Genomic DNA, 56,351 nt, shown 5'->3' on the forward strand with positions numbered 1-56,351 from the left:
CAAGGCCAACTAACTCTTTGAGATGGCTTGCGCGTACCCATCGTAGTTGATTAGTGTCATTGGCGTTCCGCCGCTAAGCCCGAGGTCGAGGGATCATATACCGGCCACGGCGGCCACATTTCGAAACACGGAAACGCCCGAGTACCGTAGAATTGGTGCCCGTTAAAGAATCCCAGGTAGTCGAGATGAAATCGGAGTCCCCCACTACGGCGTGCCTTATAGTCAGATCGTGATTTTGGCTCGTAAGATGTTATAATATAGCTTAATTTTTTAAGGACTATCGCGTGCGCCACTTGACGTAACACGAGTTTGAGAACGGGCGTGCGCGAGTTTGCATTCGATGAAAGACAATTATCAATGTATTTCCCTCGTTTCACGAGCGGAAGAGAACATATTCCGCCAATTCAAGACGGACTGGTAGGAAGGGAGAGGGAGGGAGTTGCTTAATATAAAAATTCGGGAGAACACTTATGTTTAGCCTTTAAGAGTGGAACGTGATAGCATTCCAAGATCCCTGACTGCTTGTCGTGCTTCCCCAGAACTGTAACTTATGTAACCGTAATGTTACAGGCAAACGGTGGCGGCGAACGCTATGTACGAAGGCAAACTTCCCGTTTCCTCTTTTTTAGGAACTAAGCCGGCCGCGCCACTCCTAGTAAGACACTGAGCACGTGTTGATGGGCGGGTTGGTTATACATGATTACATCGAAGGCGCCAAATAAAACAACGGACGAAGGAAGGCGACACGGGACAACCACGCAGGCGCCTACGTGGTTGTCCCGTGTCACCTTCCTTCGTCCGTTTGTGTTATTTGGTGCCTTCGTTGTAACCTAGTAAGACATATTGTTCCATCGGCCTAGGGGAGTTAGGGAACTGGTTGTAACCGCCTCTTTACAAAAGAAAAAAAATCACCCGGAAACTCCTCTGCGTCTTAACGCGCCGGTTTGTTCGCGTCCGTGGGGCTCGGCGTTAGAGGCCAGACACGAAAAAGAAAAGTGCGCGTAACTCAGCAACAAAGCTTTATTTTAAAAGAACTGTCGTCCTGTCTTTGCCGTCATGCTATTGTTGTCGCCACTGTTTTCCTTCTGTCGTCAAGTACCGTGTCAGGTCAATGTTTTCTTCACACAAACACATTCGTCTATATTGCACCACTTTGAAGGTTCGCGAAAGATGGTGGATAGCCCGCTACTTTTCAAATGATGCGCATAATTTTCATTCTCATAGTGCATGGGATCTGCATAACATTTAATAGTCGCCTACATTAGGTGCTGCCAAAATGTTAAGACACTGTTGTCGTTCGGTATTGCGTCAACCAACTCGTATTCATTTGTAATTGGATGCGCTATTAGCCCTATACCTCTGACAATTGTGGCTGAAGAAACAATCTCGCACCTCCTGCGTGTCTGCCCACGTTACAGTATGGAGAGGCAGATGCTGTGCACCACGTTAGGGCCACTGCGCAGTCGGCCACTATTAAAGCAAAATATACTTGAATAGTGGACACAATGGATCTGTGCTCTCAACTCAGACCGAATGCTAGATTGTTTCCTGCGGTCTACTCAACTGCGAGGCGTTAATAGTGACCTATGCTGCTTCAATTCTGTGCGCCGATTCCCGTTTATATATTCGCTTTTCTGCCTTCCTTTATATTTAAATGCGTTTTTCCCCGTGAAAGCTAACAAACCAGACTTTTCGGTTGACTTCACTGGCTTTTGCTTACCTCGCTCTATACATAGAACGAGATAAGCAAAAGCCAATGAATATATAATTATGTCATGAGAAGCCAACAAACAACTCCAAAAGCAACATAGGAGAAGTTACCTGTACTACCTAATTGAATTGCAGAAATGATGAATTAATGGAAACGAAAGTGGATCAAAAAACAACTTGCCCCGGTGCCACTTATTCGCAATACGCGGATGCTCTTAACCAATTGAGCTACCGCGGCGCCGTTCCCCCTTCCACTTTCTTGGGTATTTATGTGCTGCTACAAGAATTAACCCTGGGAGTGTTAGCTAGTTCCACCACTCACAAACGTTGGCGCTGGATGTGGAAGATCCATTAAGCCGCAGGCGTCACGAGTACGTGATCTTTCTTTAGTCAAGCAAACTGGCCAATAAACCCACACGTGCTACCTGAAGGCACCAATGTTGCAGGATTCGGGACCCTCATTATGTAATAAACGAGAATAAAGGGGGTTAACCGAGGGGCCCGATCTTTATTGATCATACAAAAAAAAGCCAACAAACAGACACCAAGGACAACATAGGGCAAACTACATGTACTTGTTAAGTTAACTGAAGAAAGGATAAAACAGTGGAAATGAAAATAGATGCAAAACTTGCCGCCGGGGGGGAACGATCCTAAGTCTACGCACGATCTGCGATATATATATATATATATATATATATATATATATATATATATATGTATGTATATATATGTATATGTATATATATACATATATACACGACAGAGAGACTGTGAATCACATTTTATTCTCGTGCACACAACTCGAACGGCTAAGGAAAAAACATTTTACTGTATTTTACAATGAACACATTCCCTTCCATCCCAGTCTGCTTTTAGGAGATAACCCACTAGTAGAAACTTCATCTGTTTTTAGTTTTTTGAAAGACGCAGCGATCCTCGATAAGGACCTCGATAAGGATACCCAATTTTTGAAATAAGTTAGACCATGTGTTTGGCGCATGATAGCCTAAGTTGCTTATGCGCCATAAAACCCAATACAATACAATACAATATGCAACATAGAGTTTCTCACTATAACACCTAGAGTGAAATCTGGCGCCACCGTCTATGGGAGTTTCTTAAGGGGGAACCGTGCCGTCATGGGAATGACGGTATATGTGTCTGCGAGGCTTGTGTTGGCTGGTGTTGTAAGAGGCTTCGTCTAAAACGTGGATATGGCTACACAAATAACGCGTTCTCCAAGTAAAATCTTCATAAAATGTTTCCATTCATGCATACTACATCTTTACTCACCCACGATGCATGACCAAGCGAAGAAGAGCAAGAACAGACGACAAACTGTTTCAACGCGAGCGCGAACCTTGTCGTCTGTCCCCCAACTTTAGCGGCCCGCTGATACTTTCTACGTAACATATAATCGTACACGCAATAACAAGTTCTCGTAGTTAAACAAAACATGTTTTTGCGTAATAATAAAACCAAAACAGCTTTTCACGTGCTGTTTTAGTAGAAAATGAATCATTGTGACAGACGGAACGGTGCTTGCCAAGCTCGTCTTCAAGGTGTCCTGTCTCTCCGAGAACGATGCCAATCCGAAGTCACAATATACCGGCATTCCCATGCATACCACAGCGCAGCAGCGCCAGATTTCCCTCTAGGTAATATGATGAGAAACTCTATGCACGGCAAGAATATATGTACAGGCTGCTTACAACGCGTGGTCAATGGCATACAGGAGGGAAGCCAGTCCGCACGACATCAGCGAGCGTAATCGCCTTCTCTACTGTCCTCAGCTTCGTCTCTGGCTGTGCTTGGTTAACATGACCACGGCGGCGAAGGCACCGCCCCGGTGCTTGCTAGATCGTCCGAGTGTTTGGCTTGAGGCGGCGGACGTGGACGACATCGGTGGAACATCTAGACGTGGTGTAATCGAGAGGCGTGTTATATATATATATATCACTTGGTTGTAATGGATGGAGCATTTCTTTACGTCATTGTCATTGCCATGTCAGGTTTTCCTGCGAAGGGCGCAGTTGCGCCACAGGACCAGTAGGCGCCACTGATCGAAAGGGCCGTTGTCCTTCTGCATCGAGGGACGTCTCCAACTCTGGCGGATTCGGCGCATATCCAGCAAGGCAACGGCTTCGTCGAAGAACTGATGCCCCTGGTCAACTTCCGCTTTTGAGTGTTGACCTCGAGCACCCCGCACCTCCACCAAAACTGTTACGCTGAAATGACGTTACGTACAGAAGGTATATGGTGATCGCACAGTCCGACAGCTCCCTTTCTCCCTCTTCTGCGTCCCCCCCCCTACCTTTCAATCCACTTGTGGTATGCCCGTTACAAAATGCAACGAACCCTTTGGCGTAAACCATGGTGCTGGAAATGCTTAGCTTCATTTGTTTGTGAAATTATTATGTACCTGCTTTTGACGTCATATCAAGCAGTACTGTGCAGAAAGGGACCTCTAAATTACCTGTGTTGTTCGCGCATGTTCAAAGATATCTTCACATCCACATTAGTCTTCTCTTGAAACTCTGTCACAAGATTGTGATTTCGTAAGTAGAGGTACAGCGAGCGGCTGGAAGCAATAAACGCAATAAAAAAAAACATTGGCTTAACAGACGTTATACAGAGTTGTTATCCTATAACACGAACCTCGCATGCGTCGTCTTGGCTTATATATGCCTGGAGGCAAACAACCGCGTCTACCTCAGATCGAATGGACGCACTTTTGCATCTAAACTTTCCATCTGGACGTTCGCAGATGCCATTCTGTGTTTAAAATCGGATATTTTGTCGGGGCTGGGAGTTAAATAAAGATTTGTAGGCCGATCGGCCTTGGGAGCCCACGGAAAAAAAAGAAACACAAATGAAGCAGTGCAGGGTGACATAAGTTGGGTCTCGTTTCAAGTCATATAATCGCAGAGCAAAATTAATATTGAAGGGACACTCACGAAGATAGATCGAAATAAATGGGTGTCTAAAGTGCACAAGTATCTGTACCTAAAAAGCATCGACACAAAATGTAGGAAGATGTCTAGAAAGTTGGAGACCAAGTACAGTGTAATTGAAACTGTAAATAGACAACCAGGAGTCATCAGAAAGAAAGTGAGAGAAACAGAGACACTGAATTGCATGAGAAGGCAAAGAATACCATGGATATTTGCTCAAATCAGAAGAAAGAAATTGGAAGAGAAAATCTGTACGATAACACGAAGGCGCGTGCATTGCTGTTTGATGGTCGAGCTGGTTTCGTAAGGACAAAAACAGACTGGAGCAAATATTCGCAACTAAATTAAACATGTGTATGCTGCAGCAAAAATCAAGAGCACATCTTAATGGAATGCGAAGCGATTCATCCAGTGAGACCCGTAAATAGCGCACACTTCCCAAGAGCGGTTGGATTTAAAATGGACCAGTCAGCAGCCGAGACAAGCAAGGCACGTTTGTAGTATTGTGTGAAAAAAAAGGAGGGAAGAGATTGATACGACCGGATCCGTTACAGGCATAGGTGGCGGTGCAAGGTACATACAGAAGTTTTGACGAGAAAAAAATATTGAAAAGATGTGAACAATGAAGCATGTAGAATGAAAAGCATGTATACAGCATACCTCAATAACTCAAGCAGGCTAAGTGATTATGGGTTACCACCCTGTTTCTAGTGGCGCCACACGTCTCTACTTGTGGTGTCTTCTTATCTCGCAAGCTGTGAAGAGTGTATGGACTCTGTGACAAATTGGCGTCGTAATAGCTGAAGCTGGGAAGTAATACCGAGCGCATGAACCACCGAAAAGGAAACATCTATTGTCCTTTTTTTTTTCATCATCAACAGCCAATGTTGCTCACACTGCAGGACGAAGGCCTATTCTACCGATTTACAATTATCCGTGCCTTGCGCTAGGTGATTCGACGTTGTGCGTGCAAATGTCTTAATTTGATCACGCCACCTAGTTCTCCACCGTCCTAATGTGTACTTTCCTATAGCACGTGTTCTGTAGCTTTAATAAACTATGCGGAATCTGCCCTACACATTACATGGCATGCCTAGCTGCAATTCTTTTTTTTCTCCTAATGTCAACTAGAATTTCGGCTACCCCCATTTACTCGAAAATCCACACCGCTGTCGTCCTGTCTCTTAAAGATACGCCAAATAATTTTGTGCCATCGCTAGTTCCGCCGTCAAGCTTCTTTGTTAATCTCCACGTTTCTGTATCATATATTGTCACTTGTGTAATGCAGTGATTTTAGCCCTTGTTTTCTATTTTTTTCTTGAATTGTAGCGGTAAGCTGCCAGTCATGGCCGTTTGTAATACCTGCCGTATGCACTGCAGTACATTTTTTATTGGGTAGATTTCTGTCTCACTGCGTGGGTCTATTTTGACTAATTTCTTAAAAGTGTGCTGTGGCATGCCTATAAAGATATCCCTACGCATTTACAGTTACGAAACTGTAGCAGGCACATAGGTATTCTGGCTTTCTCTGTTGCTAGCTTTGAAGCAGGTTGTTTTATAAATGCTCAAGAGAATAACAAGCTTTCGCGGACACTAAGCGAATTTGCGTCATGACTAACGGCACACGGGAACTCGTTTGCTGCAGGATGCGAGCTGAAGGAGTTCACCGAGGAGTGGGAGATGTGCGATGCGGCCGAGGGAAAGAAGGTCACCGACCCCTACTGGAAAGGCCCTGTACTGCATGGCAAGGGCGCCGTGAGCGACCGCCAACGCAGAAGGCTATGCAGGTGCGTCTGCAGTGCCTGCTTGAGGCCACCATGGCATGCACGCACTTCTTCCGTCCTTCCGTCCTTACAAATACGTAATAAGACAAGCTGGATTGCAGTAGATGTCGCCTTTGGAATATCAAATAGGGATACTCATCGTCAGAGGGATAACAGCTACCTTTGGTAGTCGGATGAGATCAGAACAAAGGAGGAACCTGTCAGGACAATCACACTTCTTATAAGTAAATTTTTATTGCGATAGAAATTGCACTGACACTCCAGCCACATTTTTGTCGTGCCGTCGATGTCGCCGTGATGTTATGTGTAAAGTCGAAGGGCGATATCACCGTCGCTGCGCGTCGTATGCTGTATGTGCGAGTGAAAGCACGCGAGGAAAACCGACAATCGCGGTTCAGTCTGGCGCGCGCGAAGAAAGCGAAGAGCAAACGCGCCGTCTTCGTCGCACGAAAGACCGTGGGTGAACGAGATGGAGGGACGGTGTTGTGCTCCGGCGGCAACTGCATATGACCGGGCGCAAGGGGAACTGACGATCGCGGCTCGATTTCGCACGCCATATATGGAGGAAAGCGGGGAGGCAGCTCGGGAAGGAAGGGCAGCGGCTTCGACTCCGCCAACAAGTGTGTACTTTGCACGCCCGCGCGCGGTTGTTGCTCTTGCTTTGAAGACCGCAGGAAGCTCACTTCGTTCGCAACTGCTGCTGCCGCGCTGGCTCACATCATCGTTTAGAAAGCGAGTGTTCGTGCTCATGGAGTTAGCAAGCGAATGCATCCAACTTTATACGTCCAACGAAATTACTATCCCTGCTTTGTATAGCTGTCTACTAATTTGCTATCGCAGTAGATGCTTCGCCTTTCGGGCGAAGCTGTGACTTTCTTAATGAAACCAGAAAGCTTCACTACGTAAGTTAACTTCTTGATGTCGTTGTTCTTCTTTCTTTTTGCCAAATGTTCCTAATTTTACATTTGTCGCTTCGTTGGTATACTATTCTTTTTATCGGTGTCTGCTATAATTAGGCGTCTGTTTCTCAATAAACGAAGTAAGCTTACATTTATATATTTACATTTACATTTATATAAAGTAAGCTTTATATATATATATATATATATATATATATATATATATATATCTATATATATATATATATGTATATATATATATATATATATATATATATATATATATATATATATATATATATATATATATATATATGAAGCTCAAAGCCTCAAGCGGGTGCCATCAAATTAAACGTAATTGAGAGCTTATACGCCAGCATTAACACGGTGTCGCAATATGTCTCTCGCTCGTTCGTTCTTTCTGGCTTGTTGAACCTCCAGTGACAGTGCAACGCGAAAGGTCAGACATGTTGGCGTGTTCGAGTGGATCCATAGTTGATTTGGTTAGCGAGACAAGTCGAAGAAAAAGAAGGCGGCAAAAGAGAGGACAGCTGATATTCTCAAATGTAAGCTTACTTCGTTTATTGAGAAACAGACGCCTAATTATAGCAGACACCGATAAAAAGAATACTATACCAACGAAGCGACAAATGTAAAATTAGGAACATTTGGCAAAAAAAAAACAACGACATCAAGAAGTTAACTTACGTAGTGAAGCTTTCTGGTTTCATATATATATATATATATATATATATATATATATATATATATATATATATATATATATATATATATATATATATATATAAACAACACATGCACTCTGTGTGGAAATAAGCAGAGACCTAAACTAGCAACTTTCGGGGGCATTTCGTGAAACGCGGACGACCGAAGTATATATGGGAAAATGCCGTAACATTTCTGAGTTCACATAGACTTCACTGACATGGTGGCTTGTGCCTCAATATCTAAAACTGAAAATGGCCTATCGTTTATTTTGTACGTGCGCGTGCGCGTGTGCGTGATTAGAAATTGGAATAACGTTTTTAAACGATACAAATCGAGGCTAAGGCCGTCTCAGGTCGTCTCGGAGCTTAGGTAAGGACGTTCGTATTTATTTCTAAAACAAGGGAGGCGTACTGCAAGGCTTCTATGCATCACGGTGCACAATAATTGCATTTTGAGAGGCTAGCTATATGAGGGGGCTCTGATGACCTCCTTCTATGATTAAAACGCATCATTGCGGCGAAATGCGAAAACACCCGCTTATGTAGATTTAAGTGCACGTTAAAGAACCCTAGGTGGTCCAAATTTTCGGAGGCTCCACTGCGGCGAGCCTCATAGTCAGATCGTGCTTTTCGCGCGTAAAACCCCATAACTTACCCTTTTCTTTTTGCCACCTACGACTTTCGTGCACAAATGTCTACTTTAACAAATTGCAAATATAGATTTACCGGATTTACGTGCTGAAATCACCATCTGGTTATGGGGCGCGCTGTAGTAGGGGCTCTGTAATAATTTTGACCATCTTGGGTTACCTCAATTTCTACCCGGGACACGGTAGTTCTGTTTCTTTTTTTTTTTGCCCTCATCGAAATGTGGCTGTCGCGGGCGGGATTCGATCCCGAGAAGTTGTTGTGCTTTTCAGCACAACGCTATAACCACTAAGCCACTACAGCCAGCGAATATCTACCTCGGCCACCTCCACTTGGTATTCATTTATCCCACCCTGCAGGAAGGCGCCTTAGCAAGCGCACAATAAACAACTAGCGATCATGAACATTTCACACTTATTCAAAGCCTTATTATTCATACACCGTTCTCTGTGGCAGGAGAAGAAACATTCTCTTTCACAGACGCTGTCTCAGAACGTAGTGAAGTACATTGGCGATGCCATCGAAATCAGCGGTCATCCTTGTTCTTCGAGAGTCCCTGTTCACGATATCCTAAAGCTTGAGTTCTGCTATACAGTTTAAACAGATGCTTCCCCCAGCAACCCGGCGGTCTTTTAATTCGGTTTTTTATCCCATTTGAGCCATACAGGAGTCTTGCAACACTTACGGGTGACGAAATGAAGGGCGCTTTGCGTGGTCACTGTGTGCGGCATGTGCAGTATTCCGTTTTCGCATCTGCGTCTCGGAGGCAAGCTTGAGTTTTCTGTGGGTGTTCCCTCGTGTGTGCTTCTTTTATCGCACAACTGCAAGGCTTGCTCATAGAATCCAACGACGGCGTGCTTGCTGCCCCTATGGGTGCCGTGGCACGCAGAGCCACTAGAATCCGGAACAGCGCGCATGCTTGGTTTCGGAATGCTTGCGAGCAGAAGAGAAAGCGCAACAGCGTACATCAGTGTCATTCCCGCGCCTGCGCGTGCAAACTTCGTGACGTAAGATCACTTCCGACGCTGAAAAATTACAGACTGATGGAACACCATCGCAATCAAAGGTCACGCAGGGAAAGTGGGGATGTTGCAAGCGTAGAACATGAAGCTATTCTGGCTTGGCGAATTGCGCCTCTGCCATACCGGAAATGTCGCGACAGGAGTATTTGCAGGCCAGAAATGAAGCAAGCCGATTGTAAGCTGGCGAAGCTACTTTGGGTTTTTCCCGACATTAGCACCACGTCAGTTCGTCAATTTTTTTTATATCTGCTCGGGGTCATAGTTAATTGCTCGTCGAGTTGTGTAACGTTAATTGCTCAAATGCCATAACGAGAGATGCGGTAATCTGTGTGACCTCTACACACGCGCACTGCATCAACTCATCCACACTTAGCCTAGGGTCATCGACTCTCTTCATTGTGAACAAGTGACCCGTATGTGGCCCGAAACGTCACGTTTTAGCATTTCACTTCACAGCGAAGCTGTATATGGCTAGCCCATTTGTCCGTCCGTCTGTCGCCTGTACCGAAAGGAAAACACGGATAAGCACAGAGTGGCTAGCGTCGCTGTCAGCACTGCTATGTTTAGCGAGAACACTTTGATATTTAACGAGGTGCGTTTTTTTCGCGTCAAATATAATGATTGGTATATCTCATGGAAGAAGGGTTCATTATAATAGCTGCGAGCGTAATTACAAGTTACATTCGTCTAGTTCTACAAACGCTAGACGGCGCTGAATGCGCCTATGACGGCTTCTTTTGAAAACTCGCAATTGGCCGTGTGACACGACCCTTCCTTGATGTCGAACTCCCTTAGGAAGTTTTCCGCTCCCTTATCCTAAAGGAGTTTGTGGATGCATGTGCGACACGGGTATTATTCGTAGCCGCTCGCCATCGCCCCTTTTAGGACCAGTGACCCCAGTCAAAAACGCTGGTACCGTGAACTGACCTCAGAAGCTGACGCCGAGGACGTAAAGCCGCTTAAATTTCATAAAGTAGCACCACACTTTGAAGAATGCCGCCGCCTCTTCCCGCGCTCTGGACGAGGCCGACGCCGCATCGCTATTGGCCTAATGACATCACGTGGGCCCTCGTGCTGGCTTCGTTAGCGCGAGGGCCTCTAACGGTCCTCTCTTTTCTGGTACAGAAAAGAGAGGACCGCACGATGACTAGCAACTGACAAATCGGCCTAATTTTACATTCTTCTAAATTTTTTGTATGGTTCCCCTATTAGAAGGACGGCATCCTACAGTGTATTCTGCGAAGTCCTGTTATTTGTGTTCGTGCTGATAAGAGCTGCACCTATATACCCTAGTTTTTCTTGTGGTGTCCTAGCAAATATACTTGCTTTTCAAGCGAACCTTGTATTGGGTGACAAGTTCCGGTGGCGTTATCGTGGTCACACACAGGAAAGACCAGTTGCTCCCAGAGCAGAGCAGCTGTGGGAAAGGGCGATTTGATGAGTTTACAGCTACGCCGGCGCCGGAGCGTGAGTCATTAGCAAGGATTCCAGCTGCATAGGCGCACGCTTACGCCAAGCGCGCAACCAATCAGAGCTGTTTCGCTTCCGCCAGAGAGGAAAAGGGCAGGAAAGTGTCCCGCGCGCGCTGTGCCGGCTTCGTTTCCGTTCAGTTGACTCTCCAAAAACGGATAGGACGGCCACGCGTTGTCCGCTCCCTCGAGGAACAGGCAGCCTACGACGAGCAAAGGGTAGAACTCGCCCGTGAACGGTCTCGCTGTCGGGGCGCCGATCCAGCCGTTAAGCCCCGACCGCACGTACGCTTGCGGAAGCGCGCAAAGCTCGCGTCTGCGCCCACACATATGTAGACGGTGCGGCACGGCTTGTACGCGTTGAAACGCGACGCGACCACGGTGAACAGGTCCTCTATGTTATTGCGCCCGTCGGCGCGCCTGACTGCGCAGCTACGGCGCGGTACATTCAACTCTCAGTGCAGCAGATTTATGTCGTGCAAGAAAGTGCTTCTTCTTACCTTCTTGTGCCGATCTAGCAGCTATAAAAATATAACAACTACGTCTGTCGTTGTCGAAGCGTTTTCAGACACTGTCAATAACAAAGTACCAAGCGGCGTGTGCCAAGTGAGCCCAGTAAGCGCGCGCTCTCGCGCGTCTTTGTTTATACAAACCGCCATTGGTCGCCAGGCGCGGCCAGCGCAAAGCGCGTACGCATTGTCTGGGCTGTAGAGCCGCCCGAGCAGGCAATCCGACAGCAACGAGAACATGATCGCGAGCTGAGGGAGCGGGAGGCCGAAGCAATCCGCCAGCGACGAGAAGCAGAACCCATGGTCAGGGAGCGGAATATCGAGGCAATCCAACGGCAACGAGCGCCGGACTCCGAGATCAGGGAACAGGAGGCCCTTGACGAAACGCCAGAGAAGAGCTGCCGATCCCGAGTTCAGGGAACGGGATGTTCAAGCGAAATGGTAGCGGCGAGCTAACGACCCTGATTATAGGGTCTTGTGTGAACGTTTTCCCTCCCTGATGCATACCCTTTGTATAAATGTTGTGTTTGTTACCCTTCACCTGTGGGTTTCTTAACCGTGATGAAGGTCAGGTGCACACGTACAGGACAAGCTTCGCTTGCCCCGATTTTCAGTTAGGGTAACGTCTGGTCATTTTCTTTAAATCAAATCATCCTAATGCACATCGTTTGAACTCGGCGCTTACTGCGCACTGTCCACTAACCCAACGGTAAATGCACTTAAGACTCGTGATGTTTTTTTCCTAATGATCTTAATAAATTATATTAACGTAGCAATTCGCCTTTCTCAACTGCTTGCCCAAGTCTTACGCTCTGTTCAACTGGGGCATAACAGCCTGCAAATTTATCAAAACGATCGCCATATAACGTCCTTCAGTGATTAGTAATTACATACTTACCAGAGAGGAGTCAAAATGATGATTCCCTGGAAGTCGCTCAACCGCCACTAGCAACACTTTTTTCATCAATGTACACAATGCATAACCGGGCCGCTGATTTTGTGTCTGCGTGACGGATCATTAGTAGAATGGTATAGAAACAGAGGAATACGACGGTTAAAATATAGTGTTCGTGTCGTTGTAAACCCCTGATTCGTGGCCTATCCCCCACAGTGGGTTTGCGCCATTATACAAGGAATCATCATCACCATCATGTTGCCTTTCGGCCTTTTTCCATCTCATGTATGTATGTATGTATGTATGTATGTATGTATGTATGTATGTATGTATGTATGTATGTATGTATGTATGTATGTATGTATGTATGTATGTATGTATGTATGTATGTATGTATGTATGTATGTATGCATGTGCGTATGTGCGAGCAGAAAAAATGAGCCGATTCGAAAATTTTGCATCCTGTTCCGTATCGCTAACACTACAGCACATCATTCTAGCATAGCTCATCCTTGTTTGCACACGTTCATTATACTCTCTACAAAGAGGAAATTTTTATGGCAAGAGGTGGCAACGTCCTCCTTTCCGCGTAAACTTATACCACAACAGACGGCCCACGTATTTCTCCCACACCCTTCGCAGACAAGACGCATGCTAACGTGCCAAAAGGAATGAAAAAATAACATGTATCTGCTTCTGCCGCTTGTGCACTAGTATCCGCAAAACCACCCAATGAATGAGCCGGACAAAAAGGATAGACGGATATCTTTCCTCCAAAATAAATAAAAACAAACGGATACACAACAAGCAGGATATTTGTATTTATCGATTATGGCATGTTTCAGCCGTGTATGCGGCTACAGCGGGATTGCTGCTATTCTTTAAACGTAGTAACTCTCACTATCAAAGAAAATCTTCGTCCTGCATGTATTTTTCGGTGTTTAGCTGTCGCTGCGCAAGCACATTTTTAGTTCGTTCTCTTGCTGTTGCGTTACAAGTTACTCCTCTACGGATGACACCAACTCCGACGCCCTGTTCTCCGGACAAAGCATAAACTGTCGAGATGACCGAATGTACTCTACCTCCGTAAAAATCCAACACGCTTGTGACATCTTTAACGCGTTCAGCTCACATTAGCTTCCGGCACATTGGCAACACGAAGCGGCCTCCCTGTTCTTTTGCAGCGACCTGCTCAGCCATCAGCAGTGCATGCAGGAATCGGCGACCAGGCACCACTGCCCGGACCTGGCAACCAGTCTTGTGGACATGGGCGGGGCAGAACTGCTCGGAAGGATTGGCTTTTTGGCGTGTTCCTCTTCCTCGCCCGACAGTCAACGGGCAGCCCTGTTGCTGCTTGCAGCAGGAGTATCCCACTTGCTGGCACGCCGAGCCGCTGCTGTGTGCTAGCCGGATCAGCCACAGGAATAATCAATGGCACTAGACTCATGAGCAACTAAGCAGGATACTCCTTAGGATCTCTACGAAAACGGTTGCGCGCGCAACGCTATTCGCTGTTTTTCGCCTACGCTTTAATTAACTTGACGATGCCTTTTCAGGATTGTGGTGGTTTGAGCCTTTTGGTTCAACATATTGGCAAATTGTAGCGCAGAAAAGCAGGCAGACGTTAGCGCTCGTCTGTTGGTTGTTCCCTCTTTGTTTTTCTGTGCTACAATTTGCCGGCACGTTTTCATTTCGTTCTGACATTACAAAACTTGATCGCAGCACTCACAAGGTGATGATGAGAAAAGAGAGAGAGGCTGTTGACGCATGACGATGACGATGGTCGACGACACCCCCAACCTCATTTTTCTCGAAAACCGCTCGCACCTTCCACGATACGAGAGCAACTACAAAGCGCTGATGATGCAATCCTCGCCTTGTGTATTTTTTTCGGAGGTCGTCCGACACAGGTCGTCGAAAACACTCTTTTTCCATAAAACTGATCGAAACAGCTACGAAGCGACCACAAAATGCGCAGCAGGGGTGTAATCGGCTATTATCTTGAAAGTAAACAGTGCTATGCATCTGTTTCACGCCAAGAAATATTAGGATATATTCAATGCGCCCATCTAGTTTATAACATCGGCACATCATTCTTGGCATACGGTATTGATCGTCACCCGAACTGGTATTATGTACGATTCTAATAGTTATTCGTCCATGGACGTAATAAATGTCTTCCTTGTCTCTGCTTCTTGCAAAATTTTCGACTTCACTGATAGATCCAACTCCCTCCTCCTGTTTTTTTTTTCTCCAGACATTAAAAGGCTTATTCTGAACCCAGGTGGGTGTCAAAAGCACATTCTGCAATAAAAAATTGTTTTCTGTGAAGAGAATTGTGCATACATGATTCATTCGACGACAGATTTGTAAAGGTGTCGCTGAAGCTGGGCATGACTACTTCGCCAACAAGATCATAAGTCTTTCTGTAAATGGCAATAGAGGAAGCTGAAAAAGATCAAATGTCCTTGAGACACAGGATCAATTATGGATTTGCATCAATTATGGAGCTTCGCAGGAACAAGACATATCGAATACAAGCCGACATGGCTATACAATATTAACCCTAACAGTTCAAAGAGGATAATATGGATGCACGGATATGGTCCTGGAACTGCCCACAACAAGCAAACACGGGCTGACGCATGTCCTTCAGGCTGAAGGATGCATGACATTTATACTATACCATCGCAATCTGGTGTCAACTAGAAGCCACCACTCATGAAAGCCAGGTAATCGCCCGGGTCAACTTCCTTCCTCCAATTCTCTCCTCTACTTTTCAACATCCTTCTCGTAACTTATCCGGATCGTGCCATTAACAAATATTGAATTACGGGGTTTTACGTTCCAAAACTACTTTCTGATTATGAGGCGCGCCATAGTGGAGGGCTCCGGGAATTTCGACCACCTGGAGTTCTTTGTCATGCACCTAAATCTAAGCACACGGGTGTTCTCGCATTTCGCCCCCATCGAAATGTGGCCGCCGCGGCCAGGATTCGATCCCGTGAACTTGTGCTTAGCAGCCCAACACTATAGCCACTGAGCAACCACGGCGGGTGCGTGCCATTAACATGCAACATGAAACGTACTGTTCACACGCGACACTGCCCTGCCCATATTGACTGCGGTCAGCAATTAAATGCAGTCCGGCACATATGCTGTTACAACCACGCTAAAAGTGGCAAAGCTGGTTTCTTCCACAGAGGTTTGAACGTAGTGCTGTCTTCCTCCATAGGGAAGTTCACCAGGTCACTAATACCACGCTTGCTGAACTTAGTAGCTGCTTTCTGTTATCTTCCGGCAGTGTCCTACAACCTGCTCATTATTATTACGGATTCAATGACCGCTTGCGCGGAAAACCTCTTACCTCTCAAGCACATTCATTATGCACTGGTCATTTTTCACCTCTCCAGATCATGTGGATGCCCCTAGCTGTACCGGGCTGTCGGGCAGCTAATGGGCATTGTAGCAGCCTCCCGACATCTCCGCGCCAGTCCCATATGATTCTTGGACCTACTCCCACGTCTCCCCTCTTTTCCACTCATTCAACACGATTTCAGCTTCCGCATCCTGTACGCTGTCATACACAGAACGTTTATAAGCTCTGACAGGCTTGTTTTTCTCCTACACATCTACACCTCATTCTAGGAAACATCCCTTCACCGATACCATAGCTGAGTGGTCTTTCCCATGATACCAACAAATCTGTTCTCGAGCCAACTCCTGCCGCAATATACACTAATATGCTTTTGGCAGAGATCTGGGCTCGTTACAGTTTTGACATTTCATGCATTTCCCACGTTTAACAGGAAACAGGAATACGATGCACATGAAGACACGAGTTCAATCTAGGTTTTCATAATATATCTCAAGACCATCGATTGACGACGTCAATTCTAGGTCGCGCTATTCCGCGAAACCTGCGGTAGGATCCTCGACTTCCGCCTGATATCCAGCTAAACGCACCGCCTTGGGATGCACCCGGAAATCAAAGTTCTATGAAACTGCCAACGTTCACCCACGGCTGACGACAAGCTAATGCGAATCGTACAGCCACACCTGCCGATATGACCTACTACTACAATCAATCAATCAATCAACCAATCAATCAATCAATCAATCAATCAATTTTATTTACCAGAAACAAAAGGAACTGGAGGGACACCTGGGGAAAAAGCTGTCGCAGCAGCTTGACGGAGGCCCAGGGTCCCTTACATGGCAGTAGCACTGATGATATATACACTGAAATCTTTATACACAACAAACATTACAATTTCGTACGTATGCATGAAGATGACATTTTACACTTGAATGCAAATGTACTAAAGTGCCACTATAAAGAAAGAAAGTAGTCACGCAAACCATTTTTATTTAGCGTAGCTGTGTGCTTATATTTGTTTAGTACAGTCGGTATATTATGTGTTAAGGACTGTAGGCTGTAATTGTTTCGGAACCATGGTACCTTCCACACCTCGGGGTTTCGTGTAGTATGTTTCGGGTGAGTGCAGAGTTCTAGCTGAGCAAGGGATGCAAAATAATTCTTAACATATTCGGATGAGAAGTAAATCGTTTCTTGTAATCTGTGTTCGTATAATTTATCAACGCGGTTTAGTCGGTATTTGAGAAATATATTATCTGTTGGTGAAAGCCGATTAACGTTATCTATATACCGAACGATTTTCTTTTGAAGTATTACCAGCTTTTGCAAGTTAGATTTAGATGTTGTAGCCCAGACAAGGTAAGAGTAATTTATGTACGATAAGAGGAGACGATAGTATATTTGAAGTTTTGCTCTCGTAGGTAGAAATGTGCGACAACGTGCCATAGCACCGGTAGCCGCAGAGAGTTTTCCGCAGAGATGTTTAATATGGGCATCCCATCGTAAATTAGAAGAAAAGTATACTCCAAGAATTTTATATTCTTCAACCAGTTCAATGCGTTGGCTCTGAAAATAAATAGCATGATTAATGTTAAGTGGTTTATTTTTCGCGCGAAATATTAGAACTTTTGTTTTCTTTGAATTTACTTTAAGCTTATTTGTCTGTGTCCAATCGGACAAATTTGCCATAATTTTATTACATTTTTGCACAGGTTCATTCGCATCAGGACCTGAGAAACACAGTGTGCAATCATCCGCGTACATAATGAATTGAACCTCACTGTTTATGGTTACGATATCATTTATAAAAACGTTAAACAAAAGTGGCCCAAGAATACTTCATTGAGGCACACCACATACAATACTTAAGAGGGACGAGTTATGTTTATTAATGGAAACGTACTGACGTCGATGTTTCAGATATGATTTGAGTAATTCTAGCGGTTTCCCACGAATTCCATACAAACAAAGCTTCCGAATAAGAATCTCGTGATTGAGGCTGTCAAAAGCTTTACTGAAGTCTATAAAAATGCCGACTGCGTAGTAGTTGTTTTCGAAGCTCTGCAAAACGTATTCTTTCAGCGCAAGAAGAGCCATTTCTGTGGATCTGTTTTTCCGAAATCCATATGGTGAATCAGTAAGCACACTCTGTTTACTGAAAAATTCCGTCATTCTAGCAAAAATAAGCTTTTCCATTCCTTTTGAAAAAATTGAGAACACCCATATCGGTCGATAGTTAGACGCAGTATTTCGATCACCACCTTTATAAATAACCGAGACTTTCGCGTGTTTCATTGCATCTGGAAAAATTTCAGTCTCTTAAATTAGGTTGTAAATGTGCACAAGCGGAGGTACAATAAATTGCAAAACATGTTTTATAGGTTTAATCTGCAAATTATTTACATCTAAAGCTTTACTGTTTTTCAGCCCCATGTACACACTGTATACTTCATATTCATCAGTAGGTGCAAAGAATGCGCTTTCGCGAGCAGCATCGCTATGACAAACCACCCCTATGCTATCATTTCCTTCAGCCATATCGCTTTGTGCAGTTACGAAGTGGTGATTCAAGTAATCGGAAAACGCTGTGCCTGTTATCTCACGTGAGCCCAGCTTCATCGATGTCAAGTGCGTATCGTCCTTGCTGCGGCCTAGAACAAGATTAATCGTTTGCCACGCAATCTCTGGGCGTTGTCTAGAAACATTTGCAAATAAGTCCTCATAGTACGCCGCCTTTGCTTTTCTTAGTTCAGCATTCAGCCTGTTTCTAAATTTTTTGAATGTTTGTAATGCTAATTCACACCGCGTGCGCAAGAAGGAATGATAGAGATTATTTTTTGTTTTGATCATTTTTGCAAGCTCATGAGTAACCCAAGGCTTTCTAACTTTTTTGGAATATTTAGCTGTCCTCATTGGAAAATTGCTGGCGTACATATCGGTAAAAGTTATAATAAATTCATTATATGCCTCATTTGCATCTGTTTTGTTCAAAACATGTAACCAATCGTGATTCATAACGTCATTCCTGAACTGCTCTAAACCTGCTTGTGTTATACCTTGATAAGTGATTTGTTGACAGGCGTCAGTTGCTTTCTTAGAGTCATCGGTGTAGATTAAAAATATAGGGCAGTGGTCGCTTATGTCAGACACCAATGTGCCTGTGTTGCATACAGTAGTAGATATATCAACAATGAATAAGTCAAGTAAAGAAGATGTATGACTTGTAATGCGTGTTGGTGTGGTGATTGTGTTTACAAAACCTGCAGACTGGAGGCACGTGTTCAGTTGGAAGGATGAGTTACTCTGTTTAAGTACATCTATATTAAAATCGCCGCCACACACAAGCTTCAAATTGTTCATGCTTACATAATCTAGGAATGGTTCAAAAAAATCTAGAAAAGTGACAACATTGCCGCTCAGTTGGCGATACACCAGACATATTATCCTGTTTTTACTCTTTACAGTGAGCATTTCGTAGTCATCTGTTACTGTCGTATAGTCTGGTACTAATTCATATTTTGCATAGCTTTCAACAAAAAGTGCAACACCCCCGCCTTTTTTGCTAGGCCGATTAATACAAAAGCGGTGATAACCTTGTAAAGTCAGCATAGCAAGTTACTGTAGTGCCATGTTTCCGATATCATGATCACATTAAACTTAAAAGTAAATTGCTCCAAAAGATGGATGATATCGTCACTCTTGTTGCATGCTGAGCGCGCATTAAGATGCAAAACAGCCGTGGCCGATGCATCCTGCTTAGCAATGAGATTCGGGAGAGCCAGCTCTTGATAAGCCATTTTGACGATGCAGCCAAAGTTGCGGGGTGCACAAATTTGCGCTGCTTCCGCATTTTACACCTGCGCCTGCCCCGACGTTATCTTCTCGACGTCACTCTCGTTTCTTATGTGGAGAACGGGCGTGTCTTCAGCTCGTCTTGCAAAAATTTTGCCGTTCAACGACCACACCGATTTCCAGTGATGCGCGTGTTTTCTTTTCACGGCCATCGCGAGAAGCTTCTTCAGGGCAGGGCAAAGGTGTTCATTCACGTACACCGAAGAAGAGCCTTCCAAGCCAAGATCTGTATTTGTGAGACGCATTTTTCTAGCTTTGTGGAAAACGCTATCCCGCTTCGCGCAACTCTTGAACTGGACGATTATATTTGTCCGATCACTACTGCGTGTAGGCACACGATGGCACGTTTCAAGGTCCGATACAGCGATTGGTTCATTGATCGTAGAGCCAAGTTTGGAAAGTAGGTCGCTTAAGCACTCATTCTTGGTCTTCACTACACCCTGAATCTCTAGGTTGGCCTTACGAGAGTATTGCTCAGTTTGCACGAGTCGGTTTTCTAAGCTTTGAACAGTGTTTTCTAAAAAGGAACACTTAGCGTGCAGAGCCGCATTTTCACTCTCGAGTTTAGCATTCTTTGCAGTACATTCCACCAGTTTTGTTTTCAGTTCATCAATTGCGTGAAACGCAAATTCCAGACTTTTTGCCATGTTATTCTGCTCATTTTTGAACTCGCGGTTTTCTGTTCGCAAATCTCTCTCTAAACCTTCACGAAACAATTTCAGTTCATGCCGCATCTCGTCTCTTACTTTAGCAAAATCAGACTTCAGTTCATCCTTCATTTTGGCCAGTTCTTTCGACATAGTTTGGCAGTCGTACTTAGGAATAACAGGCAAGAAAAATAGAAATTCAACAAGTAGCCCCAATAAACGTCACGATACTTGGCAGCAGCGACGAAAAAAGCACGAATATGTACAAATACGGCAGCTTTGAACTAACCTGCAGGATAAGCAGAACGATGCTTAGTGTCGTGCACTGTACTTTCGTCGCCACTGCCAAGTGAAGGCTCCGGTGCTTGAGTGGCTTCTTTTATACGGAGAGACCAGTGACGTAGGCTCGGTCGTTCCAAGCCGCAGGCGCAGACGATGTCCGTTCCCTGCGAGGCCAAACTTTCCCTTTGCAGTACCCTGTGCGCATGCACTGTAGCACAGCGCTCTTCGGGCTCGATGCTCAACCATCCAGAAGCACACCTGCAGGATAAGCAGAACGATGCTTAGTGTCGAGCACTGTACTTTCGTCGCCACTGCCAAGTCTGCCAAGACGCGGCTTAGCTCGGAGAAAACTCTATTAGCGGCGAGAATTAGGAGTGGCGCCCTCTCGCGAGTGACGTCACGACCAGGATGCCGCTCGCTCCGGCTCGCTCAGCTGCAGCGCGCGCTCGTTCTCTTCGTGTATGCTTGGGGTATGGGTGGCTCGAGCCGTACGTATTGAAGAATACGTCGGCTTCTTTCAGCTGCCATACCTTAACCACAGTTTGTTCTTCAAAAGCGTGTGAGTCGAGATAAAACTTTATTGAGAAACTTTGCGGTTTTGGATATCGCAAGCTATGTAGCGTTAAAGGAGCCTACTGGTTTTGAAATGCATATATGCGCCGTGTATATCGGTAAATTTTGCGTAAAAAAATGTTTGCAAATTCAATTCGCAAAGTTGTCTATGACGCCTCGCTAAACACTTAACATTCCCTTAGTACTTAGCTATGAGAGACATTGCATTTCACATGGAAGAAAAATTTTGGTAATTGGCGTCAGCATGTTATCCGATGTTAGAAAGACACTGCCCAGCGAAGCTGTCATCATGATTCCTATTACTCTGGTGTGTTGTTCTATTCAAATATGGCCATTCATTAATGCGTAAAAAATAGCTAGGCGCGCATTTCTTATGAAAAAGTTTGCTGCTACTTCCATCCCCCTCTGAAACAGGCCTCCAAAAAATGAATTGCCCATGGCTGCTAACACAACAGCACGTCATGTAGAGTATTTACATTGTTAATTCACAAACATCATAGTAGAAATCACCTGAGAGAAAAGTTTCGTTGTTAAGATCGAGAGCCAATCAATTGAAAGTGATGAAATGTTTCATAGTGGCCCTCAGTAGCCTTTTTCGACAATATGGCACACCCCTGATCACGTAACTGCAGCAATCGACTGTCCGTATGGCGAGGCATGCTATGTTCGCGAAACCCATCAGTTGAGTACAACTTCGAATTGAAACCATAAAGCATTTTTTTACAGCGCCAACTGGAATGGCTAAAGTATTCCCGAGCTACTACAGCGCAGCTTGGATTGCCTAGAAAAGGAAAATTCAAGCACCTTCTTTCTCACCATGTCTCGATCCAGCGTTCTTTAATTATACAAACGGATAACTACTCGCTTCGTCGGTACATAAAAGAGAATCTTGCCCAACTGCAGGCTAAATAATGTTTGCTCCAATCCAATCGCAAACATTCATAAATAAAGTATCACAAGCCTTGCATATACTTTCACTTGATTTCTGACCCTCCACTGCGGGGGGGGGGGGGGGGGGGGGTGATTTCGATATCTTCCATATGTCCCATACTACTAGCGATTGAGGCTTCGACTTCTTTCTGGCTGCAGCCATGCGGTCCAACAGACATACTTCACTATAAAAATTGGGCCGAGCAGCCTGTGTCAGTTCGCCAAACAGATTCGTCATGTATATTCCTCAAGCAACAAGCACCAGTAAATTTCTCAAGTGAGTTGAACGTGTAGCACGGAAAAGGGAATATATATTGGTATTTGTATTCTGTAAATAGCCGTAAGCCTTCATTAACTTTACTTCATATTTCCGCCGCTTAAAATAAACACGTGGAGAACCGCCAAATGTTGACAAGCAGTTAAAGAAGCAAGTGGTGCTTGTAGATTCTAAGCTCCAGTATTAAGTCCCCGCGTTACTGCCGAGCGTTCCTGTGAAGAAATGCAAAAGTTCGGTATTATACTATGAACTACTCGTCATGAGCAAACCTGTTTCAGCGGATTAAAATCAACGTAACTATTGTAGACGTCATATATAGCCAGCGTTTGTGACATGTTACACCGCGGCAGGTATGGTATCATAACTGGATTCCTATATGCTATGTTCTTGCGATTGTCCATTCACGCATGAAAAACCGCAATGGGCTGGTCGGCGCTCCTTCGGCTGGCACATCAGCGTTGCATTTGAAAGCTGCATTGTTGTCAAAGAAAGTAGCTCTTTGAATAAATGTTCGCAAAAGAAGACATCGTAAAAATGTGTTTGAGACGACCACCGTAAGTATACAAGCAGAGAGAACGAGGGCGAACAAACGAAAACACCGCAGAAAGCGCTCGGCCAACACCTGAACTGTAGCAGACGACAGGCGTGAGTCCTTGCCCTGACGTCACGCGAGCAGCGCTCACAGCGCTCCTGTAGTTCGTTCTTGGAGCTAATAGCGGTCGTGGGATGAAGCCAAGCAACATTCACGGAGCAGTACCATTTCTTATAGACGCATAGATGCAGGACTTTACAGAAACCATATTCCTACAAACACACGAGCCTGACATTATCACAATTATTTCGTTAGTGATGGAAGTTACGTGCGTTTTCGAAAAACATTCTCTCGGAATAAATGCCCACTACACACAAAATATATGCGCGGACACCCTACATTACAGGCGCTCCTTGAGTGGGTCCCAGGTCACCACGGGATAGAGGGCACTGAACGAGCTCATGTCCAAGCTCGCGATCCCATAACACCGACCAACCCCATGAAGTTGCCTAAAACCCCAGAGGTGTCAGAGCTGAACATCAAGATCATTATAGTCAATTCAAGAAATACGAAAATGCCAGACTTGTCCTATTACCTTAGCCACCCCAAATACAAACCAGAGGGAACGCTGTACTTATCTCGCTGGCGCAAGCACTTGCACTGGTCATTGATGCTATGTAACATCATATTGATGGCAGACCTGGGAAACTAGCATTTTAAGTACGTGGCGAAAACCCCAAATCGGTCAAATACAATGGGAATGTTCCCAGACACTCTTTCCTAAGTCGCCTGGACATTGTACCCTGCCTTCTTTACACGTGGAAACGCTGGACGATCCCATGGCAACAGCTACATCCGACAATGGATTTAGCACTAAGATTGGCGACTCGGCGGGACTCTTCAAAGCGACCATTCAAACTAAGAGTCGTTAATAAGGTGTTTTTTCTCTCTCTGCTCGCTTTCCCATGGTGCCCTTTGCCTTGTCAGCGACAGCAGTTGCCGTGACCTCTTAGCACGGTGCGTGGGACGTGTTGAAGCTTGGCTGGGCGTAATGACTAGACATGTCAGGCTCTACCTTGACACCAGCGCTCGCTTCTAGCCTGGCAGAGGGATTCCGCCTCGCGCGGGGTGCATGTTTCCGCTGCTCCCCTGCAGAAGCCTGCAAGGTTACGCTAGGGCTGCTCCCGCATCCTCTTTTGAGTGCGAGGGCTCCAGCTTTGCTGGCCCCAAAAGAAAGACTGCTCATTACTGTTATTTATTTCTTTATTTACAATACTGCCAGTCTCATATCGAGACCATAGCAGGTGGGCATATGATTATACATACATTTCATGGTTTATATACCGAATGGTAAGAACATGAAAACATGTAAATGGAAATACATAAAACAGGTTCAATGCACAATTTTACAAGACTAATAATATGAATAACAAGAGAAACTCACAGAAATAGTACACTTCAGGTTACATACTCGTAAGGATTAATACAGTGCTATAAAAACAAAGAAAGAAACAAAGGGGGTAAATGTTTAGCTACAGTTTAAAAAAAATGGGGGTTCTGACAATTATATATGCATAAGATCTATTATTTCCTAATTAATTATTTCGTTTTCTAATAACTTAACAAAATCAGATTGCGATACTGTGTTAGTTACAGATGGATCTAGGTTATTCCACTCGCGGACAACACGGGGGAAAAAGGAAGACTGAAAAGTATCGTTATTGCAAAGGAACTCGTTTAGTGTATATGCATGATTATGACGAAGTACGCGGGATTTAGAAAAGGTAACGTATGCAGAGGCATTTATTTTTAGTCGGCTGTGTAATATTTGATGCAGAAATTTGAGACGAGCTCGTTTTGCTCGTACAGCCAAAGTTGCGAGCCCTGATTGTCTTAGAAGAAGAGTAGGGGAATCACTGCGCCGGTATTTTCGGTGGATAAACCTAATTGCCTTTCTCTGGATTCTTTCCAGTTTAGATATGTTTGTTTTAGTGTGCGGGAACCATACGACATTAGCATACTCAAGCACAGGTCTCACAAATGTAATGTAAGCTAAATGTTTGACGTTAGTTGGTGCCAACCGCAGGCACCTTTTGAGAAAGAAGAGTTTCCGTAATGCACAAGAAGTAATGTTGTTAATATGTGTTGTCCAGTTAAGGTCGGATGTTATTGTTAAACCAAGATATTTATGCTGTTGAACTCTAGTTACGAGGCTGCCGTTAAGTGTGTAGTGGAAAAACGATGGGTGCTTTTTTCTCGTTACTGTCATGCAAACCGTTTTGTTTGTATTAATAGTCATTTGCCAGTTATCACACCATTCGGTTATTTTTGCTAGTGCGTTATTGAGCTGAACTTGATCTTGGTGATTGTGTATTTCTCTGTATATTATGCAGTCGTCTGCAAACAGTTTGATTTTACAATCAATGTTATTTGTAATGTCATTGATAAAAAGTAAAAATAAGCGCGGACCTATTACTGAGCCCTGTGGTACCCCTGATGTGACAGGCACCGCGGCAGATGGGGTGTTTTCGATGACGACAAATTGGGATCGGTGAGATAAAAAGTTTTTTATCCATGCAGTAATAGGTCCATTGCCAATCGCAGCTGTAATTTTGGCAGTTAGTTTAGTATGGCACACACAATCAAACGCTTTACTGAAATCTAGTAAAAGTAGGTCAGTTTGATTATGATTATTAATACTTAAAGCAAGATCGTGTACGACCTCTGTTAGCTGAGTGACTGTCGATAAGCCTCTTCTAAAACCGTGTTGAACATCTACTAGAATATGTTCTTCGAAATATGCGGTTAAGTGTTTGAGAATAATGTGTTCCAAAATTTTACATTATGTGCTGGTAAGCGAAATTGGTCTGTAGTTAGATGGCAGGTTAGTATCGCCTGACTTATGAATGGGTACAATTTTGGCAATTTTCCAGTCTTCAGGTAGCTCTGACGTCGAAAGTGACTTGCGGTAAATAAGGCCAAGATATTTACTATTATATTCATCATATCTTTTCAAGAACTCGTTGGGGATGTTATCTGGACCGTTTGATTTCTTCACGTCTAACTCAAGTAACTGCTTAAATATTCCGGAGTCATTTATTGTTAATGTGTCAATAGTGTGAAATGATGACGGTGGCAAATATGGAATTGCGTTGTTATCTTTAGTAAAGACTGATTGAAAGTGTTGGTTAAATTTATCAGCGAGTGCCAGTTTTTCCTCGCGTGGACGATCTGGTGTCGTTGCGGGGCGTGCGCGAAAAAAGTTCCAGAAGCGATTAGGGTTGTGATTGATAAGGTTAGGCAATGTTTCATTGAAATATATATGCTTCGCAAGCTTCGTCTTTAACTTGAGCTCGTCGGCAGCGCGGGAGAGTTGCGATTTTGTTTGTGTACTTGCGCCGGTCATTTTCATCTTACGCCGCAAACGTTTTATTCTGCGCTTGACATGAATTATATCGCGTGTTATTAAGGATTCTTTTTGTTCGATTTTTTACTTTTTTTCGGGATGTAGTGATGCATGCAGTGCGATACTATACGCTTGAAATGAAGCCAGAGATCATTAACGTGGACAGAACTTTCGTTGGCAGTTTCGTAAAATTCTTGGTATTCATGCGCTAAATAGGTTAGTATAGCGGAATCATCTGCTTTTTCAAAATTAGGGACAATAATTTCACTAGTTTTGGCTGTTGCAGTGCATCCGAGGGGCAGCAGGCATTTTGGTATGTTGTGGTCTGAGATACCATTTATGATCTCCGAGTTCAGTAGATCAAGGGGGAAGTTGTCACTAATCAGTATTAAGTCTAGGATGTTAGCGCTTGTTCCTTGTGTTCGCGTAGGAGAGGTTACTACTTGATGAAGCCCGAAATTTAGCATCAAATCAATGAGCGAATTTGATGAGAGTGAAGTGTGGTGCATGGTATTCCAGTCAATGTCAGGTAAATTGAGGTCTCCCATAAGAATAACTCGGTTGCTAGCATGCTTCTGCATAAACTCCTGTACAGCAATAACACTTTCGTGACCAGAAAGAGGACTTCTGTAGAAGCAACCAGCAAGTATAGCAAAATCATCGCACATAATCTTGCAGAACACAGCCTCGACATCTGGAACGTCAGGCATCAATACAAAGGGTAAGTGCTTCTTAATAAGCAGAGCTACGCCACCGCCTCTAGTTGGTCGATCTTTACGGATACCTGAGTAATTTGGGGGTGCTATTTCGTGGCTGAATATTTCTGGTGAAAGCCATGTTTCAGTAATAGCAACAATGTCAGGGCTGTGCTCGAGTAACAGGTTTTCTAATGCTTCAGTTTTATTTACGATACTTCTCGCGTTCACATTTAGCAGTGTTATTTCTGTGAATGTTTGTGGCTTCGAGTTACTGGTCGACTTCTTTCGGCGTTTTTTTGAACTGCGACTCTCATATTTCTTTCATCATACCAGACAAACATGCTATCGTTTATGTACAGTTTATCAAAGAATAAGGATACCTTTTCACCTTTCTCGCGGTTTGATTTAGCGCTTTCCCAGAGGTTTCTTCTCTTTTCTCGTACTCTACGACTGAAGTCTTCACCTATAGAGTACTTAGTATTCTTGAATTTATAGCCTTTCTTCAGTATCGCTGGTTTGTTACTTGAGTCAAGTAGCTTTAAGATTACTGGTCTGTTTTTGCCGTTATTCGGCCTGCCTAAGCGATGTATTCGTTCGATGGCAACTGGCTCCAGGCCAAGGATTTCCTTGATGATTGTATGATTAACACTGTGTTCCAATGTAGAGCTGTTTTCGCCCTCATCCTCGGGAAGTCCGTAAACAATAAGATTTGATCTTCTACTATGGTTTTCCAAATCATCAACCCTGCTTTCTAATCTTTTAAATGCTTTTTCTAACTGCAATATGTTCTTTTCGTATGAGATTACTTTTTCTTCAAGTTTCGAGAGGGCGTCTATTTTCTTTTCAATTTCGGTTAGCCGATGTTCTTTGATATCTTTTATATCGGTTGCGATATCCTTTAGTTGTTTAGCAATCTGGCTTAACTCGGGGCCTGGATTCTCTTCTACATCCCCAGCTACTAAAAGAAGTTTCCATAGAAACAATACAACATCGGCAACTGCAACAACAAGCCGCGGGCACGGCAGCACCAACAAGAAGGGGTTACTAGATCTAAAACACTTATCGTGACGCCTCCTCACCTGCATGAAGAAGGACAGCGGGTTAGACGTCTGCATTCTTGTGGTACTGCCGTGCCCAATGGCTCCCGGCAGCGAAGAAAGACCATATATAGATGGTTGCATAGATGGCGCTCGATGCCGGTCATGTGTCCAGCAGGGCGCGTCGGTCGTCGAACCACGTCGGCAGTTGTTCCAGCACGGATGGTAGGAGCAATCTGGCACGTGGAAAACAGTGTTGTTGATATGCGTTCCGCTGATCACCTCCGGCAGCAGCCCGGTGTGCGCATCCCCACCGATAAGGAGTATGCTGACCGCAAACTGCATGAAGAAGGACAGCGGGTTAGACGTCTGCATTCTTGTGGTACTGCCGTGCCCTGTTGTGTCCTCAACTCTTACTGTTGTGTCCTCAACTCTCATAACAATGACGCAAGCAAAGAGGAGCTGATGCCGCAGAATAAATTCAACCACTTTCCGAGGAAATTCTGTGAAAAAGCTAGACGATAGGCATGAATTACCTCAGTTCACCGAATAATGTAAGTTAACAATAATGAATATTTGGGCACTACTGCATGTGTAATTGCTATTGCTTTTATACTGCTCTGTGGATTCAATAAAATATCACTTGTCAAAGCATTCGTCTTCTCTATTTCTAACTCTTTTCAGGCATTTTTGCCTCAAGAATCCTCCAGGCGGCCATAAGCAATCTAGTCAGCTTGTTATCTTGCTACCCTTGGCCCTCTTACATATGAAATCATAGATATGAAATCAGCAAGCATCTAGAGGAGGAGTCTCCAAACTATGGCCCACGGGCCAGATCTAGCCAACGGAAACCTCCTAACTGCCCGCGACCGGCGGCCGAATACTGTCCACGCCGCTAGAGATCCGTTTTCCGCTGCTAATTATCCGCTGCGTCTTTGGCTAAGAGTGTACCATCTCCACAAATGCTAGCGCTATTTCGGTTCTTCCTGGAAGCCGGCTTCACTGCAGTGACTAGATAATTCTACGATGCCTTCCCGTCCATAGCAGCGCTGAATAAGGAGGATGCTCGCATCGACAATCGTTTCCGCGTACAGCTTTTAGTGAGGGCAAACTAAAATCTGTCACAACTGTGGGGTTGTCACCCGTACCCTTGGGACAAAGGAACGACAACACAGTAGTGCAAACAATCACAAGCGCATTTATTGCACCTTTCATAGACTAATGCCTGCTAGCCGAGTTGCTATCCACAAAACAATGCTGATGGGCGCGCGACAATAACGCGGAAGTCCGACTCACCGCGACCGGAAAGCGAGCGAATATGTTCGCCCCATGCTGGGTAAGAACGGCTGGTCATTCGCGCATACGGTTACTCGAACGGTGGCGCGTTCGAACGAGGCCTCACGAGACGGTCTCGCAGCAGCATGGATCGGCGCACGCTCAGAACGTCCGCGCCACCTACCGATCCGGAGCCAAAGAGGAAGAGCCTTCTCCTTTCCGCGCCCAAGTAACTCCGCCGTTAGGTGGCGTTAGCAGCGCAACACTCGCGCCATCTCTCGTACTGCGCATTGGCCACACCGACTGCCGCGGGCACCAGGCCATGCGGCGAAGCCGGATTACAGGAGAAGGGAGCTATGCGAGAAAACAACATATCAGGGGATGCTTGAGAGTCGCGCATCCGCACACAACTGATCGGCTAAAAACAATTCTGTAGTTAAAGAAACTCGCCATCCCGGCTCTGCGAAAGTGGATGTCCAGGGAAGCCGTTGAAGACCATCACTACAACAGCTGAGGGGGCATATATATATATATATATATATATATATATATATATATATATATATATATATATATATATATATATATATATATATATATATATATATATATATATATATATATATATATTAAAAGCCACTTGGGCATATTATTTGTATGCACGGGGTTCTTTCCCGCTCGGAAAAACACTTTTATATAGCGCGTATTGAGCGAGAGATAGCTGTATCGGACGTTTTTCATGTTGCTCTACCATTTTCGTATTAACACTTTTCATCTAATTACAATAAATGAGGACTTCATTAATTAAGACTAATTATATAATTTCTTGGAATGCAAAAAATAATCTGAGTATCTCCAAGCGAGGACCAACAACATTAGCTTGGTTGTATCCAGCTTCGTAGCATTTGCACATTTGTAACGTTTGGCTCAAGATAGTTGAAACACCCTGCATATGGCCGTTATAAGTGCGCTGAGTGTAAGTATTCGTGCACATCGTTACGTAACTTGTGTGTGCTGGATGGATGGAAAAACATGATTCAGGCCCATCGGAATGTGCACTAGCACGTAGCGGGCCGTTCCCACGTCGGGACAGAAAGGCCGAGCCTCTCCGCCAAGTTGCGGGCCCATTGGACTGCCCATAGTTGGGCTTCAACTCGTGTATGTCGACCCACTAATTAATGACAGTGAGGGCACCTCTGCTCCGCGTACTACAAATAATGAATTCTTGTACAAAACCGTTATATACAGGGCGTTTATTAGATCATACAGAATATTTTTTTTTAATCGCCCGTGACAGATCGTGCAGTTGTAGTACTTGAACTGAGGTTACTTGAACAGACGGACATTACTAGCACAAGAAGGAAATTGCATAATCGACTGACACCCAAGAAATCTGCCAACGGGCAGTTAATTACTTTACGGCACACATTGCAATTTACGAATTGTAGCCGGTGAAGGTGGAAGGCACTAACTTCATGCATTGTTTTTTCATTTGCGAACTGCGCCGTTCACAAGTTATGCCAAAATGCAAACACTAAACCAGGCGGATGCAGAAGGTTAAATGTACAGGCGACGATGTCACAAGGACGAACACGACTTACTGTGCTTGTCAAGATGATAGCGGTTACGAGTTCCGTTTAAAACGAATTCTAAGGATCGCGCGGCTTTCGAGATATGCACCACGATACTTGTGTTAAAATTGACTATTGTTCCTATTACTCAAACAAACCGTCTTTTCATGCGTTCAGGCACAAAAGCAACTGGAACGCCCATGTATTTCGTCGCAGACTTTCGGAATGACTGTCTCGAAATTGGTCTCATCTTGAAAATTTGTTCCAAGTGGATACGCCTTCACAAACTCACCAGCTGTAACTCATAAATTGCAATAGGTGGCATCAATTTGTTAATTAGAAAGGTAAGTAGTGAATGTTTGTTGATTAGCTACTTATGTATTTCAATTTCCCGTGCAAATTCTGCCCACCGCATTGAGCAATCCAATTCAATGACTAGAATGATGCCACGGCAGTGGTGATTTTTCTTTTTTAAATTGTGCATGATGTAAATGAACAGTAATAAATTATGGTGCTTTACGTGCCAAAGCCACTTTCCGATTATGAGGCATGCCGCAGTGAAGGACTCCGGAAATTTCGACCAACCGGGGCTCTCTAACGTGCACCTAAGTCTAAGTACATGGGTGTTCTCGCATTTCGCTCCCATCGAAATGCTGCCGCCGCATTTTCCGCTATCCCGCTATCAATCCAGATTCAATCCCGCGATCTCGTGCTCAGCAGCCCAACACCATAGCCACTGAGCAACCACGGTGGTGATGAACAGCTACTATAATGTCGGCTTACAGATGACTCCAAAGCACACCGATTTCATAATAGAATTGCGCATTATAATCAGAAGATTCTTTTATTTCTTATGATTTTTTCTAACTTAGCAATTTTGTACTGCTACAGGTATGTGACTGTTCTTGTGTAATCTTTCAGAATGGTTTATTTATTTATTTATTTATTTATTTATTTATTTATTTATTTATTTATTTATTTAAATATCTTCAGGGCCCGAGGGCATTACAGAAGGGAGTGGAATGCGTGACCAACAAGTGCATAAAACACAGAAATACTACAACACAGAAAACAAAAACAGAAACAACAGTTACCTATGTTACAGAAAAATGCACATTACTGAAAATAAATAAGATCTCCAATAGCATACTTAAACAAATCAGTGTCTGTAATTCTGGAATTTGAGGTGGGCACGCGGTTCCAATTGTCACTTGTTTTAGGAATGAATGAGTAAAAATATGAGCTAGTTTGAGAAAACGGGTCACCTACTTTATGAAGGTGATCTCTACGGGATGAAATGTACTCTAGCTCAGATGAAAGGACTTCCTTAAGATGGCGATGGGGATAAATTTTATGGAAGAGCGATAACCGAGACACTTTCCTTCGTAAGTAAAATCGAGGAAGGCTCAAAGTAGCCTTAAACGTGGAGATACTAGATAGACGAGAGTAGTTGTGAAGTATGAATATTGCGCTACGATTTTGAACCGATTCCAAAGTTTGATTTAGGCACTCAAGACAAGGATCCCACACCGAGCATGCATATTCCAGTTTTGAGCGTAGGAGCGATTTATAGAGTAAAAATTTAATGAGAATGGTGCCACTGTGGCTCAATAGGTACAAAGTACATACTTAAATGTAGCTAGATATGTGTAATACTCATGTCAACACAGCTCTCATAAGCATTGCCAAGTCGAGGAGCGACATGCATCGCCTTAGTTTTTGCGACACGGCTGCCTATAAATCTCGCCCTGCGTATCCATCTGTTTTGGAGTTTGCATTTTGGCGTAGTTTGTAGACAGCGCAATGCATAAATGCGAGAAGTTGCGTGAAATTAAAATTACGATATTTGCGGTGGATAAACAGCCTCGCTGCATGAAGCTGCACGCTGTGTAAATGAAAGTAAGGGCAATTGTACGCTTCACAATTATTTATATATGCTTGATACGCAGCTTGACTAAAGCTTCGCTTCGCATGAATTTGAACATGCTCGTTGAATGTGAACAAATTTTGATTGCTTGCTTGCTTGCTTGCTTGCCTGCTTGAAAGGGCCCAAAATGATGTATGCTTGCTGTCTGCAGCCATAAGACGTTCGAAGTGTATCCACTCTGAATAGAGGATATATATTTACTTGGCAGGCATTCTCAATCATGAAAAGCAGGTTGCCATTGGTGCTCAAGAGAAAAGTGTATAATAGCTGCCTTACCAGTACTCACCTACGGGGCAGAAACCTGGAGGCTTACGAAAAGGGTTCTACTTAAATTGAGGACGACGCAACGGGCTATGGAAAGAATGATGGGTGTAACGTTACCGGATAAGAAAACAGCATATTTGGTGAGGGAACAAACGCGAGTTAATGACATCTTAGTTGAAATCAAGAAAAAGAAATGGGCATGGGCAGGACATGTAATGAGGAGGGAAGATGACCGATGGTCATCAAGGGTTACGGACTGGATTCCAAAGGAAGGGAAGCGTAGCAGGGGGAGGCAGAAAGTTAGGTGGGCGAATGAGATTAAGAAGTTTGCAGGGACGACATGGCCACAATTAGTACATGACTGGGGTTGTTGAAGAAGTATGGGAGAGGCCTTTGCCCTGCAGAGGGCGTAACCAGGCTGATTATTATTATTATTATTATTATTATTATTATTATTATTATTATTATTATTATTATTATTATTATTATTATTATTATTATTATTAATTTATTTATTTATTTATTCTAGGAGGACGAACCCTCTAGGTTTACTGTCAGCTAACCGCATTTCACACGCACTTTAGGCTTCCCACCATTCAGTTATATTGCCGCATTATCGCTGCCTACTTGTCTTTCTCAGGGACTCAGGCGACCGATTGCAATGCATGCTCACTGACCAGAAAGATGGGTTAAGCAGAAAGATGGGTCTAAAAATTAATCTGCAAAAAACTAAAGTATCTTTAAGAGCCTCGGAAGAGAACAGCAATTTACGATAGGTGGCGAGGCACTGGAAGTGGTAAGGGAATACATCTACTTAGAGCAGGTAGTGATCGCGGATCCGGATCATGAGACTGAAATAATCAGAAGAATAAGAATGCACTGGGGCGCGTTTCGCAGTCATTCTCAGACCATGAACTGCAGGCTGAATATCATCCCTCAAGAGAAAAGTGTATAACAGCTGTGTCTTACCAGTACTCACCTACGGGGCCGAAACCTGGAGGCTTACGAAAAGGGTTCCACTTAAATTGAGGACGACGCAACGAGCTATGGAAAGAACAATGATGGGTGTAACGTGAAAAGATAAGAAAAGAGCAGATTGAGTGAGGGAACAGACGCGGGTTAATGACATATTACTTGAAATCAAGAAAAAGAAATGGGCATGGGCAGGATATGTAATGAGGATGGAAGATAACCCATGGTCATTAAGGATTACGGACTGGATTCCAAGAGAAGGGAAGCGTAGAAGGGGGCGGCAGAAAGTTAAGTTGGCAGATGAAATTAAGAAGTTAAGTTTGCAGGGACAGCATGGCCACAATTAGCACATGACCGGGGTAACTGGAGAAGTATGGAAGAGGCCTTTGCCCTGCAGTGGGCGTCGCCAGGCTGATGATGATCATGATGGTTTGTCTTTCATGGTGTTATATATGAGAGAGTATACTATATGTTGTGCGCACCAGCCACGAGAAAACCATGGTCATTATGCATCGAGAAATGAACGCTCCAACGACGTGAAAAACTTGCAGGTGTGCTCCATGTTATGTCTGCTCCACTTTCCTTTTTGAGAAAAAGCGCTGGAACAAAACGTTTTATAGGCGATCATATCATCAAGAATTTCAGACGCACGAAAGCGAATACTTGACCGCCAGACCTTTTCTGAAGCAGGGAACAGAGGCCCGCACTACCTCAATAAGGTGCCTGATAGCACACAAACACTATAACGCGAGATGAGCTATACTCTGTTAGTGGATATATTACTTTGTGTGTCTACTGATTTAATGCGCACTAAGGCTTTATTCTTCGTGATGCTGAATACAGAAGAAATATTCATAAGACAATACACCAGTCGCGATGTAGCCGTAAAGTCTAAATTGACCACGCTAACTGCTTTTAATTAGAGTGATTCACCATGCAGAGCACCCTGGCTCAGAGACGGCGGAAATGCGATGTGAAGACGTCCTGAGTGCCCGTGGAAAACACGCCTGCCAGTTCACTAAGTCCTGGTGCAGTCTGCTTGACCTAAAGTGCGGTGTTAGAGAAATGTACTCGAGTACTCGGTTTCTGCTCAAATTTGAATTTGAATTTAGTACACATAACATGGGGCATCACAATCTGGTTCACGCCGAAGGCATCGCGCTCAACTGTTCGGTCACAACCACATCTTTAGGCAAATGCAATCGTCACAGCCACGCTCGCATCTGCATCTAAGCCAGCGGCAATCCATACGCAGTGCACTAACATACATTGCTACAGGTAACCTATCAAGGTAACCTCTGGCGAAACACATTTCCACTGACCGAGAAGAAAAAAATGACATCGAACTGGCCGAAAGTGCATTAACAATCATCGACCCTATGCGATATGAACTGAGAAGAAAAAAATGACGTCGAACTGGCCGAAAGTGCATTAACAATCGTCGACCCTATGCGATATGAACTATGTGTCTTCGTCTGCTTCTTCGCCGTTGCTTGCGAGCCTTGCCTCTTGTGTTGCATAGCAACCGGTGCAAAACCCTTGCTGTCGCACGACTGTAGGCTATCCACACTGCAACGAGCAAGTGGCTCCCGATGAGTGGTCATAGAGAGGGTACGTGTCACCATAACCATTCTCATCGAAATTCAGAGGCGTGCCATTTACGCGTACTTGCCGAAAATGTGAGTATTTGTGGTTATACTACACTCCTGCTCGCCTTAAAAGCTGTCGAGAAGCACTCTGCTCAAATAGATACAATAATTGTTTGACCACGTCCTGTTGAGTGAAAAGAGAGATGACAATGTCTTGCGCACGTAGAACTGGGTAGTCTTTGTGTGCGGGGGTAGTGTTCGAGGCTGCGGCCCACCGTGAAGAAAGTTGTCCCAGAAATACGTGAATGTAACGTCAGTGCCGAATGGGACTCCCTTCCACAGACCTCAATAAGTGGGATGGCAACCAGCTTGTAGAGGATCAAAAATCGCCCTTGGCCAGCCATAGTTGCACGAATGTACGGTCTCAGGTTTCGGTTGTGACGGCAGACTGGTTGCGCTGGAGTTACCGAGAATGAAGTCCACCTTGTGGAAAACAACCGCAGTCACAGCCTGCCCACGGTCGACATTGCCTCCGATTACGCAGTGCGCTCTGCAAGATTATCTTCTCGTATCTTTCGCAAAGGCCTGTGTGACAGAAATGGACTTGGACGACGATGTCGCCGTGGTTCAGCGGTCGACGTAACACCCTACTGAACCTTCTACTGCCCGTTTCACCGGCAGTACACTTAAGGCGGTGTCGATTCTACAATGCTGTTCACGCGCTCCGAGGGACGCTCGGCACCTCCCAGCAGCGGACAGTGACGACGACGTGGCAGTTGTTGAGGGAGTCGCCGCGCTTACTCGTCGACGAAGAGCTGCTCGTGGACCCGCTCCTCAAAGTCGGCGAGCAAGTTGACGGCGAGGTCGAAGAGGCGATCGCACTGCGACCGCCAACGCAGCGACGCCCGCCGGTGCGCGTCGAGGGCGCTGGGATGCGCTGCCTGCTCGGTGAGCTCCAGGAAGGCGGCGTGACGCTGGCACAGCTTGAGGCAGCCGCACAGCGACGCCGTGGCGCCGTTCACGAACAGGTTGTACAGTTCTGACTGCGGGCTCGCGGACTCCGGCTGAAGCGACGACACCAGTGTCGCCGCCTCGAGCCCCACCGCCGCGACAGCCTGCGCAATTTGAAAAATACAGTAAACTATCGGTTAACGCGAAATCGCTTTATTAGGCCTATGGCTTTATTCCAAGTTCTACTGGGTCCCAACTGCATTTTGCTTTTTTTTTATATCGGATTGTTCGAATTGGAGAGGTGCCTGACTCCGCTTCCTAGGAAATGCGCTGCGGGAAGTCCACACAAGACAGCTTGGTGCAGCAAAAGCACACGGCGACACTTTGCATTTCTTCACCTCAATCTGGACAAGCAAGGAGCGCTGCTAAACCCAGTCCGCCACGTGGCTGCAGGTCGTCGGCACTGTGGAGGCCGTAACCGACAGGTGGGACAGCTGATGACAGGTTTCATCATAACCGCTGTGTTACCATGTCACCTTCATCGTGCATGGCTGTGTGTCACTGTACTATATTTGGGGCCTCCAAACTTGCATTTCACTTCCCATGTTAATGGGGCTTTTTCATAGTCGCTGTACCTTAAACAAACCACCGGTTTTGACAAAAGCCCTTACTGTTCCGATGATTTCCTTATAAGGAACGTTTACTGTACTCTGATTTCCGGCGGAACTTGCATACGCAAAAATTTGATAAGTGGTTGTTCTTTCCTGTGGACGGTAACAGCAGATGACTAAAAGTGAGACTAAAAATGCGACGAGGTTGCGATGCACGACTTAAATACGCGGCGCCTTTTCTCACACGGTTCATCCATGGATCATGTACAATATCAGAGTGGGTGAGGGCTGTACTAATCTTCACCAGCGGGCTACTAATAACAACCGGTTTTCAAACCACAACGTTGTGCAATACAATCGTTGGCGGAGCAGGGAGTTCTGAGTCCGCACTTACGTTAAAGAACGATATACCATGTGTCCCAGCTAACGTTATCCAAGCTGTTCGGTGGGGAAAGAATATATAAAAACATGGTGCATGATGCAACTATAAGACCTATGGTACTCGTCCGTCAGAGATTTAACAACCGAACATCGTAGGTCTTAACATTGTTATGGGTGGAAAGACACTGGCAAGAGAGACTATTTACACGGTGTTTACACTGGAGTCATAGCACTGCCGGCAGACACTCGCTAGTGCCAGTAGCCCTGACACTTCATCGTCTTTATCGCGGCGGCTCGCCTTTTGAACAACTGTTGGTGGCACCGTAATATTATCATATTTTGCACCGTGTTCTTTGAATATTTAAAAGCGTAGCTTTATTTGCCTCTTTCCCGACTTTCCTGGCGCTGCTGCTGCTGTGGTCTTGCTCGCGTGCGCCGCTGGATTTCTTGCAACACCACCAGATGGCACTCGCTTTCGCGCATGCCATCATGGGTGGCGGCAATCTCATGGGTAGCGGCAAAGGAAAAGAAACCTGCCGTGAGTAACTACTTAGGAGGAAAAAAAAACCAGGAAAGAAACCATTTATGATAACTCAAAGGGAAGCTCATTACTTTTCGAATCGAGATCGGGATGCATTAGAACACGCAGCTATAAAGCGAGATATAAGAAGGACGAAGAAGCACGTGCTTGATGGAGTAAAGCTAGGGAAACGATGGAGCATGTTTTATTAGAATGTGAAGACGTCTGCCCAGTGGTTGATTTAGGCACCACTGGCCTCCTTGAAGCCATTGGGTTCAGCGAGAGCAGTGGAAAAGTAAACATGTCCGCAATAGAGATTAGTAAAAGGCGATCGGAAGATTGGTGGAAGTAGGGAAACGACAAAAAACGGAGACGTGCGAAAGCAAAGTTCGCAATAGGGGACCAGAAAATTTGGTTGTGGGAGTTCATAGGGTTTCTTTTTCTTCTTTAACCTAGGTAGGACATTAGGCAGTGTAATTACAAGAGTTTGGCGGCGCAACCCACCGCCCCGTTCCAAGGAAGACGTCACAACATCCATCCATCCATCCATCCATCCATCCATCCATCCATCCATCCATCCATCCATCCATCCATCCATCCATCCATCCATCCATCCATCCATCCATCCATCCATCCATCCATCCATCCACCCATCCATCCATCCATCCCAGGCCGGCCCCGCCGTGGCAGCGTTTCACAGTTTGTGCGTGGGGCACGTGCTGTCCTTGCGTTCCTGAAATGCAGGTGCTCGGCTGTCGAGATCGCGTGCTTGGCTGTGATAGTGTAAACATTGAACTAGTCCATAGCCTGAAGAGAGCGCTTGGAGCTGGCATCTCAACAGCGTGCAGGTCACGTGTGCAGAAGAAGCACATAAACACGCCCCTGCAAAATGGCTCCAAAGTGTGCAGCATCGAGGACACCCAGGCCCGAAAGAAGCGTCGCGCAGAACAGGAGCGTCTTCGATGCGCAGCGAAACCTGGTGTGGACCGGTAATGTATGTATACAATGTATACATACAATTATAATGAATTGAATTATGTACAGCCCCGTAATTCAATTAAAGTTTAACACTTCTGCCATGGTGTGATGCGCCACGCGAGGCAAGATAATGAACAATGACGCACAACAACTTTTCAAGCAAGCACGTCTCCCTGCGTGTTCTGTGGACTACGCAGATACACAGCAGTGGCGCACGCAAAGTAACGCTTAACATCAACTCGCCACTCCCGTATTGGACTAAACGCTGAGGAAATTGCATATTCACCGCCAACATCACCGCTAATAATCGTCAATCAAAGCAAACAGCATACAAAGCTTCGCTTACATCGATTCCCAAGGTGTGTGGAATACGCATCCTTCCTTTGTTACTTGAACCGGTTGGCTAATGTCAGATGGCACACCCTATATACAACAATATATGCCAAAGAACAGCGACAACAGTTGACAAGAGCACAAATTCCGTATCTCGTCAAGAACGTGGTCTATTACACGCTGTTCACTTCTAAAGTAATGCATTGCATCACACAAACTGACCGAATGACAGAATGTCCGTCCAGACCGGCCAAGGCACTGAAAGCACAACAAAAAGATCTTGAAATATGTACTACGTCATGCGAACTTGCCGCTATTCGACCGTCTGATCTGAATCAAAACCGAAGCTCCTGACAAATAATTACTGCACTTTTTTAAAAAAGCACGAAAAGAACTTTGTGCACTTCGCGTGATATGCGACACTGCTATGCACTGGAATATGCTACATTGGACGAAGGAAGCAGAGTAACAAGGGCGCATTAAGAAAACACGAGTGCTAACTTGCGGACGCTGGAGAAACGGGCCGAGGCGTGGCACAGTTACTGGTCACTGCGTGCCTAATCGCGGCTCAGCGGTGCTTTAGAAATGTACAGTGTGGTCCGCTCGACAAGCGGAGTGCGAAACAGAACCCTTGGAGGCTCAGTGAATGCTGAACAAGTGGATACAGCTGTGTCAGCAAACGGGAGCCTTCGTATACGCACTCTGGAAGAAGACATCCCATCGATATACTCCTGATTGTGCCACCGCTGAAACTAATGCGATAGATGACGTTGGACGCACCGCGCGACCGGAGGCGGGCACTCCAGGGTGCCTCAGCGAGAGCTAAAACGTAAAACGTAGGTAATGTGGCCGTTCTTGTAAATGCGACCAAACTTCAAAGTCGGACTTTCGAGAAGTTTGTGTTCCAGAGGCACAGATGGTGACGGGTGTCTCTGCATACGCCCGCTTGAGACAATCTCTTTTTATGTCCATTTTGCGCGATAACAGGTTTCGTAGGAGTGGCACACAACCGGAGAGGTTTCGTGATCGCCCAGCGTTACAGACGCCCGGACGCCGTCTCAAACCTGCGAGCAAAAGGGCGCCCAAAAATCGGTTGCTTGGCTGACCTTGGCTGAGGCGTTGCAGGTAGCGGAAGCAGCCTTGGGGGTTCTTGAGAGAAAGCTGGTGTTGGAGTCCTGCCTTCTCAGTGGCTAACAGGTCGCATGGAAGACGTGTGGGGCAGCTAAAGATCAGTCCAGCCGCATAACACCCAAAGGCGCGGCGAAGGACAGTTCAAAGGCCAAGCATCACAAACAGCAAGTAGTCGGTTCAGTGCTCACGGTCTCGGCTTGCTGTGAGAGCAGTCTTTCTTCAGGTGTCAATGTGGGCGCTTGACTATACAGAGACACGCGGATGGTAAGCAGTATACTGTGACAGTTCTTGATGCCCAGAAGGCAGAAAGGAGCAGCGATTAACGCATGTTCACACTGGCGTCCGGAATCTCATGACAATTGCTTGACAGTCTAAACGCAAAACCTAAGCAGAGACGAAGGCGCGTGATGTCGACTCTCCATTGTAATGTTGACTCCAGCAACCACCTAGTACCAGCGTGTAAAAGTGGCCACGCTGCTTAAGACGCAGCAATATTCACCCGAAGGAGCAAATGGTCTCACTATATCAGCATGCATATTGTCGAACCTCTGGTTTAAAAACGGAAACGTTGGTGTGGCGCCGTATTGCGGCGGTTCACTTTGGTCGCTTGGTACGTAAAGCAAGTGCGGGACCCCGTACTAACCTGCGAATTTACATAAGCCTATACTTAGCGCAGTCTCATGAGGTATTTAGTGGGCCCTATACCAGGATGAGCAACGGTATGCCTCCTGTATGGTGTGCCATTCAATAGCAGTAGAGGTGGAACCAACTGCCGCCAGAGCTAAGAGGTATCGGCGGCTCCGTTGACACCCTATACTTGACCTGCCGCATTTCAGTGGTGAATCCGGACATGTACGAAAAATGCGGAGTCTTCCAAGCCACGCGTTTCAAAATGTTGCTGCTGGAAACAAATCAGTCAACACTTGGAAACTGTGTCCTTCCAGTAAGTGGTGAAAGTGCCGAATGGTAGTTTACAAGGTGAGCAGCCAGAGACGATGTACGTTGTAGCGTGTCTCGACGGATTGTAGCTTCCGAAAGAAATAACCAAAATGATATATGGTGAATGGCGCACCAAAGCTAGTAAACACAGTATCAGCAATACAAAGAAGTTATTCGGAAACCGTCGACGATGATGCTCAATGCAAAATAATAGTCAGAATGATCGAGCGAGCGACATCCCCTCCCCCTCCTCCCTGCCGCCCATCCCTGCAACTCGGCTGACCGAGAGCACAGTTCGGGTTCGGGCTTGACCGAGAGCAGAGAGGCGTACAGTTCCTAGCATGCCGAGCATAACGTAGGTGGTACCAGCAGTCCCACTGGCCCCAATGGGTCGTTGCACAAGTGTCACGGGCAGAGGGTGAACACGTGGACTCGAAGGTTGCAGGCGCTGCTTAGACGGGTGGAGCTAAGTGATGGCTACAATGTGGTCCCCAATGAGGGCCTCGCGGTCTCGTGGATCTTATCGGCGAGCTTGGCCGGGCGATCAAGCGTCGCAAGGCGACACCAGCGACAAGGACGAGGCAAACAGGCTGGTGTAGGCGCTGTAAGAAAAGCTGTCTGAGCTGAACGCTGTGGACATCGTGCCCGCCAAGCAGCTGTCGCGTCCGATGGAGTATCGGGTAAGAGCAAGTTCTTCGGTGGTCCAAAGATGTAAGCGGGCCCGTTCTGAAGGTGTGGTACTCGTTTGGTCCATTTGAGGGGCTCGTATGGGTTTTCGCACAACGGCTAGGCGAAAATGTCAGTGAGCTCGTTGACTGCCTCAGGCGGCAGTTCCGAGGTCACTTTGTAGTGCTGCGTTTTATGCGAGCCTATCTAGTGCAGGTGAAATTGTGCTTTAGCCTGGAGAAAGTAGACATGGAGGTTCTTTGTTACTTGTTAATTTTGTTACTCACTGATGTGAACGTCACCTGACATTCGCGCCGAGGCTAGCGCTACAGCCACCTACTTCAAAGCGTTCGGTGCAGTGTCAGGCCTGTTTCACATGCTGCGACTGGAGGGTGATAAATTGATGCAGACACTTGCGTTCATGTGCGAGTTTTGCAGGTCTCATTTCACACGATTGTGATTTCAACAATGCGACTGGTGCAACGCCTAGGGCTTCTTGCTGCCAGGTTTTATGGCACACGCTGCGTAATTTTTCAGACATAATAAATAAATAGTCTGTTAAGATAAGATTGACCTGTCGAGCAAATAATACGCGTCTTGTCATTTAAAAATGCTTTTAAGTTTATAATTTGTTTTGGAGTGCCCGACAGTGGTTCCTGAAGTTCAGTGCGATGAGACACTGTGGACGTTCGTAGCTGGGCGTTCAGCGCTGTGTGTTGTCTCGCGCGCCCTCCACTGTGTCCTTCTGCCGCGCGCTACAAAAATTAGGAGATGTCTTATCGACAAGCCCATATAGCTACTCTCATCGCATATTCAGTATTCGGTATCCAGCTGCAGCCAAGTCGTCATGTCAGCGCAGAGAGATCCTCGCGCTACCTATGCTTACAGCGTCGGCTTCTGAAGAAATTGTGTGACTAGTAATTTCGCGTAAGGCGGTGCCTTCTCCTAGCCATATTATTGCACAAAACGCAGCAGCAAGCACCAAGCCGTAGGCACAAGTCTGCCCTTGAAGAAAGCCGCAAATTATCTGTGCTTGATTACTGAACGTGGTATGGAACTCGTGCTGTGAATTTCAATCTTAGCACTAGCCTGGCTCGTCCATCGTGGCGCGTGTGCTGTAATTATGCATAGAGTTCCTCTCTAATTACTAAGAAAGGCGTAAAAGCCGGCACCACAAATTTTTTAGGCGCTGTATTCACTTGCTTGCGTAGCATCATAGCATTCTAAAAGACAGTGGCGTCGTCTACCTTCTCGTCCTGTGTCTCGCGCTGTTAATATACTGTGAATCTGTACCAAAAAGCTTAAATCAATATGCTGCAGTAGGTAGTGCAGTGCCGTGGTCTGACGGAAAACATGAAATATGTTCTTCGGATCTTTGCTTCTTTAGTAACAAAATAGAGCGCTAGACGTTTTGTGCTCGTAATGGCAAGAGCGTAAAGTAAGAAGCTATTGGCCAATCTTGTTGACATGCGTGGGCTACTACGTGCTTCAACACGTTATCTTAAATTGTGCGTGAAAACCCCAGATTATGAAAAGACTGTGCAGCTGGAGTAAACGTTGTGGCTCCTTTACTAGAAATAAAAGCAAGCATCCCAGTCTGTAAAGGAAAACATATGCGTAACCTGTATTAGATCAATGTTAGACCATGGTAATAACAGTCATTTCAAACTAGGTTCATCGACTAAAATAAGAAAGCGCAAGGAAAGCCTCAAGGTTCACTCTAATCTGGATTGTATTAGCAAAAGTTCATGCCTGCTTCAACTGCCTGCATTAACCCAATGCTATAAACAAGTGAAACTCATTCCTTTTATTGCTGTTTAAATGTTGCTTCAATGCCAATAGCACACAACGTATTGTTCTTTCGTAGTCAAAAATGAAATAAATTTTGGCTTTTAAAAGTTTCAGAATACAAGTTGTGAATTTTTTTAGGAGACCACGTTAAAACATTCAGATATAGTGGTGGAAGCTTGGGCGAGTCGGTAGCCGTTCATGGCGGTGTTATGCGCCGCGCATGAATGACTTCAGAAAAAGTACAGAAAAGAGCGCACCAGCTTCGAACTGATTTTCATTTTCTAGATGAGCATAGGTGTCTAAAAAGCAAAACTAGGGATCACAGTTAAGACGAGTCAACTCGCTTATAGCACGGGCCCAGGATTTCCCTTCTACCCGGCTAAGTAATCACGCTGAAGACATGATAGTGCTATAGAAGGGGTGCTTATCCAGCAGTCACCGAGCTTACAAATTGCTTCTGTTTCTAGTATTTCACGTGTTAACTGGGACCGGTGCCTTGCCGGTACTACGCCCCGATCAAGAAGGGCGATGCAACCACAATCGCGGCAGTGAATGCAGTGGTGTAGCTAGGTCGTCTGGCACCCGGGGCCCATAGGTCTTCTGTCACCTCCCCCCACGCCCTTGATGTAGTCGAGGAAGGCGAGGATGTCGACAATTTCCGGGTTTCAGCTCCAGTACAACTACCTTGGATACCACGCACGTTCCCCGGGTCACCCTCTCCTTCGCTTTCTTTCCCAGAGATCGCGAATGCAGCAAATATACACGCTGTTTTTCCTGCGCCAAATAACACAGGGTGCTGCACTAATAACGTGTGATAAGCCCATGTGCACATCTTCTGTCACACTGTAAGGCTTGGCAGCCAATACAAATGCGGCATCGTGGAAAATATGACTCACGTCACAAGTAAAAAAAGATGTCTTTATGATAAAGTTTTAATTACCAGTTTGAGTGGCAATATTGCTTTTGCAAAATTGAAGCCCGACATTCATATCTTGCCCAACAACTTCACAAAAGTCGTCGTAGGTACTATGGCACGCAGTATTTTGTCTGTCGGCAGCCCTGAACGAAAACGAAAATTATATTGTTTGTCAGTGACGCTGATCTCCCCACCCTATTAGAAAACGCTACCTTCTTTCCCGCTGCGCGGGCGCCAATGCTATGACAATTACGAGTTCTCTTCATTCTGATCAATAAAGCCTTGTTTTCATTTGCTGCTATACGGACAAACGTGATTATCCGAGCTGCGGTGCCACCGCAAGATTGGGAACAGAATAGACCCCGCTTCGCGTCGATTCTTGGCGTCAGCATAAAAAAAGAAAGAAAAGGCCGCGATGAAGCCCGAGCCAGCGAAACTATGCACTACTGCTGGTCTGCACTCGCAATGGAGAGGTTTAAGGGATCAACGTCACTGGTCCACTATTTCATATTTCTTTCGCTGCTGCCATATACTGGGCGCCGTCCGCAGTGCCAAAGTACTGTCGGTTGTAGCACCCAAAACTATTTTGTTTAAGAAGTTTTTGTTGAGTTAATGATATGACTTTGAGTCCTCAATTCTCGGATTGAAGTGCTTCCTCTATAAGTACTAATTACGGGATTATTAAGGATATGGTTATTACTTATCTGCCATATTCATCGCGCTATCGAGTTCCTAGTAATCACAAAAAGATATAACTTCATAGAATCTCGATCGGGAAATATCCTTACAAAATTCACCTTTTTTAAATAAAATTCTGTGCAGCTGATACAGACGCTGTACTTGTGACATGAAGTCACACAACAACAGATTTCTGAAACTTTCGAGGGTAAGAAGGAATGCGTGAAACATAACGGCAGGTTTCGCAGCGGCTTCTCGGAGCGAGCGGGAGAGGGGAAGTAAAAGCGAGCCGGACATCGCGGCGGACCCGCGACTACAGCCTGTCGAGTCATACGCCGCCAAACTCTTCGACCGTACCGAGTCTGTAGACGATCCAGAGAATACCATCCGCCACTTTTGACGGCCCCACTTATGCAACGTCGCTCTCAACGAACGCTTCGCCGTAAACGCGAGCGCCGGGCGCGCTGTTTGAACGCCCTCTTACTGCTGTCTTTGTTCGTCTTTGGTGCGCGTTATGAACGGAAGAGGACCCAAGAGCCCCAACGCCTTACAACGCCTCACTGTATGTTAGCGACTCCTGCTCCCAGCATGAACGCACAGCGCGAGCGCACCCCACATGAAACGTTCCGCTAAGGCGAGTTTAGCGACCATTTCGCGAATTAAACTTTTTTAGCCCGCACATTCGTGCAATTATTTCGTGGGAGGAGGGGACAGGACCTCAAATTGTCCTGCCACCGTGCACGCATTGTATTTCAGCTTCGCACAAAAGATGGGACTTTTCGTAGGCGCTGGCTACCCGAACCACATACTCTCTGGGGGCCGAGTAGATACTAAAGGTCGTCGAACGAAGCGACAAGCTTGAAAAGCGTGATTGTAAAGAGCCGGGTAGACGTTCTGCCTTACGTACGCAACATTTCGCGCAGGCAAGAAAAGATTGGTCAGCCCGCCAGTGTGAGGGTGTGTTTTTCGGCATCTGAGCAGCTGCAAGAACTGTACAAACAAGATAACGCACTTCGCACTAGCATGTCTTCGTGTTCTGTCCAGAGCAGGTCAAGTTTCGTCCCCTGCGCAGTGGGGGTCGTTTACTCGAACCCACTGACGCGCGGAAAGAGATCTGTTGCGCAGACCAGCAGATGTCTCAACTAGTCTCAACGACAGCTGCGTGAGCAAACGCGACAATGTGCATAATACGGTGCAGGGTCACCACGGCATTCACTGCTTCGATTGCGGCTCCATCCCCTTCTCGATCAGTGCGTAGTACTGGCAAGGCACAGGCCGCAGTGAACAAGTTAAATACTACCAGCAGTAGCAATTTGTAAGCTCGGTGACTGCTGAGCAAGCACCCCTTCTATCGCACTATCACGCCTTGGGAGTTATTACTTGGCCTGGTTGAGGGGCAATCATGGGCACGCACTATAAGCCAATTGACTCCTCTTTGTTATCCCCGGTTTTGTTTTTTAGACACCTGCGTAAATATACTGCTCATCTCGAAAATAAAATTAAGTTGGAAGTCAGTGCTCTTCCTCCCCTGTACTTTTCCTAAAGCCATTCATGCGCTACGCAGAACACCGCTATGATTCAAACATAGACAATAAAAGTGTGCATAAGCACAAGTACCGACTGTATCACATTTGTCTGGAGTAGTCGAGTGACCAGCTGCGGACTGAGCTATAGTCCGTAGCTGCTAGCTCGCGCAAACTGCTAGGTTCAACGTATGTTTCTCCTATAGCCCATGCACCCGCAAGCGGCATGACCATGCGTGTTGCCATTTCAGTGTGAACCTGTGCTTTGTTTGCAAAAGGTTGGGGCCATTTCGGCCAAAGCGTTATTCCGTCTGTAGATGTATTTAACATTCGCGTGCATCATATGCTGTGCATGGGTTTCCGTTCTGATTGTTGAGCTTATAATGATGCAAACGTTTTTTTATGTATTGCACTACAGTTATTCAAAGTTATGATGAAATGTACAAAGTCCTATTATGTGCATGTGTTTTTATTTTGGTTGTTGAACTTGTAGTGATGTAAACGTTTTGTAATGTATTGCACGACAGTTATTTATGCAACTTTGTGTTGAAATGTACAAAATATGGCCACCCAAACACCAGGATACAGATCCAATTGACTTCTTGGAATCGACATGAGGCGAAGCTTTCATGCAATGGTCAAATAAATTCTATAAAGCTAACTGCAATGTGTGAAATTGTCCCTATTTTCATCTGACACAACACGGACTCATATGAATGTTTTCTTAGGCGCCGCCCAGGTAACAACTTAAGTATCATGTAATATGTATACATGTATACATGAGCGAACTCAGCCAAGAGTCAGCTCACTAAGACTCTGGCCGATCCGTGAGGCCGAGTTCTTTTCAGTAGGTGGAGTAGAGTTTTGATGAATAGCAGTCCGAACGTGCTCAGCAGGGCAGGATATTGGTTGAGTCCGAGCCCAGTGAATTCGGCTGGGTAAAACTTTGTAACTCTGAGCCCGAGTGGAGCTTGGCTGAGTAGAATTTTGGTGAGTCTAAGTCAGAGCAAGCACAGCTGAGTAAAATTTGATGAACCTGACTGAGAGCGAGCTCGGCTGAGTAAAATTTTCGTGGCTGAGTCAGAGCAAGCAGGCCAGATTAGAGCTTTGGTAGAGTTTGGGTGAGCTCGGTTACACAGAATTTGTGATTCTGGGTCCGGGTGAGCTCGGCAGAGTAGAATTTCAGTGGTTGGGCACACACATGTCGTTAAATCACATAACAAAATAAATCACTAACCAGCTGCATCTCACCATCTGAAAAAAGCACGATTCAGATTCACAAATGTCATGATGTCCTTGTAAAGCTTGGATTTTGCAGGATACCTTAATTATAAAGGCAGTAATTAGAGGATAAGGTTATATGAGCTTATACAGTAATAGGTGTAATTGCAAACCCATTAGCAACATTCGTTCCGGCTTGTTTGGCAAGGCGTATGACTCGTGGTACGCGTGGACGCTTGACCAACAGTGGTCAAGGATGCTATCATTTGCATGAAGGGATGCAACTGGCTGATTTCACTCAAATATTTTGATTTGTTTTTGTTTAATGTTTGTCTACTGTTTATAAAACAAGGTGAAAGCCTGACTTCCACGTTGTTGCAACCGTTTTACACGAGGTAGAGAGAGAGGAATGAAAGAAAGGTAGGGATATTTATGGCGGAGTAGCTTATTAGAATACTGCTATATATGTTGCGACCAGAATAAACAAAAGAAATTCAATGCGTTCTTATAAGTGCAATATGCAATCACTTATAAAGTGAGTGTGAATACAGCTGCAGTAAGAATACAGTATGAAACATATTGATGGTTCATTATTTTCTTTGCAGGAGAAGGTTATACATCAGAAAAAAAGACAAATTGACGATGATGTTTATTACTAGTCAAACGGTTAAATAATTCTATTGTAGAAAATTCATTGCGACATAGAATTTGCACCCTTGCTTTAGGAGTTCGCTAAGCAATCCCATCTTGAAGCGAAAGTCATAGAACCTTGAAATGAGACGCGGAATTGACCAGCAAAAATACGTCCGAAAGCCGAGACGAACAGCTTGCAACTAAATGGTGGCGCGCACAGGGAGACCTTAAAACGTCAAATAATATATGCTGTCGTGTCACATTCCTTAAATGCAACATTTGACCCTAGTTGCGTATCCTTCGAATTGCTCCGCACGGGTGAGACAACCATATCCAATGTGGCCGTAAATGCATACCGCGTTACAACTATGGCAATTTAATTAATCGTGAGTTGCTTGTAAGCAACAAACCAGACAATTCAGGGGATGTCCGAAGGCCATGTATTAATGTGAGGGGCACGCCGTAGTATTTACAATTCGCAGGGCGTTTCAGTAACTGAACAATAATTAAGCCTTTCGCCCGCACTGTTCTCCATTTTGCAATTCAGGAGTGGAATTTGTTTCCGAGATCAGTAGCTGACGTAGTCAATTCAGCTAAATTTTCAGAAGCACTCAAGCAAATTCTTTCGCTTACCAAAAGAGCGCTAACCTAAACATCAGTCCACGAGCGCTGACAATGCATTCTCAATCAATCTTGTTGATTGTCAGCACCGTGCTGTCTCCCCATAGCCATGTTTGTGTTGTTTGCTCTGTATGTCGATGTCCCACCCTCTAGCCCAAATTAGTGCTCCTGTGTCGTGTTGGTCACTTCCTTCTGTCGTCATTTTACTGTTCACCTTACACGCAGCTACATTTTGCGTTAAAGCCCTGGAGAACATCTGACATAAGAACATCGAATCATTTTGATTCCCCCCTCCCCCCCCCACACACACGTTTACCTGCTATCACGAGTTTTCTCAATGAAGACTTGGCAGCCTTGAATCATCGTTCAGGCCCACCGAACTGCAATACGGCTTGTATGGCAGCAACTAGGGGGCAGCTGAAGCTGTGCTACGTTGTGTAAACTAAACGTGCATAGAGTGCAAAGTTAGTAGCCACACTCGTGATAATACCTGTGTAAAATCTGAGAACCATGTATTAGACAAAAGGACAAAACTCCGGTAGAATGCTGCTATATTAGTGAACAAGGCTATTATTGTATAACGTTGTGCATCGAAACACAAAGCTAACTAATAATGATAATCTACTTGCCATTAAATATGCCGTCTAAGAATGAAAATTGAGGACCGCGCCTACAGAGAAAACGATGAATTTCGTCGAGCTCAGCAAGCAGAACCAAGAAGTGAGTGACGCACTACAATTCTCGAACGGGGAAATTTAGATGCTCCTTCCCACTTGGAAGTTGCACGCACATACCACGGCGGAATGCAGCGTTTCCTGTGGGGACGTGGTACGGAAAATAATTTGGGCGACTGTACATCCCGCAGAAGCGAAAAGTAAAAGCTGCCGAGAGCATCGGCAGCTTCAAACTTCTATGATGTAGAAAATACAAGGGGAGTTTGCAAGGGCAACATATGAAAGGATCATTTACAGCAAAGCTTTGCGGCGTCCACCGGCGAAGGCGGCCGGAGTGAGGTGGCAGACCTCCTCCCCTTCTCCTCTCACTGCTCTGGAGAGGGGGAGAAGGTGCTCATAGAAGCACCCTAGTTGTCTCGGCGTTCGGCAGGCCGTGGGTAGGCCTTACAGCCAAGCATCTGGAGTGGTCCAACGCGGTAGAAAGTGGAAGGAATAGACTCGGGGCCACATCTCTTACTTCTGCGAACCATTTCACATTCCTGGTAGTAGGCTCGGCGCAATCCGAGGCTATAGTGCACTCTTGAGGTGGCCACGCTTGCAGGCATTGTTGCTAGACTGGGAATTTTGCACGAGCTAGCATTGCAATGCTACACATCAGGGCCCGTTTTATGGTTACCACATCCGAATTCAGATGGCACGGAATCACAAGTTTCAAATGACAATCAAGAAACAGCAAACAATGAAGCGTGTGTTAGGGGACTAAAGTGCTCCCGTGATGATAGCGTTGGCGAAAACGCGCAGCTGGTCGCCGGTGTCTGCTACGACTTATCGCGAAGAGCTGCAGCAACGCAGCTTACATCGCAGCCTCGAAGTGGCCATATGTCCAGGTAGGCGGAGCACGCAGCCGGCATTGGTGGATCTACTGCAGAATACGAATACATGCGCCTTCTATAGCGGTGGCTACATATTCACAGAACGAAGATGTATAGCAGCATTCATAAAGAATCGGGTACAGCGAAGGAGTCGCACCGGATATAAAGAAGCGCTTACGAAGTCTTGGGCACACTTTGGGCAGCGACAAACTAAACCCGACGAACTTTCGTAGGTTCGGATAGCTGCCTTGTACAGCTTCGCTGTTTTACGTATCAGTTGCTCGAATCTGCCAATCCTCTAGATTACCTTGGACAGGTTGAGGAACACGTCGGCGACCAGAGTCCGTGTGGCTGCGGCCTGCGCCCGGTAATCCATGAGCAGCATGCCGACGCGCACGTCACCGATGGCGGCGGCGCCGCTCGCTGGCGCGTCCTGGCGCTGCAGCGACTCGAGCAGCGAGTCGAACAGGCCCGTCGTGTCGCACCAGGAGACACCCACGGCCTCGGCCAGCAGGCTGAGGAAGTGCGCACTGCGCAGGACGTGCAGCCCGTGCAGGCTGCGCGCCAGCTTGGCCCAGCGGGAGGCCATGCTCCTCCGGCTGCTGCCTCCGAGGCTGATGCGCCTGGTGCACCGCGATGCTGACTCTGGCGATGGGGCACGGCTGGCTGGCAGTGGTGCTCGCTCTCCAGATCATGGCATGTACCTACAATTGGAGGAGGAGGAGGTACGAGCGATGAGTCGGGTGGTTTTTTTGATACGCACTTATGAAGAAATTAGAAAAATTTCCTTGAAAAAGATAAAATCGTGCATATCCGCAATTAAAAAGCGAGATGCATTGGTGATTATATCGAAAAAAAGTTCAGAATCATGGCTGCCTCATACCCACTACGGACGATTGGCCAAATATTGAATAGATTATCCGACTGATAAAGGGAAATACATTTTCACGATTTTTATATATTAAGCATCGCTTTTCCAACCTCTATCCCTCTTCTGGCGCAACAATCACAACGCCAAGCCGGGCCACCGCTTCGTCGACCCGCAAGGTCAACGAAGCCGTTCCTTGAAGCTAAGATTCCTAGATAAATAAAGCCAGCAGATCCCACGTCCTGTGGGAACCGTTGGTATGCGAAGCAGTGTGCGGGAAGCTTACCAATGTAATGAAACGATCATAAGGGCACCAAGATGTAGGCGGCTTTTTCACGACCTACTTGACACACATCTCATGACCTATCATATATGTTCATCGTACACTCTTTTCATAGTATGCCAATTTTGATACATACCAAGTCAACGAAACAACCATGAGAGTACCGAGACGTAGGCAGCTCTTTAAAGACCTACATGACACATGTCATGACATTCATGTCATGGCCTATCATTTATGTTTCTCATGTACTCTTCGCATACTATGCCTTTTACGTATACGTCTGCATCGTCTGTGTAAGCATAACAGCGTCAGAACAGAGAGCTGGGGGGTATTGTGCAAGTGTCCACCTAGTGGATATGTCCATTTTGTCTGCTGCTGGAGTCATGATTGGCTGGGCTGGCGTACGCGTCAGAAGAGGACAGGCACCCCCAGCCAATCAGCACTTCAGCAGCACACGAAATGGACACGTCGACTATTTGGACACTTGGAGAATAGCCTCCCTGATAACAATAACAACGACAAAACATGCCTAATGTCCTACCCCCGCCATAGGATGAGACTAAGCAATGGCTGACTTTACCGTTTATTTCTTGCCCTCGGGGTGGAGAGCAAGAAACAAGCCTGAGGGATCGAAGCGGGCTCATGTGAGGGATGATGCGAGGCAGCGTGGCTCGTGGTATAAAATGCAACCTGCACATTGTTGGCAGTTAGACTGCACTGACTATGGTTCTTTATATAAATTCTTTGTGTTAGAACCTAAGCGAATACCTGCTCTCTGTGTGAAATAACATATTCATGATAGAAGTAATTATAATTGATGTGAAAGTAACAAATTGTCTTTTTTTATGCACACCTTGATTAGTTTTGAGCTTTCTTGGGCCCTTCCGTACCTGTGACGGAGAGGAGGTTCGATGACGAAACCAGCAGGAAAGGAGGAATTGCGCTACCTTGAAAACTCCTTTTACTGAGAAACCTTGTCTCTATCGTGGCATCGACGCCCCTGTACGACCAGCCAGCGAGGTCCCCACACATCAGTGCCTTTCCCTCCTCCCCGGTGACCTAATTTCGGTCCTCTCCTCTTCGCTGTGGTGCTACCCTCTCCTAATTTTATCAGTAGAGAAAGTCCTGCCGCCCGTCATTTCATGTTTATCGACATACATGTCCGACATCTGTAGACCGATTCGGCACGATGACGAATGTTTATGCCGCTGCGAGGATGAAGCAGTGTCATTCGCCGTTATTCGTATTACGCGTTTGTTTTACTGCTGTGCACAAGTTCCCCGCTAAAAAGTGGCATTCTTATGGTTTATCTTGTCTGCAGATGTTTCTATTTGTGCAATCATCCCTGTCGTGTGACAATGTGCAGTTAATTCATTGTTTGATCTTCTCGGCGTTTTGTTTTAAGTGTTAGTCCGGAGTCGCGCTGACATCTGCAAGCTTCTTCTGGTTTGAGCTGATCTTATAGTGCGTCTGGGGCCTGCTTAGCGTTCCCCATTGGTTTAATTTTCCATGAAGAGGATGATTTTGCTTGGTGGAGGCGAGTCTCATCTCCCGAAACTTGCCAGGAAATGCAGCCTGCGAACGCCGTCTTCAGGATTGGGTTTAGTACGCGTAAAATACATATAAATGTGTTATTCAGTGCGTCACCATTGAGAATCGCAGCGCCAGACAGGTGAATTATTCGAGGTTCCCCATGATAGACTTGAAAAAGGGGTACGCAAAAGCATTAGGTGGACTCCAAGGAGATTTGAATCAATATATTTTTTTTTAGATATGTATGGCTGGTGGCTTGTTTAGAGACTTTTTTATTCAGGGGTGAGAGGGGACTGAATAAAAAAACTGCATTATATCAGCCTCCTTGGCGTAAAGCCAAAGAACAATGAAGTCTTCTTTGACAGGACGTTACGTCCGGGAACGCGCTGTTCGCTGTTCTGCCTTGTATTTATTTATTTATTTATTTATTTATTTATTTATTTATTTATTTATTTATTTATTTATTTCACAGTGTACTGCAGGCCAGCTTGCCCAAGCAGGAGTGAGCTTATGAGCGAATTGACCTTTCAAGTCTGGTGTGCTGCTGCCGTGTCTGAAGCAGGTTACTCTGGCTGCTGCTCAGCTGTTTTAGGGCTGTCGCTGCTGGGTATTCTTTGCTTTTTTTTGAGACCGAATCTTTTTTGACGAGGTCGGATCGATTTGCGGTTCACGAGATGTGGGTCTCTAACCTCTTTCGCAACATAAATTACATGAGTTTAGGCCTTTTCGTGCACGTAGTGTAACCAGAAAGGCTTCAAAGTTCAAAACAACAAAACGCACCAAGTTAGCATAGAGTTATGTACTGAACAGTAATACTGCGTAATTACCGAAAAAAATGTCGAACTAAATACCCGATGCGCTCGTTCAAACTGCGTGCAACCGCAACCGCGAATGTGGCCTTACTAAACAAAAAATCTGCGCCGATATTGCGGATAGTGTGGTGTAGGAATATAAGCCTATCCCGAAGGTAGTGCAATCTAAAAGGAAAATAAACGAAAGGTTAAGACCTGTAAGCGTAAAATGGTGCTCAAAGAGGGTAAGGTGGTGAAGGTGAATTTAAGGCGACAGAACAGCTGTTGAAATCGCAAAAAGACAAAGTCTCTTGAGGGAGTCTATCTCCCCTTCCGTGTGACGAACCTCTCAGTGGCGTTCATAATAATAATAATAATAATAATAATAATAATAATAATAATAATAATAATAATAATAATAATAATAATAATAATAATAATAATCTTCAGCATAGCTACGCGTTCAATTGGACATTAATGCCTTCGCATTCAGAACTCGTAAGAAGTGCTTAGCCTTCCTCGGATTTTTTTTTATATGCTTGTAATTCGCTACTTTCAGCTGAGGCACACAGGCGGATTTACATTGGTTTTCAATACTGCCACGTAATATAGCCAAAGGCTCCGAGGCGCTGCTACATCAGTGCTGTCTCAAACAGCGTCTGTACCTCTCCTGGCTCTCCCCACTGCCTCCGTCTCATTTTGTTCCTCCAGCACGTGCCTACCCTACACTCGAAGCAGGAATGGCGGAACGCTGTGCATAGGCCGCTTGTCTTTTATACCTCTCTTTAACCATATGGAACGATTAACGCAAATGATAACTTTTCTGGGCAAAAATAATTGCCCCGGACTCGCTACTTGTAAGTATACGAGAGGCAGAGAGATTGTGAAGATGAAAAGGCGCTATTTGCTGCAACCCCTTAGGAAGCACGCAGAAGGGCAGGGTGGTATAAAGAAGAAAGAATCGAGAGGACGTCGAGGCGTTCACAGAGGCCTTGGCTGTCGGCGGTAGATAGGCGACTATCTTCCGCAAGTTACACGACAGCCTCGTGAAAAGAACAAAAGGACTTTGAGGGAGCAAACAGCTTTCTTTCGCTCTTTCACCCATTTACAGAGCTTTCACCATACTTGGCACCGATGGAATGGGCAGGTGCTCTCGAGAACGACTGCAAGTTGGCCAAGTCGGAACGGATTCATGAGAGATTTTTGAGTAGAGCCCTGCTTATGCTCCGCTCTCCTTACATTTTCATGTGCACCGGTGGCTGCTTGAATTACGTTGATCTCGCTTAGACGCCAGCGGCGCGCTCACAGCTTGGCACTAAAACGGCAAAAAAAAAAACCAAGAAGACGCACCTTGCGGGCAACGTTCTACGTTCCGCTGCCGGAGTAAGCGTTTGGCTCAGCGCCCACTGGCGTTCCCGCTGAGCGGCTGTGTGCAAGTTAGGACACGCTGGTCTGAGTGAACGCAAAGCTGCAACATTGCGGCGGAACTCATCTCACGATGACTGTCGACGGTAATGCGTTACTACTGAATCACGATAGCAACACCATCAAATCGAGGTATGTATGAGCAGTGCGCCATAGAGGGACTCCTCTTCCGCACTTCTC

General features: G+C 45.5%; 2 protein-coding genes across 3 annotated transcripts in view; one reads left to right on the plus strand and one right to left on the minus strand.

The window, feature by feature from the left end:
* LOC135897481 (uncharacterized) overlaps positions 1–14,179 on the plus strand; it is a 79,650-nt gene extending 65,471 nt beyond the window's left edge. For both annotated transcript variants that reach the window (XM_065426105.2, XM_065426106.2), the window contains 2 exons: positions 6,313–6,454; positions 13,806–14,179. In XM_065426105.2, the coding sequence (XP_065282177.2) occupies positions 6,313–6,454; positions 13,806–14,028 (365 nt within the window). In that variant the 3' untranslated portion in view covers positions 14,029–14,179. The remainder of the gene's footprint in view (positions 1–6,312; positions 6,455–13,805) is intronic.
* Positions 14,180–35,132: 20,953 nt separating this feature from the next.
* Positions 35,133–51,951, minus strand: LOC135897497 (uncharacterized). The gene is made up of 2 exons (XM_065426135.2): positions 51,579–51,951; positions 35,133–36,947 (listed from the first exon to the last, which is right to left on the minus strand). Exons 1-2 carry the CDS (start codon positions 51,858–51,860, stop codon positions 36,630–36,632), a joined length of 600 nt encoding a protein of 199 aa, XP_065282207.1. The 5' UTR covers positions 51,861–51,951; the 3' UTR covers positions 35,133–36,629.
* Positions 51,952–56,351: the final 4,400 nt, after the last annotated feature.

The sequence above is a fragment of the Dermacentor albipictus genome, chromosome 9, assembly GCF_038994185.2.
Source record: "Dermacentor albipictus isolate Rhodes 1998 colony chromosome 9, USDA_Dalb.pri_finalv2, whole genome shotgun sequence".
In the NCBI taxonomy this organism is placed as follows: Eukaryota; Metazoa; Arthropoda; class Arachnida; order Ixodida; family Ixodidae; genus Dermacentor; species Dermacentor albipictus.

Bases quoted from the DNA above. Each gene is read 5' to 3' on its own strand.
- LOC135897497 (XM_065426135.2), bottom strand. From the start codon at position 51,860: ATGGCCTCCCGCTGGGCCAAGCTGGCGCGCAGCCTGCACGGGCTGCAC. The intron at 36,948-51,578 runs GTAATCTAGAGG...CAAATTGCGCAG, and splicing joins TGTTCCTCAACCTGTCCAAG to GCTGTCGCGGCGGTGGGGCT.